Source organism: Equus asinus, chromosome 20 (assembly GCF_041296235.1).
Source record: "Equus asinus isolate D_3611 breed Donkey chromosome 20, EquAss-T2T_v2, whole genome shotgun sequence".
Classification (NCBI taxonomy): domain Eukaryota; kingdom Metazoa; phylum Chordata; class Mammalia; order Perissodactyla; family Equidae; genus Equus; species Equus asinus.
In genome coordinates this window covers 29787060-29858760 of record NC_091809.1, presented here as the reverse complement: position 1 = coordinate 29858760, position 71701 = coordinate 29787060, and the positions used below count along the sequence as shown (strand labels likewise).

Genomic DNA, 71701 nt, shown 5'->3' with positions numbered 1-71701 from the left:
TTTGTGTGTATTGCAAAATGATAACAACAAGTCTAGTTAATATCCATCACCATACATAGTTAAAATTTTTTTCTTGTGATCGGAACTTTTAAGACATACTCTGTTAGCAACTTCCAAATATACAATACAGTGTTATTAACTATAGTCACCGTGCTGTACCTTATGTCCCATAATTAATTATTTTATAACTGGGAGTTTTTCCTCATAACCACCTTCATGCATTTCGCCAACCTCCTGAAACCTGCCTTTGGCAACCACCAAGCTGTTCTCTGTATCTGAACTTTTGTTGTTGTTTGTTTTGTTTTGCTTTAGATCATACAGTATTTGTCTTTCTCTCTCTGACTTATTTCACTTAGCATAATGCCCTCAATGTCCATCCCTATTGTTGCAAATGGCAAAATTTCTCTCTTTTTATGGCTGAATAATATTCCATTGTATATATATACCACATCTTCTTTACCATTCATCCATTGATGGACACTTAGGTTGCTTCTATGTCTTGGCTATTGTAAATAATACTGCAGTGAACATAAGGGTACATATATCTTTTTTTTTTTTGAGGAAGATTAGCCCTGAGCTAACTACTGCCAAGCCTCCTCTTTTTGCTGAGGAAGACTGGCCCTGAGCTAACATTCATGCCCATCTTCCTCTACTTTATACATGGGATGCCTGCCACAGCATGGCTCTTGCCGTGCAGTGCCATGTCCACACCCAGGATCCGAACCAGCGAACCCCGGGCCACTGAGAAGCAGAACATGTAAACTTAACCACTGCACCACTGGGCCAGCCCTACATATATCTTTTTGAGCTAGTGTTTTTGTTTCCTTTGGGTAAATACCCAGAAATGGTGTTGCTGGGTCATATGGTAGTTCTATTGTTACTTTTTTGAGGAACCTCCATGCTGTTTTCCATAGTGGCTGCACCAATTTACATTCCCACCAACAGTGCACAAGGGTTCCCTTTTCTTCACATCTTTGTCAACACTTATTATTTGTTTCTTTGATAATAGCCATTCTAACAGGTATGAGGTGATATGCCTTTTGTTCTTTCTCCTGTCTAATTGCTCTGGCTAGGACTTCTAATACTATTATGAATAAAAGTAGCAAGAGTGGACATCCTTGTCTGGTACCTAATCTTGGAGGAAAAGCTTTCAGCTTTTACCTGTTGGGTGTGATGTTAGCTGTGGGCTTATCGTATAATGGCCTCACTTTGTTGAGAGTTTTTATCATAAATGAATATTTTGTCAAATGCTTTTTCTGCATCTATTGAGATAATCATATGATTTTTATCCTTCATTTTTTTTAATGTGGTGTATCATGTTGATTGATTTGTGGATATTGAACCATCTTTGCATCCCTGGAGTAAATTCCACTTGATCATGGTATATGATCATTTTCATGCATTTTTTAGTGCACTTTGCCAATATTTTGTTTAGGATTTTTGCATCTACGTTCATCAGGGATATTGGCCTGTCCTTTTATTTTCCTGTGGCATCCTTTTCTGGTTTTGGTATCAGGGTAATACTGGCCTTGTAAAATGAATTTGAAGTGTTTCCTCATTGTCTATTTTTTGGAAGAGTTGGAGAAGGATTGGTATTAGTTCTTTAAGTGTTTTGTAGAATTCACCAGTGAAGCCATCTGCTCCTGGACTTTTGTTTGTTGGGAGGTTTTGATTACTGATTCAATCACCTTACTAGTAATTGATCTGTTTAGATTCTCTATTACTTCTTGATTCAGCCTTGATAGGTTATATGTTTCTAGGAATTTGTCCATTTCTTCTAGGTTGCCTAGTTTGTTGATGTATAATTGTTCATAGTAGTCTCTTATGATCCTTTATATTTCTGTGGTATCAGTTGTAACGTTTTCTCTGTTGAGAAAGTGGGAGAAATCCCTCCCCTCAACTTCCCTTAAGGTTCTTATGGCTGGTCAAATAAAAAGGCAGGTTAGCAGGAGAAAATCAAACAAAGTTTAATAGCACATATACATGGCAGAAACTCAGGAGAAACTCAGTAACTCAGCCAAGTGGCAAAGGCTGCCTGTTTAAGTATCTTTAGCTACAGACAAGGAGGACATTGGGGTAATGATTTGGGGCTTCAAAGGGAGGAAAGGCAACCCACATGGAAATGGAAAAGCAAATGTTTGGTAAATAGAACTTGACAAGAGTGGGCTTAGCAAGGATCCTCCCAGTCTACTGGAACCCAAAGTTATCTATGGTGATGACCTGTCCTGGGGACAGGCCTTTATTTTAAATTTCTTTAGGCTGTTGTGTGTGGGGGGTAAGCTTGAATGTTCTTGCTGAGTCTGAGCCTTTATTGTCTTCAGCTTGAAATAATCCACATACCAGAGGGGCGCATCTTGGGGCAGCCAGCCCTGAACCCCATCATCTCTTTCCCTTCTGATTTTATTTATTTGAGTCCTCTCTCTTTTTTTCTTGGTGAGTCTAGCTAAATGCTTGTCAATTTTATCTTTTCAAAAACAACCTCATAATTTAGTTGATCCTTTCTAAGATTTATTTAGTCTTTTGTAGTCTCTATTTTATTGATTTCTTCTCTGATCTTTGTTATTTCCTTCCTCATACTTACTTTGGACTGTTTGTTCTTCTTTTTATAGTTCCTTGAGGTGTAAAGTTAGGTTTTTTATTAGAGATTGTCCTTGTTCTTGTTTCTTGATGTAGGCATTTAGTGCTATGAAGTTCCCTCTTAGAACTGCTTTTGCTGCATCCCATAAGTTTTGGTATGTTGTATTTCCATTTTCATCTGTCTCAAGGTATTTAAAAAATTTTTTTGACGTCTTTTTTGACCTATTGGTTGTTCAGTAGTGCATTGTTTAATCTCCACATTTTTGTGATTTTTCCAGTTTTCTCCTTATAACTGATTTCTATCTAGTTTCATACCATTATGGTCATAAAATATGCTTAATATGATTTCAATCTTCCTAAATTTATTAAGACTTGTTTTATGGCCTAACATGTCATCTACCCTGGAGAACGTTCCATGTGCACTTGAGAAGAATGTGTATTATGTTGCTTTTGGATGGAGTGTTCTGTATATGTCTCTGTTAAGTCCATCACGTCTAATGTGTCACTTAAAGCTAATGTTTCTTTATTGATTTTCTGTCTGGACGATTCATGTGATGATGAAAATGGCACATTAAAATTCCTAAGTATTATTGTATTCCTGTCTATTTCTCCCTTTAGGTCTGTTTATATTTGCTTATATATTTAGGTGCTCCTATGTTGAGTATATTAATATTTACAAATGTTATATCTTCTTGTTGGATTGACCCTTTATCATTGTAATGACCTTTTTTGTCTCTTATTACAGTCTTTGTCTTAAAGTGTATTTTATATGATGTAAGTATAGCTAACCGAGCTTTCTTTTAGTTTTCATTTACATGGAATATCTTATTTTTAAAATTTTGTTTGAGGAAGATTAGCCCTGACCTAAAATCTGCTGCCAATCCTTCTCTTTTTGCTGAGGAAGACTGGTCTTGAGCTAACGTCCATGCCCATCTTCCACTATTTTATATGTGGGACATCTGACACAGCATGGCTTGCCAAACGGTGGGTAAATCCACACCTGGGATCCAAATCAGTGAACCCCGGGCCACTGAAGCAGAATGTGCAAACTTAAGCGCTGCACCACTGGGCCAGCTCCACATGGAATATCTTTTTCCATTCCTTCATTTTTAGTCTGTGTGTGTCCTTATATCCAAAGTGACTCTCGTGTAGGCAGCACAGAGATGGATCTTGTTTTTGGTTTTTTCCCCCCATTCAGCCACTCTGTGTCTTTTGTTTGGAGAATTTAGTCCATTTACAATTAAGATAATTATTTATTGGTATGGGCTTATTGCCATTTTTTAAATTGTTTTCTGGCTGTTTTGTGATTTCTTTGTTCCTTTCTTGTTCTCTTGCTCTCTTCCTTTGTGATTTAATGATTTTCTGTAGTGGTATGCTTAGATTCCTTTATCTTTATTATTTGTGTATCTACTATAGGATTTTGCTTTGTGGCTACCATAAGGCTTACATAAAACAATTTATGTTTATAATAGTTTATTTTAAGTTGATAGCTTAAATCCGAACATGTTCTAAAGCTTTACATTTTTACCCCTCCACATTTTATGTCTTCGATGTCACAATTTACATCTTTTTATCTCATGTATCCCTTAACAAATTATTGTAGTTATACTTATTTTTACTATTTTTTTCTTTTAACCTTCATACTAACTTTATAAGTCATTAACCCATCACTTTTACAATATTAGGTTATTCGGAATTTTACTATATATTTGCCTTTACCAGTGTGATATATACTTTCATGTTTTTCCTTTACTAATTAGTGCCCTTTTGTTTCTGCTTAAAGAACTGCCTTAACATATCTTGTAAGGCCAGCCTAGTTGTGATGAGCTTCTTTAGCTTTTGCTTGCCTGGAAAACTCTTTATCTGTCCTTCAATTCTGAAGAAGAACTTTGCTGAGTAGGGTATTCTTGGTTGGCAGTCGTTTTCTTTGAGTATTTTTTTTTTAAAGGTTGGCACCTGGGCTAACAACTGTTGCCAATCTTCCTTTTTTTTTTTTAAAGGTTGGCACCTGGGCTAACAACTGTTGCCAATCTTCCTTTTTTTTTTTAAAGGTTGGCACCTGGGCTAACAACTGTTGCCAATCTTCCTTTTTTTTTTTAAAGGTTGGCACCTGGGCTAACAACTGTTGTCAATCTTCCTTTTTCTTTTTGTAAAGATTGGCACCTGGGCTAACAACTGTTGCCAATCTTCCTTTTTTTTTTTTCTGCTTTATCTCCCCAAACCCCCCTGTACATAGTTGTATATCCCAGTTGCAGGACCTTCTAGTTGTGGGATGTGGGATGCTGCCTCAACGTGGCCTGACGAGTGGTGACATGTCCGCGCCTGGGATCCGAACCCTGGGCTGCCGTAGCAGAGCGTGTGAACTTAACCACTCCGCCACGGAGCCATCTCCTCTTTGAGTATTTTGAATATGTCATGCCACTCTGTTATGGCCTGCAAAGTTTCTGCTGAAAAATCTGCTCATAGTCTTATGTGGGGGGGGGTCTCCTTTGTATGTAACAAGTTGTTTTTCTCTTGCTGCTTTTAAGATTCCCTCCTTGCCTTTACTTTTGATACTTTAATTATGTATCTTTGTGGAAGTCTGTTTAGGTTCTTCTTATTTGGAGCTCTTTGGGCTTCCTGGATTTGGATGTCTGTTTTATTCCTCAGGTTTGGAAAGCATTCAGCCATTATTTCTTCAAGTAAGCTTCTGCCCTTTTCTCAATAAACATTCATTAGCTTAATTAATGAATAAAAATTCAAGCATGGTATTGTCCAGAGAGGAAAACTCTCTAATTTTTTTCAGGTCCCAGAAGAGGGATATAGAACAACATTTAAACACCTTGTGCTTAAGTGGGATGATCTAATTATAACTTGATGAATTAAGTGAAATTATTCTAAAACTCATCTGGAATAATAAATGAATAATCAGGGGAACTCTTTTTTTTTTTTTTTAAAGATTTTATTATTTTCCTTTTTCTCCCAAAGCCCCCAGGTACATAGCTGTGTATTCTTAGTTGTGGGTCCTTCTAGTTGTGGCATGTGGGATGCCACCTCAGCATGGCTCGATGACCGACGAAACCCTGGGCCGTCTGCAGTGGAGCGCGTGAACTTAACCACTCAGCCATGGGGCCAGCCCCACAAGGAAACTCTTTAAATAGAAGAACAAAGACACAGACTTGAGCTATGTAATGTGCATTTGCTAAATTGTTTAAGGATATTTGGATCCACTATAGAAAATAAAACAAACAGAAAGGACAAAACTCGTAAGATGTGTTAAGCACAGATATATTAGTCAACTGTGAGACTTGTTAGACTTGGATGAAGAGAGTAAATCATATGTGTGTGAACATAGAAAGGGATAGAAGGACTAAGCATAAACTAAGTATTTATGACACTCTGAGAGTGAGTGCCTCCTTAAATTTCGTACCTTATAAGCCCCCTATAGTCCCAACCCTGTTCCCTAAGCCTGAATTTTCATGATATATTAAATGTATATGAGGTATGTGATATTTATGAGGTCCTAATTCCCTCAGTGACTGGTAACAGTCATTCATTCTGGCCCTATGGGTCCTCTACTCCAGAAACATAGATAAAACCCATGGCCGTTCAGCAGGGTAAATGGAGAACTACAGCTATTGGCCAGGCATATTCACCACTTCACCTCTCTTATGGGGAAAGTGAATGACATTGGCCCAGGCACCTTCCTTCTGATGGGGCCTCTTTGATTCCTCAGAACCACACCATTAGCAGGACTTAGGCAGTGTGGTCTTTTTGTCCACTGGCACTCTACCCTAAGTGTGTTAACCTACTTCATCTCTTGCTTTTGCTTCACATCATGTGCTTTAAATTTATTTAATAAACCATGTAATTTGAGTATCTTAAACTGGTCTGTGAGCTTTTCTGTTCTAAGACCTTGGGGATAACTTGCTGGTAGTGTAATTAGAGGCCAACATTGCATCAAAGTAATCTCCCATATAAGATACCACAATATATTACAATATATAGCACAGAGGTTAATAGTACAGGCTTTGGAGCTCTGTCACCAGGGATTAAATCCTGGATCTTCCACTTACTGCTGTGTCACCTAAACTCATTCTGCCTCAGTTCCTAAATTTGTAAAATAGGGATAAGAGCACTAGCTCATAATGTTGTGAGGATGATATGTGAGTTCACATGTAATGGGTATAGAACTGTATCTGGCATAGTGTAAACTCTTATTGTAAATTGGATCTGGTTAGACAGAGTAATGGAGTAAAATACAGAATCTAAAAACAGACACAAGTATATATGGTAATTTAATATATGATAAGATCTTTTCAAATTAATGAGGAAAGAATTACATTTGGGAGTAATCTGCTAATCATTTGGAAAAATGAAAGATCCATCCATATGGCAAACATATTAAAATAAATTCTTGATGAACCAAAGATTTCAATGAAAAAACAAACTACAGGAACACTAGAAGAAAACATAGGCACCATGGAATAATCTACAGAATTATGACGAAAAAATATGTTTAGATCTTAAACAGCAAGACTGTAATAAGATCTACAATCAAGACCAAGCGTGTAAATAATTAACATGCCCATACAAGCAGCAATACATGTTTTGCAGGAACACATACAAATCAAAGTGTGTACAAAAAACACTTCAGAATGATTGACCATGGGAAGTGGAGGAAAATTAACGGGGAATGGGGATGCTAAAAAATATCTATTAAAACTAAAAGGAAAATACAAATTACATATAATAAGTATAAAAATTATTTAAATACAGTTGATAGTTTAATTTCTTGAGTTTTTTAAACTTTCAGTAAAGATCTTTTAAATAAAATTATTTGTAATTGTGGTGTTCAGAGTTTGTTTGCCAATGTAAACAATTAATATTACCCTTCATATATTTTATGTGTAGATCCAGAAATATACAAATATACAAGTACTGTGAATTGTTTAATATCATAAAATGCTCCTCAGCTGCCACGTGCAACAGTTGTAAATATCATACAAACCATGAATGGAACGTGAAGAAAAGCAAATAAATGGATGTTCAGCACCACTGGAAATGATAACTTCACTATGCAAGCATCTTTTGCAATTATTATCCTTGGGTGGAAGGACTGAACAGGTTACCTTGTCTTTTTTCACCTAAGCACTTCCACCATTCATATTCTCCCACACAGTGAAGCATTACCTGCCTCCAATCTTGGCAAGAGCCCGCTCATAACTCTTCAGGACATTCAGATACAGTCATCTTTTGTTTTTAAGACAAACAGCAAAAGATATGGAGAAGTATTCTATGGAGCTTGAAAGGCATTAGCCAAGAGAGTGTACGGTTAGGGTTCAGAGTTTACGGGTTATGTTTACCAGTAGTCGACACTGGACCTTGAGTGACAACGCATCCAGACACTTGTTAATATGTATAAAATATAAGGCCATTTAAGGCGTTTCCCAGGACAGGAAATCCTATTGCCTGAGGCTGAGTAAGTCTCATTTTATGGCCTTACCCATTTCCACTCATCAGCTCAGGGCAGAAGAAAAAGAAAGCAGATAGGTTTGTTACCAAAGTCTGAGGCTTATCAAAGTAGGAATGCATGAGGTTAAGGAAATAACACTTTCTGACAAGGAATGAGGTGTATTTTTGAAATAGCAGAACACAATGTGAAGCCAGAATGAGTCTAATAAACTGAGGAAATTGAGAGATTAAAAGACAGGAAATTCAAAGACTGATGAAGAGCAGATTTGGGAGACATGGTGAAAAAAGTGACTGTGGCCAAAAAGTAGAATTTTAGAATCTTATATCTTAGAGAGGAAATATTTTCAATTGCGAGTGAGGTTATATAACCTGGTAGATGAAGCAGTGTGAGAAACATGCCGGGTACTTAAAAGGGTCATTGTCCTGGAGGTAGATGTCATGGAGGATGATGTGGAATAAGGCTGCCCCAGCTAGAGAAGCCCAAGGTGACCTGGCCTACATGCCAAACTATACGACCCAGTGGACTTTTTTTTTATGGTATGAATTAGGACCGCCCCAGGGAGAGAAGCCCGGGGCATCCTCACCTGCATGCCGATCTATATGGCCAGATTCGTATCTAAAGTTATATGACCGCACAATAACCAGACCCCATCTGCACTGAAATCATTTAATGACTTTTTACATCATCTTTTTCTTTTCTCCAGTAAAAATAAGTCACGTACCCATGCCTTATAAAATTAGCCCTAACCCTCAACTCAGGGCAGCAGCAGGAGCTCTGACTGCCCGTGGGTCCTGTCCCCACGCACCAGCTCTGACTGCCCATGGGTCCTGTCCCCATGCGGCAGCAGCAGGAGGTCTGACTGCCCGTGGGTCCTGTCCCCACGCACCAGCTCTGACTGCCCGTGGGTCCTGTCCCTATGCGGCAGCAGCAGGAGCTCTGACTGCCCGTGGGTCTTGTCCCCACGCACCAGCTCTGCCTGCCCATGGGTCCTGTCCCCATGCCAGCGGGGGCAGCAGCAGGAGCTCTGACTGCCCGTGGGTCCTGTCCCCACGCCCACGCACCAGCTCTGACTGCCCATGGGTCCTGTCCCCATGCCAGCGGGGGCAGCAGCAGAAGCTCTGCCTGCCCATGGGTCCTGTCCCCATGCTATTCCACACTATTCTCTAAATAAAAGGGCACTACTGCCAGATCTTGAGAGTCTAAGAAGTCTTTCTTTCGACTCCTTGGCTCACCGACCCCGCATCATTTCTGGTGGCCCGTACGGGGACCTTGCTTCAGGGGATCTTCCGTACGGGGAATTGCTTCATCGGCTTGTGAGCTCGAGTTCTGGTAAGTGCCCTTTTCTTCCTTGTGCCTTTCTCTTTTTCAAGGATGGATCTAGATTCACTGCTCCATCGGGAACTTTCTCGGACAGCTGTATGAATCCACGTTTGCTGCCCATGGCTACTCTATGGGGCAAATTGTGGCATTCAGCTAGAAGAGATTCAGTACCTTAAGCCTCAGGGTGATGGAGAATGAATTAATCCATTCCTTCCTGCTCTTTTTCAAGGATGGATCTAGATTCACTGCTCCATCGGGAACTTTCTTGGATGGCTGTATGAATCCACGTTTGCTGCCCATGGCTACTCTATGGGGCAAATTGTGGCATTCAGCTTGAAGAGAATCAGTACCTTAAGCCTCAGGGTGATGGAGAATGAATTAATCCATTCCTTCCTGAGTCTGTCTCTAATAGACAAATTTTACGTGGGCGCGGGTCGGCCACTTAAGTCATTAAGACGGCCGCCAATCTCCAAGACTCCCGTGGAAGGTTTCTTTTCCTAAGGCTGGATTGGGATCCCTCCCTCTGGCACCTGACCACGCTCTGAACTGCGAGGAAAGTCCCACTCGGGACTCCAGTTCAAGGGAAGTACCAAACTCTAACATTTGGTGGAGTATGGGAACCCCTTCTTGGGAGAATGGCTCCAGGATGCAATTGGGTAGAATGTCCCCCAGACTGGCGGAAAATTCCTCACTGTCTTTCTCTTTCTCACTGTCTTTGTCCTTTTCTCTCCTGGGGACCATACGCCAGGCACCTATTCCTGTCAGGCAGAATAGGGAAGATGTTCAAGGGATGCCCCCATCATCCCTTGCTACAGGAACTCCATTGGGGGGATTTTCAAGGTAATGGCTCCCTTTCTCTGGGACCATTCACCAGGCACCTATTCCTGCCAGGCAGAATAGGGAAGATGTTCAAGGGATGCCCCCATCATCCCTTGCTACAGGAACCCCAATGGGGGGATTTTCAAGGTAATGGCCCCTTTTCTTTCTCCTTTTCTCTCGGGAACCATTCACCAGGCCTATGCTGTCAGGTAGAATAGGCACCAGGCACCTGTTACTGCCAGGCATAACAGGGAAGGTATACAAGGGATGCAATGCCGGGGGACGCCCCCATCACCCCTTGCTATAGGAACCCCACAGTAGGAAAAACGGGTAGGACGCTGCCCTAGGTTCAGGGGGGATTTTTCATGGTAATGGACCCGTTTCTTTTGTCTCTCTTGGAGTTACAATGGCCATTTTCATCTCCTTTTGAGCTTTGTGACTGGGAAACAAAGAAATCTTTAAAGAGTAAAAGGCTCCACCCCTGGGAGCCCCAACTTTGGGTTTCTGGGCCTGATCACCCCAGCAACACTAAGTGGGGGTGCCCTCTCTTGACAGTTGACTCATTGAGTATTTTAGTCACCTACTGAGTCGGTTATGAGGGTAGGAGACCTGTGATTCATTCTGTGAACTGTCATGCTAGCGTAGTGTGCCCCAGCACGGGAACTGTTGTGTGACTCTTATCTTGATAACCCTCTGGAAGAGGCCATGAGGGTGAGGTCTGATCTCTTCTTTTCCTTTCTTTGTCTGTTTTGCTCATCATCTCTTCTGTTGTCACCAAGTCGAGGTTAAGTTCAGGCTAGACCTGAGCAGAACCTTGACCTTCTGTAAAATTGGAAAAATAAGCCTTTTGCCAGGGATTTAACTCTCAAACCTGTCTCTGGGAGCCCCAGCCTCCAGCCAGTTCCAGGCCTTTGCCTCCTGCTTCCCTACCTCAACTTTGCTGGCTCAGAGACAAAGTGCCCAGGCTGAGTGGGACTTGAATAAATCTTATAACTATGTCAACACCCGCAATCGGCCTCTGCACACCCGCAATCAGCCTCTGCACGCTTTCTCCAGCTGCTGTCAGTCAGACACTGGCTTTACCGCCACGGGGAAGGCTCCTAAGCATCCCCAGAGACCCACCCTGTAGATGCGTTCTAACTCCATCTGGGAGAAAATCTGAGGGGTTTCTCTGTGCCTTTGTGATACAGTTGGGCAGGTAGATTAACCTGGAATGTAATTTGAGTTACAATCCAGTTTCTGGGAAATCAAGAGCAACTGTCCTTAGAAAATCCTTGCAAGACTGGAAATACAGCTCTAGAGGCAGTTCAGATTCCACCTAGTTCCTTTATCACGAAAAGGATTATCATCTCCCCTCTCCAGGAACTACTATCTAGCCCATCACTAATTCCTAAGACTGAAGGAAAAAAAAAGAGGAGGGGAGAGGCAAAACAGCCATAAGCGTGCCCTTGCAAAAAATCTAGCATCTTGAGTATCTTCTCCACAAATATTGGTAAAAAACAATAGCTGTAACAATAGCTGTGCAGTCTCTGCGTACGTGTGTCTATGTGTACGTTATATGTGTGATATTTTACCTCCGGATGGTGTTACCAAAATTAAGAGCTCTGTTTAATTGGCTTCAAGTAAGCGCTTACATAAATTCTAAATGTAGTAGAAATTAATCCAATGTCTTTCAAGTTAACTTGATGTGAATTAACTTTTGATAAATGAAAGCTTGTTTAAGTTTGTTGGTTTGATTGAAAATAGTCTTCTTGTCAGAGCTGTCAGTATTTGCATATGATGCAGGCATGCAGCCTGGGTTTACTAGTCAAATAAGTTCACATTGTCTGTTAAATTCGTCAGCAAAATAATAGCTTTAAATGATGACCAGTTTTGTCTAATGTCTCATGAAGTTTTTGTGGGTACAATAACTGTTTTATGGTCTGTATACTTGAAAAAAAAAAAAACAGCTTCCAAATTGTTTTGATAACAATCTTGAGTTTTGCCAAGTTAAGTTAAATGATAAAAATCTGAGCATCTGGGTCATTTTTGGATTGGATAGCACACAAGCATTACAGCTAAACTTATCTAAGTTATCTACTTTTGGCTTCTTATTGCAGAGAGGCTAAAAGTCTTTGGGTCTGTTATTGTAAAGCAGCGTGTTTCTAGAAATTATGAAGTGTTTAGAGTGCTGGTATAAAAAACAATTCATAATTGCTTACCTTTTTAGTGTTTACTATGGTCTGTTAAGGGTTAAAAGTTCTTATTAACCTATATAATTAAAGCTACTGGAAATTAATAAGGAAAACAGCTCTGTATCTAAGGAAAGTTAAAATGTATGTTTTCAGTAAAGAGGGTATAAAGAATGGAAGTATTTTTGTTTGATGGGTTAAGAAAGATAAGTTTGTCCTAAAGTACTAGAAAGGAAAAAAGACATACTTTGGGACAAATTCTGAAGGCAAAAAGAAAGTTGTAGAAGGTTTGTGAAGGAGAAATTCTGAAAGGAGTTTTATGCCTGGTCAAGTAGACTAAGATTAGAGTAAATCCAAGTAAGTGAATGAGTTTTAATGTTAAAAATAAGCTGGTACAGAAATTAAAATTTGGTTTTCTCTCAAAGCATAATTTTCTTGAACTTTTGGCCAGCTCGAACTCTACCTAAAAGACAGAAAATCTATGTTTTGTTAAAATAATTTCCTATATTCAGAAAGAAAGAGGTCTCTTCTAAAATTTTTTGACGATGTTGTTTGCTCTTGACTGTCTCTGTTGTCACTTTGAATGGATGCCTGAGCATTGTTTAACAGTGATCGTTGTTTCCTATTTGAACAAGTATTTTAAAAACTTTTGATATTTTTGACAAGCTTCTCCCTCAAAAAAATATTCAAATCTTGAATGAAGGCTTTCTTTTGACCTGGTAGATGGAAGAAGAATTTCTCTGAGGATTTTCAGAGGGCCCCTGAGACTTCTCAAAGAAATTTGCTCTCTTCCTATAAGGAGGAAAATACTAAATTAATTAGATTTATTTGGTTTATTACATTACATGGGAAGCATTGTCAAATAAGCGATGATAAACTTTCTTATGTGGTATTACATGGGTGAATGTTATTAATATACATGTCTTAACATTATATAGCATTCCTAAAATTCTAATCTGTTCTGGTTATCAGTCATAATGCCAGTTATTATCTTAAAGTGTTATATGTCACAGAAATAGCCAAGTTTCTTTGTCAATTGCCCTTTTGAGTCTTTTGTCCATTTGCAGATAGTTGCTGTTTTACTCTGATGCTTTTTGCTTTTGCAAATATGTTTCATCTCCAGAGAAATTCCTGGAAAGGATTCTGACACAAGGGTTCTAAACTACAGGTTTCTGATAAACTTTCAGATTGTAAAACTGAATTGGGTAAGAAATTACAGAATTCTAACAGAAACTAAGCTCATAGATCTGCTAACAGAAGATTAAGCTCAAGAACTGATTATACAGGACTGTGTGAACTGGTGAGGATGATTATAATTTTTTTATGACTTCTGTTTGAAATATTGCTGATGTTTTGTTTTGTTTTCTCATGTTTAAGGAAATCTTTCTTTCTTTTCTCTTATGCTAACTATGACTTACAGCAATTTAGTGAAATACATCTTTATGAGCAAAACTGAAACATTTGTCTTTTTCTCCCAACCTGATCCCTCCAGAATTTGGAAACTCTTTGTGAGTACGGTTATTTCATGGCAATAAAGTTATTTGCATAAGTTCAATAAGAATTTGGTCTCCTTATAACAGGACACATTGGTTATCTTACCAAGGCTTTGACTGGAATGTCCTATTTGAGAGAAATATACAGGCTCAGATATGACAACACAGCTTTTCAAGAACAAAGATTGGACTTTCTGGAACTGAAGCCACTTGGAAATATGGGCCTGGTACCTTGTTTACAGAGATTCTGGCAATCTTACCCGGTAAGTAAGGAAGCTTGCTTATCTGGCGGGTGCAAGGAACCTCAGAATATTTTGGGGGACCTCGAGAAGAGAGGAGTCCACCCAAACCTGTAGGTACTGCAGGCAAAATCTGATGGCAAGTCCTTGGCTTGGCTTTTCTGGCCTCGAGAGGCCTTTACAGTTCAATCTGAGATTCCTCATAAAAATTCCAGCAAAGCAGATTTAAAAATCCTGTATAATCAATTGGTATTCTTGCTGCACTTATGTAAATAATTGGCAGACCAGTTAATCTTAATTTGGTTATCTTTTATAAAAATGAGGGTGATTTTAGAGAAAAAAATTATGTTTCAGTAGAAGGTATAGTACACATTCATGGATATTAGATTCTAGCTCTTCTCTTCTGCAAGATTCATCTGTTACGAATCATAATGTTTCCTTGTGGCCATCCGTCTCTGACACCTGGGAGCTCCCTGGCCACAAGCAAACCTTTTCCTTCAACACTACTGCCCAAATACTAACTAGATTTGCCTTGTCACAGGTGGATCATAAAGGACAAGTTCCAAAGGTAAAGTCCCCAACTTATTGATACACACAGGATGGACTATATCAAATTTGGGACGAATATATTTGGCTCACTCCTGCTAGTGATCAACTCAGTAAAAGTCCACTCTATGTTGGGAACAAACCAATCACACCTGTGATACATGGCCTAATAGCACCCGACCTATGGGAAAATTCCCTGTCATATGTGTTCTCATATCATAACCTTAAAAAATACTGAATGGTTTGAGACTGACTGGGATAGACGACCCAGCACGCGTTGGTTAGCCCCTAATGGCACTCAGTGGCTATGTGGCTCCAACTTATGGCCTTGGCTGCCACCTGGATGGATTGGACGATGCACTCTAGGCTTTGTCTGGATGCAAGGTAGAACTACATTTACTATATCTCCTCCTGCTAACCTACCCAACCTGCAACAGCGCTGGACCTGCTCTGTCTTCCACTGGTATGACCATCTTTCCTCAATTTTCCTTCCCCAATTAGGAATTGAAAGTGTCATCTTGCACATGGAAGTCCTAAACAAATTTACTATGAAGGCATTAAATGATACACAACATAGCCTTTCGCTGCTCGATTTAGAAGTATCCCAAATGCGTAAGGCAGTCCTCCAAAACCGAATGGCACTGGATGTCTTGACAGCAGCACAGGGGGGCACCTGTGCCATTATAAAAACTGAATGTTGTGTCTATATTCCTGACTTCCAGCAAAATATCTCCGGCTTCCTATCTGATATGAGCCACCAAATTAAGTCCATGTCTGACCCTCCCCTATCTCTAAACGATTGGTTTAACTCCTGGTCAGGACCAGGTTTCTAGACTACTATCAAAACCTTATTCATTAGGTTAATCATATTGCTAGTATTTCCTATTATGATTTGTTTGTTTCATTGTTTGTCTTCCGCATGTCAACAAAGTTTCACCTCCTGGACCACCTCTCGTCAAATGATTCTCTCGTCTCCAGAGGATCTGTACACCTTGTCAGGCTTGGACTCCACGGGTGCAGCCTTCCGGTCCACTGAACTTCCTACCTATACCTATGGCCCCATTTAGGGACAGCTCTACGACCTTGTACAGCCGGAAGTAGTTACAGAAGACTGACCGTCGTCCATATCCCCAAAAGATTTCGGGGCCAAATGGGTTCAGGGGGGGGTTTATGATGTGGAATAAGGCTGCCCCAGCTAGAGAAGCCCAAGGTGACCTGGCCTACATGCCAAACTATACGACCCAGTGGACTTTTTTTTATGGTATGAATTAGGACCGCCCCAGGGAGAGAAGCCCGGGGCATCCTCACCCGCATGCCGATCTATATGGCCAGATTCGTATCTAAAGTTATATGACCGCACAATAACCAGACCCCATCTGCACTGAAATCATTTAATGACTTTTTACATCATCTTTTTCTTTTCTCCAGTAAAAATAAGTCACGTACCCATGCCTTATAAAATTAGCCCTAACCCTCAACTCAGGGCAGCAGCAGGAGCTCTGACTGCCCGTGGGTCCTGTCCCCACGCACCAGCTCTGACTGCCCGTGGGTCCTGTCCCCATGCGGCAGCAGCAGGAGCTCTGACTGCCCGTGGGTCTTGTCCCCACGCACCAGCTCTGCCTGCCCATGGGTCCTGTCCCCATGCCAGCGGGGGCAGCAGCAGGAGCTCTGACTGCCCGTGGGTCCTGTCCCCACGCACCAGCTCTGACTGCCCATGGGTCCTGTCCCCATGCCAGCGGGGGCAGCAGCAGAAGCTCTGCCTGCCCATGGGTCCTGTCCCCATGCTATTCCACACTATTCTCTAAATAAAAGAGCACTACTGCCAGATCTTGAGAGTCTAAGAAATCTTTCTTTAGACTCCTTGGCTCACCGACCCCGCATCAGAGGATAATGTCTGGGAATGGAAAGAGAAGACTGAATCTCCTGCTAAAATAAACAAATGAACTTCAATTAAGTAGGCAAAAAGGAGAGATCACCAGCGCAAGTGCAAGTACAGCCCTGCCAATTACGGATAAGGAGCAAAAGAAATTGTTGGGAAAGAGCCCAAAGCAACATGACAGGTTTGAGTTGACAAATAAAAATGGCAAGTAATAGGATATATTGGAATATATGAGGAAGCCATTTGGTGTAAACCTAATTCGGCCTGACCTTGTCTTTCCAAAAGGGCCTGACCGAGGCCGTTGAGCATGCACTGTATATCTGCTTTAGATATTCCCTATGGCAAGAGCAAAAGGCCCTTGAGATAAAGGCGCAACTTCCCTCCCCCTCCCAACGTTGATGTCTCTTTAAGGATTAAGTATCTTTCCTTAGGCTAGAAAATGATTGCTGTGCTCACCTGTGATGCCCAGCTTGAGACAATAGACTTGCCTCCTGCTAAGCCCACCAAGATAGCAGACCCACTACCTGCTGTGTCCATGAAGTGCTGTGCCAACAGGGCAATCTTGTGACTATTGTGGGAGGGACATTTCAATCATATGTGAAACACCCTCTTTGAGGGTATATAACCACCCTGTTTACCCTCACTTCTTTGGAGTGCTCTGTTCCTTTGTGGAAAGACTCTCCCGGGTTATAATCCTAAAATTTAAGCTCAGAATAAACTCACCCAAATTTTCATTTATAGATTAGTTATGGATTATTTTCGTCGACAGAGTTGAGGGAACTACCGAAAAGGTCAGATTCCATTAGTGGAGTGGATTTTAAAGAAGTTTTCTCTCTGATGTATTTGAGTAGCAGTCTCGAGACTAGAAAGAAAGGAGGGCTAAGAAGCAAGGAGAAAAGAGGGAGATGTAAGACAAATGCAATTCTGCAAGTAGCAATATGAGAGAGAATTAACTCCAAAGCTGTCTGGACGTCAATCAACTTTTCAACTGTCTAGAGGTAGAGGCAGAGGAAAGGAAGATCCACAAAGATCCAGTCCAGGTTGACTGTTGGAAAATACAGCCCTATCCAAAACGCAGCTTCCTCCGGCACTACCGCCTCTGGAGGAAGGCTACCTACTGGGAATGGAACTAGTAGGCCATTTGTGGTTTTCTCTTTTCAGTTCCAGACAAATTCGCTATGAAGAGTTTAACTGCTTTCGGAGCCTGGATCTGGACTACATACAGACCCAGCTGGGAGAATTTTAAAGGGAGCTCGGTCGCTCACCCTGCAACCTGAAAGAAGGGCCATCATAACCACACAGGTGAGGTGCGCTGCTGAAGGAAATCCAGACGCTCCTCCGCCCCCGGTATCCTCTCTGCTCTTCTGCTGAGAAAGGGGCGGCGGCGGTGCCTTAGCCCTGTACTTCCCGTCCTTAGCACGCATTAGAATTGCCTGCTCGACCCCGGAATGCCGTCCCCACTCGCAGAGTTTCAAATTCTGTAGGTCTGGAACGGGGCAGTATCTGCATTTTGACCAGGTTCACCTGTGCCGGTCGGGACCAGCTTTGTGAGCACTAGTTTTAGGGTAGGTCCGGTCAAAGAACCCGGCCCCCTCCCCAAGGTGTAGGCTGGGCTTGCTAGGTGTTCCCAACTAGTCTGGAGGGAAGGGGACACTCCTCGCGCGTCCTCAGCACCCGGCGCGCTGCAGCTGCGGTGGCGGGCCGCGCGGGCTGGGCCGTGGTGGGCGCGGAGAGGGAAGGACCCGCCCTCGCCTGGACCCTCTGGAGGGGGAGTCCGCGGCGGCGGCGCGGAGCAAGCGCGCCAGCCTCACTGTCGCGCCAGCTTCCTGGCCGCGAGGTGGCCCTGCGCCGCGTGGGCCGGGAAGGGCGTCCCTGTGGGGTCCAGCCTCCACATTAGCTGCGCGGGCAGGCGGGCCACGAGGGAAAGCTCTCCGCACTCCAGGCGGCGCCCCAAACCGCGAGCTGGCACGACTCCGGGGCCCCGGGCTCGCTGCCCGTTCCGTGCTCCGCGCGCTGGTCCCACGCTGCAGACCCGAGGGAGAGCGCGTCTGCCCCAGGCTCAGGCTCGGCTGCCCCGGGCGGCGGCGGGGGGCGGGGATGGGGAGGGTCTCCCAGGGAGGGGGCGGGTCCGTGGGGGCAGGACGGGTGCCCGGGCGGTGGCCGGGGCGGTCTTCTTCTAAGCCTGCAAGGCCGCCGCGGGAGCCGCCCGATCGTGGTGCGGAGCTGCCTGGCGCAGGGTAGGTGGGCGCCGGCCTGGGCGCCCCATGGAGCCCGGACACCCAGACGACTACCCCGGGACCCGCTCAGCACCTCCCGCGCTGGGGGGTTCCCTCCCAGTCCTGGGCCCACTCCACAGCCAAGTGCACCGTCGGTGTAGACGGCCTCCTGGGGTTTTCAGCGAAGTCGCCTCAAGTTCTGGATTTTTTTCCTCTGGGCCCTTCATTTAGGTTCCCTTGAGGTTCTGCCTTGTCCCTTCGGTCATCTCCCCGGAAAGCTCTGAGCGTCCTCTGAGCTCACCCGTCTCCCCGGACTCTTCCAGCCCACAGTGAGGAGCTCCCTGTCCCTCGAATCAACCCAAGAGGGTTGTGCGCGCACTTCTTCCCGGTCTTTGTCCGGTTTAATCTCCAGACCCCCGTCTGTTTCTCCTCTGACCTCCCTGCTTTCTACTCATCCTAGCTCTGCCTAAGGTAATGCTCATTAGGCCCATGGTAAAGCTGAAGCGTATGGAGGCGACATAGATTTTTGAGTGATTCTGGCAACTCATAGAGTTGTTCAAAAGACGTTTGTCGAGCACCTGCTGTGATTCAGGCACTGCTCTGGGTGGTGGGGACACAGCCCTGCGCCGGGCATCGTACTTCCCCCACCCTAGATGTTTGCAGCCCGCCCAACTTTGCAAGGTTGCACTGGGTCAGCCTACCTTAGACTCATAGAATTTTTGGTACGTGAAGGAAAGGGTATTTGCCCCAGGGCGAGCAGCGTAAAGAAAATAATGGACCACCCATTGAGAAGTGTTCTGGGAACTGATGAGATGGCTCCTACAGTAGCACAGAATTGGAAAATTGAGTTGGAGATAAAAATTGGGACCTACCCTACACAGGCGATCCTTCTACATTCCAGCCAGTGTGCTCTACTAAGCAGCAAATTATTCGGTCTGTTCCTTAGCAGTTGAATGATTCTGGCAAATTTCCCAGAGATTCTTCTCTCTTGACAAGCTTCTTTGACTGAGGCTTGATCTTCTCTAAAATGTAACTTGTGTCTGAAAACCCAGTTATTTAGCAGGAGGCCCTTCCACGCAGCTGTTCTCCTTCCGGTTACTGGACACGGCCTTGAGGTACTGTCTGCAACGCGTGCAGGTGGTGCAGAAGTCCAGGGACAGCTATGCAGAATTCTGCCTTCCAGTGGGGCCACCTCCATCTCCCTCACCATCCTCCATGGCCAAGGCCTCTCCCACCTCCCGCCTCCATCGCTGCCTAGGGGCTGTCTGACCTCTATTCCTTGTGTCTGCTTAGTATGCAGGCCTTCCTGGTGAGACTTGTGGGCCTCCTGGGCCTGTCTTCAGGGTTACTGGTAACCGCTCAACTGGGAAGAGACCTCTCAGCCAGGTATGTTTGAGAAAGAAGGGTTGGGAAGTTTCTCTTTACAGTGGAGCTGTGCCCAGGGCCCCTGGGTGTCTCAGGGGTAACACACGTCCTTTGTCCTTGCAGGGTGAATCAGACTTTCCTGACTCCCTACCACATGAGGAACCGCCATGTGGGTCTGAAAGTTGAGGGCTCAAACTTCACACTAGATGGCTTTCCTTTCCTGATCATCTCGGGTACCATCCACTATTTCCGAGTGCCCAGGGACTACTGGAGGGACCGCCTCTTGAAGCTGAAGGCATGTGGCTTCAACACTGTCACCACGTGAGTGCCCCTAGTAATTATTTCAACAATTTATAGGCTAAATTTCTAGTCCTGAGACTTTATTAGGCCAGTCTGAGAGTTCACCGTTTTAGTACTTTCCTCAGTGTTCTAGGATGGCTCGGTTTCCACTTGGTTCCTGAGAATCTCCTGTAACTAGAGCCTGCCCCAATTGCTCCGACAGGCTCTGTCTCAACAGGGTCTCTACAGACTGCACATAAGGGTCTAACTTCCAGAGGCAGTGGCAAGTACAGATGGCTGCAGCCCCAGTGGTCCCTGACTCCTGCAGCCGTCTGGGCACAGCGGGCCTCAGCCCTCCCTGGATATCCTCACTTGCCATGGAAGTCATGGCCCCGGTGATGAGTCCCAGAATAGGACACTGTTGCAGAAAATCTGTCTTTGAAGATGGGTTTCATTGAGAACCAGGCGTGGCAAATAATATCATCATCCTCATTCCGGAAGCTGAAATTGACAAAAATAAGTAATTTCTTTCTTGCCTTCTTACGCTTAGAAAGTGCTTATCCATTACTGTGTTGATAGTCAGTTTTAGTTATGTCCTCTTTTTCAATGTTTTCCATTTTAAAATACAGGTTTAGAAGAAAAATATCTGGAATTTCATTTGGTGAACGATGGGGAATGATGGTTAAAGCATTTCCCCCCTAAACTGTCATAATACCTTTTACACATCACATCATTTTTCCTCATTATTTTGTTGCTTTTTTGTAGCAGTGATTCAGGCATTGATGTTTCATGAACTATTAAAATCTTAAAAACATTTGTGGACCTAGTAGGACTGCCAAGTTTGTTTGTTTGTTTTTAGTATCCTTGCTTAGAAAAATAAAAAGCATCACCATTATTTCATAAACTGTAAGACATTCTAGGTCATTCAAAGAGGAAGAAGAGCATTATCTCAGAATAAAGGCAGCCTTATGCGTTGAATACATTTAGCATTATAAAAAGACTGCATTGTCTTTTTTTTTTAATTAGTAGCTAGTCAGCCGAAGTCTTGTAGAGACAGACCTAGAGTGGGACAGAATGAGATTTACTGACTTTCAGGATGGGTGCATTCCAGAGGAATTGTGGAGTGCCAGTCTCAACAAAGGGAAGGGGAGAAGGGACTTCTGTGAGATCAGATTCCTGCCGGGAACTCCACAGGGAGTCTAGGAGCAGCAGGGATAAATCCTGGACTAGTTGTTTCTGATGTAGGATTAGAAGCAGCGGGAATTAACTAGGGACTGGGTGCTGGCATGAGGTGAGGGCAGTTTAGCAATTGGGTCTCCCTAGAAATAGATGGGTATAGCAAAGGGGGTCTGGGGTGCCATTGGTGAGAAAGCAGTATTCACTCAAAGAGGTGACATGTTACAACTGCTAAACTACGTTGGGGGAAACAGTGTTTCCTATTAACTTTTCGTGTGGCTTTGTCTGAGTTTACTTCCCAGTGTGAAAACAACAGAGCTGGTTTTTCTTTTTTAGCCAAGGTAATTTTCATTCTTTAATCTTGAACAGGTTTTCAATCATTAAAGACTTATGGATTCACAAAAACTTTGCCTCCGAGTCGATAGATGTTGACCAGTGTTTGAGAACACTCTGCCGGGTTTTGTCTCCAGGCTGTTGTTGGTTGCATTGCATGATCTATTTGTTCTTGTACCATCACAGCACTTTTAGTTTATGATATGGTTAGGTATAGATTTTTTTATATTTATCCTGCTTTGTGTTCTCTGAGCTTCCTGGATCTGTGCTTTGCTATCTGTCATTAATTTGGGGAAATGTCAGCCATTATTTCTTCAAATATTCCTTCCTTCCTTTCTCTTCCTAGTCTCCTTCTGGTATTCCTATTCCATCTGTGTTATAACATTTAATAATTGTCCCAGAGTGCTTGGATATTATTTTCCTTTTTTCCATTCTTTTTCTCTTTGCAATTCGGTTTAAGAAGCGTTTATTGTCATGTCTTCAAGCTCGCTGATTCTTTCCTTGGCTGTGTTCAGTTTCCCAATGAGCCCATCGATGGTGTTCTTCATTTCTCTTTCGGTGTCTTTGATCTCTAGTATTTCCTTTTTGTTCTTTCTTAGAGTTTCCGTCTCTCTGCTTGTATTACCCATCTGTTCTTGTTTGTTGCCACTTTTTCCTTTAGCATAGTAACCACAGTTGTTTTAATTCCCAGTCTAATAATTCCAAAATATCTGCCATATCTGAGTCTGGTTCTCATTCTTGCATCCAATTGTCCCTTTAGACTGTTTTTTCTGTTTTGTGCATGCCTTATAATTTTTGTTGAAGGCTTGACATGATGTCTTGGATAGAAGGAACTGAGGTACATAGGCCTATGGTGTGAGGTTTTACGTTTATCTGGCTGGCATTTACACCATGTTTCCTGTTGGCTGTAACTGGTCTCAGAGGTTAAAGTTTCCTCCTGTGTCCTTGTTTTTGTCTCCCCTGTTGTCTTTGTTTTTTCCTGGTGATTCCTTCTTCAGTAGGGTCTGAATCTTATAGTTCCTTTAGCTATAATCCGCTTTTATTATGCAGGAGGCTTATTGATGTGGCGGCAAGGTATGGGGTGAGGGTGAGACTGTGCTTTAGTCCTATGATTAGTTCTCAGCCTTTCTGTGAATCTGGGGTGGGTGTTTCCCATCTGCCTGAAGGCTGTTGTTCCATCATGTGGAAGGCTGGAATGTGCTAGATTTGGATATTTCCCTTTCTCCATATGGATGTCTAGAGAGGTATTTCCCTTCCCCAGGCTGGTTAGGCTCTAGCAAAATGGTTTCCTTTGAAGGCAGAGGTTTTTTGAGGAGAACAGAATGCTCTGGACTTATTTTTAAATGACTGCTTTTCCCCTCCACTGCAGGACACAGGAGGGGATTTCTCTTAGATCTTCGTGGTGAGAATCTGCTAGGGCTTCTGGTGGTAAACTGCATGAAAGTGTGGGGGCTCCCTGCAAGACTGCCCCATCCTTCAGAGTTTGTAACTCTCCAGCCGGTCTATACTGAGCCTCCAGTAATTCATCAGTTGCAGTTTAAGTGTTCCTACCAAGGGTGTAAATTCCAGGCCAAGAGCTGGCAGGATGGAGACCCCAGAAGAGCCAAAGTTTCAGTCTGAGTCTGAAGCAGGAACAGGCCAATGTCCCAGCTCACAGTCAGGCGGGAGGAGTTCCCTCTTACTCAGCCTTTTTGTTCTATTCAACTCTTCAGTTGACTGAATAAGGCCACTCACATCAGGGAGAACAACCTGCTTTACTCAGTCTACAGGTTCAGACGTTGCTGTCATCCATAAACACCCTCACACACACACCCAGAATAATGTTTGACCAATGTCTGGGCACCCTGTGTCCAGTCAAGCTGACACAGTTATACTGGCTGTCTCTCTGTCTCTCTCCAGTTTTCAGGGGAATGGTTTCCCCTGTGACCTCAGTTCTCTGATGGATAAAGAAACATTTCAACAGCCTTCAGCTTTTTCCCTGTTGTGAGGATGGGAGTGACAACTTCCAAGCTCTTTACTTGTTGGACCGGAAACTGGAAGTCTTTATGATGCTTTCTCACAGTTAAAGAAAAACTTGCTCATTTTTTTTTTTTCCTCATTGGGGGGTTTGGACCTACCAAGGATTTGGACCTTACTGTAGTGGATGTCGTTAATTCCTTTTTTCCCCATTCTTCTTTATTTTTAAAGTAATATTTTATTGAAATTTAACGTGTATACAATGTATAAGCAGGTAGCCCAGTAAATTTTAGTAAAGTGAACATACTTCTGTAACCAGCCCCAAACCTTGTAATATGCCAACATCTCTGAAGCTCTCTTATCCCGCTACACTCATGACCTCCCTCTAAAAGGTAACTACTATTCATTCTTCTAATGCAGATATTAATTTGGCCTGTGTTTGAACTTTATGTAAATAGAATCATACAATATGTACTCTTTTGTGTCTGATATCTTTTTCTCAAGATTGTGAGATTCATCCATAATTCCATATATTTTAGCTTCTTTATTCTCATAACTGTATAGAATGTATAGAATTCCATTGATAATCATACCAAAATGTATTCTTCTTGTGGGTAGACATTTGGGTTATTTTTGGGTGTTAGCTATTATAAATAGTGGAGCCATGAATAATTTTGTACTTCTCTCTTGGTGACACTGTGTAAACATTTCTGTTGGATATATATCTAGGAATGGATGTGATGGACAATGGGGTGGGTATATGTTCAGCTTTAGTAAAAATGTCAACTAGTTTTCCAAAGATTCTAAAGACTGTACAAAATTAGTGGCCTTATGTGTGTTCATGCTGTGTTGCAACCATCTCCACTATCAATATCCAGAACTTTTTCGTCATCCCATACTGAACCTCTGGAGCCCCTGAATAATAACTCCCCCTTCTTTCCTCTCTCCAGTCCTTGTAACCACTGTCCTACCATCTGTCTCGCTGAGATGGACTACCCTAGGCACCTCGTGCACCTGGAATCATGCAATATTTGTCCTTTTGTGTCTCACTTATTTCACTTAGCATAATATGGAAGCTTCATTTATGTTGAGGCGTGTGTTGGACTTCACTCCTTTTTAAGACTGAATAATATTCCATTGTATGTCTATACTATATTTTGTTTATCCATTCATCCGTGGATAGGTACTTGGGTTGTTTCTGCCTTTTGGCTGTTGTGAATAATGCTGCTGTGAACATTGTTGTGTAAATATCTATTTGAGTCCTGCTTTCAGTTCTTTTGCGTATATGCCAAGAGGTGGGATTACTGGATCAAATTGCGATTCTGTATTTAATTTCTGAGGAACCTCCTGTTTTCCACAGGAGCCACACTGTTTTACGTTCCTGCCAGCATTGGAGGAGCATTCCAATTTCTCTACATTCATGCCAACACTTGTTTTCTGTTTTTGTTTGTTTTTTAAATAATAGCCATCCTAATGATTGTGGATCATTAGGCCTCACTGTGGTTTGGATTTGCATTTCCCTAATGGTTAGTGATGCTGAGAATCTTTTCGTGTGTTTATTGGCCATTTGCATACACTTTTTTGAGGATATACCTATTCAAGTCCTTTGCCCATTTTTGAATTGGGTTGTTTGTTTTTCTACTGTTGAGTTGTAGGAATTCTTTATATATTCTGGATATTAATCCCCTATCAGATATGTAATTGCAAATATTTTCTCCTATTCCATGATAGTGTCCTTTGATGCACAAACATTTTAAATTTTCATGAAGTCCAATTTGTCTGTTTTTCCTTTTGTTGCTTGTGCCTTTGTTGTCATGTCCAAGAAATCATTGCCAAATCCAATGTCATGACTCTTTTCCCGAGTGTTTTCTTCTAAGAGTTTATTTATTTAAATTGAGATTCATAATAGTTTACGTCATTGTGAAATTTCAGTTGTACGTTATTTCTTGTCTGTCACCGCACAAGTGCTCCCCTTCACCCCTGTGCCCACACCCCACCCCCCTTCCCCTGATAAACACTGAACTGTCTTCTTTGTCCGTGTATTTGTTTATATTCCGCATATGAGCAAAATCATATGGTGTTTGTCTTTCTCAGTCTCGCTTATTTCACTTAGCATAATACCCTCCATGCCCATCCATGTTGTTGCAAATGGGATGATTTTGTCTTTTTTAATGGCTGACTAGTAGTCCATTGTATATATATGCCACATCTTCTTTATCCAGTCATGGGCACTTGGATTGTTTCCTTGTCTTGGCTATTGTGAATAGTGCTGCAATGAACATAGGGGTGCATATGTTACTTGGATGGTTGATTTCAAGTTGTTTGAGTAGATACCCAGTAGTGGGATAGTTGGATCATATGGTATTTCTATTTTTAGTTTTTGAGGACTCTCCCTACTATTTTCCACAGTGGCTGCACCAATTTGCATTCCCACCAGCAGTGTGTGAGCATTCTCTTTTCTCATCCTCTCCAACATTTGTGGTTTTGTGTCTTGGTAATTATAGCCATTCTGACTGGTGTTTGGTGATATCTCATTGTAGTTTTGATTTGCATTTCCCTAGTGATTAGTGATGTTGAGCATCTTTTCATGTGTCTGTTGGCCATATGTATATCTTCCTTTGAAAAATGTCTGTTCATATCCTCTGCCCATTTTTTGATTGGGTTGTTTGTTTTTTTTTGTTGTTGTTGAGTTGTGCAAGCTCTTTATATATGTTGGATATCAACCCCTTGTCTGATAAATGGTTTGCAAATATTTTCTCCCAGTTGGTGGGTTGTCTTTCCATTTTGTTGATGGTTTCCTTTGCTTTGAAGAAGATTTTTAATCTGATGTAGTCCCATTTGTTAACTTTTTCTTTTGTTTCCTTTATCTGAGTAGACATGGTATTTGAAAAGATGTGGCTAAGACCAATATGAAAGAGTGTACTGCCTATATTTTCTTCTAGGGTTTTTATGGTTTCAGTTCTTACATTCAAATCTTTAATCCATTTGGAATTAATTTTTGTGTATGGTGCAAGATAGTGGGCTACTTTCATTCTTTTGCATGTAGCTGTCCAGTTTTCCTAACACCATTTATTGAAGAGATTTTCCTTTCTCCATTGTGTATTCTTGGCTTCTTTGTCAAAGACTAACTGTCCATTGACGTGTGGTTTTACTTCTGGGCTTTCAATTCTGATCCATTGATCTGTTTGTCTGTTTTTGTGCCAGTACCATGCTGATTTGATTACTAAAGCTTTGTAGTATGTTTTGAAGTCAGGGATTGTGATGCTTCCAGCTTTGTTCTTGTTTCTCAGGACTGCTTTGGCTATTCGGGGTCTTTTGTTGCCCCATATACATTTTAGGATTCTTTGTTCTATTTCTGTGAAGAATGTCATTGGGATTCTGATTGGGATTACATTGAATCTGTAGATTGCTTTAGGTAGTATGGACATTTTGACTATGTTTGACTGTGAACATGGAATATCTTTCCATTTCTTTATGTTTTCTTCAATTTCTCTTGATAATGTCTTGTAGTTTTCAGTGTAAAGGTCTTTCACCTCTTTGGTTAAGTTTATTCCTAGGTATTCTTTTCTTTTTGTTGTGATTGTAAATGGGATTGTATTCTTGATTTCTTTTTCTACTAGATGGTTGTTAGTGTATAGGAATGCAACTGATTTTTAAAATTGATTTTGTGCTCTGAAACTTTGCTATAGTTCTTGATTATTTCTAATAGTTTTCTGGTGGATTCCCTAGGGTTTTCTATATACAGAGTCATATCATCTGCAAATAGTGAAGTTTCACCTCTTTCTTTCCAATTCGTATTCCTGTTATTTCTTTCTCTTGCCTAATTTCTCTGGCCAATACCTCCAGTACTATGTTGAATAGGAGTGGTGAAAGTGGGCACCCTTGTCGTCTTCCTGTTCTCAAAGGGATGGCTTTCAGTTTTGCGCCATTAAGTATGATGTTGGCTGTGGGTTTGTTGTATATGGATTTTATTATGTTGAGATACTTTCCTTCAATACTCATTTTGTTGAGAGTTTTTGTCATAAATGGATGTTGGCTCTTGTCAAATGCTTTCTCTGCATCTATTGAGATGATCATGTGATTTTTATTCCTCATTTTGTTAATGTGGTGTATCACATTGATTGATTTGCACATGTTGGACCATCCCTGAATCCCTGGAATGATTCCCACTTGATCATGATATACGATTCTTTTAATGTAGTGTGTATTCTGTTTGCCAATATTTTGTTGAGGATTTTTGCATCTAAGTTCATCAGTGATATTGGCCTGTAGTTTACCTTCTTCATCTTGTCCTTGTCTGGTTTTGGTATCAGGGTAATTTTGGCTTCATAGAATGTGTTAGGAAGCATTCCATCCTCTTCAATTTTTCAGAATAGTTTGAGAAGGATAGGTAATAAATCTTCTTTGAATGTTTGGTAGAATTCTCCAGAGAAGCCATCTGGTCCTGGACTTTTGTCTTTTGAGAGGTTTTTGATTACTGTTTCAATCTTTGTACTTGTGATAGGTCTATTCAGATTCTCTGTTTCTTCTTGATTCAGTTTTGAGAAGTATCAGTCTAGGAATTCATCCATTTCTTCTAGATTATCGAATTTGTGAGCATGTAATTTTTCATAGTATTCTCTTATAATCCTTTGTATTTCTGCAGTATCTGTTGTAATTTCTCCTCTTTAATTTCTAATTTTATTTATTTGAGGCTTCTCTCTTTTTTTCTTGGTGACTCTGGCTAAGGGTTTGTCAATTTTGTTTATCTTCTCAAAGACCCAGCTCTTAGGTTTATTAATTCTTTCTACTGTTTTTTAAGTCTCTATTTCATTGATTTCTGCTCTGATTTTTATTATTTCCCTCTTTCTGCTGACTTTGGGCTTTGTCTGTTCTCTTTCTAGCTCTGTTAGGTGCATTTCAATATTTCTTACTTGAGATTTTTCTTGCTTGTTGAGGGGGACCTGTATTGCTATGAATTTCCCTCTTATGACCGCTTTTGCTGCATCCCATAAGAGTTGGTATGTTGTATTTTCATTTTTGTTTGTCTCCATGTATTTTTTAATTTCCCCTTTGATTTCTTCAATGATCCAATCGTTGTTCAATCAATAGCATGTTGTTTAGTCTTCACATATTTCTGAGTTTCCCAGTTTTGTTCTTGTGGTTGATTTCTAGCTTCATAGCATTGTGGTCAGAAAAGATGGTTGGGATGATTTTAATCTTCTTGAATTTATTGAGGCTTGCCTTGTTACCCAACATATGGTCTATCTTTGAGAATGTTCCATCGGCACTTGAAAAGGATGTATACTCTGCTGTTTGTGGATGGAATGCTCTATATATGTCTATTAAGCCCATCAGGTCAAGTGTTTCCTGTAAATCTACTATTTCCTTGTTGACTGTTTGTCTGGATGATCTGTCCATTGATGTAAGTGGGGTGTTGAGGTCCCCTACTATTATTGTGTTGCTGTTAATTTCTCCCTTTAGGTCTGTTAGTAATTGCTTTATGTACTTTGGTGCCCCTTGTGTTAGGTGCATATATATTAAAATAAGTGTTATGTCCTCTTGGTGGAATGTCCCTTTTATCATTACATACTGCCCCTCTTTGTATCTCATTGTCTTTTTTAACTTCAAGTCTACTTTCTCTGATAAAAGTATGGCAACACTTTCTTTCTTTTGTTTGCCATTAGCTTGGAGTATTGTCTTCCATCGCTTCACTCTGAGCCTATATTTGTCTTTGTAGCTGAGGTGCGTTTCCTGGAGGCAGTATATTTTTGGATCTTGTTTCGTAATCCGTCCACCTACTCTGTGTCTTTTGACTGGAGATTCAATCCATTTACATTTATATGTTAGATGAGGGCTTAATGCTGCCATTTTATCTCTTATTTTCTGGTTGTTCTATGTTTTCACTGTTTCTCTTTATATTCCTGATGGCTGTTTCATTTTGTTGGTTTTCTGAGGGGGATTTCTCAGTTTTCTCTCTTTTGTGAATTGTGGCTCTGTTCTGATTCTTTGTTTAGTGGTTACCGTGAAGATTGTATGAAAGATATTGGAGATGAGATAGTCCATTTTCTTAAGGCCTCTTATCTCTATTAACCTAAGCAGGTTCCTTCCCTTTCTTCTCCCTTTCTGAGTAATTGCTGTTACAGATTGTTCTGTGTTTAATTTTGTGAGTTTGTAGCTAAGTTGAAGTGTTTGTCATAACTTTTAATGCTTTCTTTCCCTTTTTCTTTTAAGTTGTAATTGAGTCTTTGCCTCCCTGTTCTGGTAGAGAAGTGCGGGTTTTTGATCATGTCTGTCTATTCATTTCCTTGCTCAGAGCTTTGTAGACCTTTGCCTTTTTGTTGCTGGTGTGAGGGCATCTTTAATTATTTCTTGTAGGGGAGGTCTAGTGGTGATGAACTCCCCCAGCTTTTGTTTATCTTGGAAAGCTTTTATTTCTGCATTTATCTGAAGGAAAGTTTCACTGGATAGAGTATTCTCAGCTGAAAGTTTTTGTCTTTCAGTATTTTGAATATATCATTCTACTCTCTCCTAGCCTGTAGAGTTTCTACTGAGAAATCTGCTGAAAGCCTGATAGGGGTTCCTTTGTAGGTTATTTTCTTCTACCTCACTGCTGCTAATATTTTTTCTTTATCACAAACGTTTGCCATTTTTACTGTTATATGCCTTGGGGAAGGTCTTTTAGGCATTGATGAAGTTGGGCATTCGATTAGCTTCATTTATCTGTAAATCTGAAACTATTCCCATGTTTGGGAAGTTCTCAGCAATTATTTCTTTGAACAAGCTCTCTGCTGCTTTCTCCCTCACTTCTCCCTCTGGAATACCTATAATCCTTGTGTTGCTTTTTCTAATTGAGTCAGATGTTTTGTGAAGAATTCCTTCATTCTTTTAAAGTCTTAGTTCTGTCTCTTCCTCTACCTGTAGAATTTCTACATTTTTATCCTCAAGAAGACTGATTCTTTCCTCCATAAGATCAGTTCTGTTTCTTAATGATTCTAGGTTATTTTTTATTTCATTAATTGTGTTTTTCGTATCAAGAATTTCTGTTTGTTTTTTTTTTGTAGTTTCAATCTCTTTGGTGAAGAGATTCATTTTATTGTTGACCTCCTTGAATTGTCATTCTGTGTTTTCTTGTAAGTCATTGAGTTTCCTTATGACTGCTATTTGAATTCTCTGTCATTTAGGTTGTATACTTCTGTGTCTTCAGTGTTCGTTTCTGGAGAATTGTGATTTTACTTCTGGTCTGAATTGTTGCTGCAGTTTCTCATGGTGGTTGATGAACTAATCTTTTGTTGGGGCATTTGTGGTATTCTTAGGACGCAGAGTCCCCCTGTTACTCCTAGGGGGAAGCAGGAGCAGCGTTTCTGGCCCCAGCCAGTCTGCTGGAAGCTGTGGGGGTATTATGGGTGCTTGTCCCACCCTGGGGTGCATTCAGGCACTTGTGTGGACTCTCCTTGTCAGGCAGGGCTTCCTCGCTGGGCTAGGGCCACTCTGTGGCGCTTCAGGGGCACTCTGAGCTCCCCCCCTCCACCAGAAAGTGAACACGATTGGGCTCAGAGCTACCATGCCTATTCCTGCAGCTGCCCAGGACACATTCCCTCTCTGGGGGATCAACTGCACTGTGAGTGCTCTGCACGCCTGGGAAGCATTTGCCCCAGCACGGAGATCCACTGAAGTCTCTGTTTACAGTCTGCGTTGTTTCTGTGGTGCCACTGTGCTTGGCGGGTGGGGCTTCCTCGCTGGGATCCAAGCTAAGGCTGCTCCTTTGTGGCATAGGGATGCAGTGGGCTCCTTCTCTTCTAAGAGTTTTATAGTATTAGTTCCTAGAATGTGAGCTTCATGAGGGCAGGAAGTTTTTTGCCTATGTTGTTGAAGTTAATATGCTTGGTGCTTATAACAGTACCTGACATGTAGTAAGTGCCCCAAAATTAGATCTGAATGACTTCTGTATATTTCTTTATTTTTTTCAGTTTTTATATTAACTTTATAAAATGAGTTTACTTTGATTTGACATGGGTTATACAGCATGGGGTCTTGAAATTTGATTCTTATAATTAGGAAAATAATTTACTAAAAACATTTGATGATGGTGTTGGTATAGGAGTTTGTGTGTGGAGGGCTATTGCAGTTTTCACCAACATTTTCTAATTAGGTCTTCTACTTCTATTCAAATAGATAATTTCTGTTTTTTTAAAAAACATTTACACTTGCTAGAGATTTCCAAATTTCTTTGTACACAATTTTGACATAATATTTGATGAACTGTTTTCATATTGTTTACCATATTAGGCCTATTCCTTTTTTTTTTTTTTTGAGGAAGATTAGCCCTGAGCTAACATCTGCCAATCCTCCTCTTTTTGCTGAGGAAGACTGGCCCTGAGTTAACATCCATGCCCAACTTCCTCTACTTTACATGTGGGATGCCTGCCCCAGCTTCACGGGCCAAGCGGTGCCATGTCCGCACCCGGGATCTGAACTGGTGAACCTTGGTTCGCCAAAGTGGAACACATACGCTTAACTGCTACGCCACCAGGCTGGCCCCAGTCTAGTCCTTTTTAATTTCCAATTCCCCAAGATTTCCTAACTTTATTTTTAAAATTATTTTTCAGCTTTATTGAGGTATAATGGACAAATAAAATTGTAACATTTATTTAATTGAAATTTTTTTGTGTACAGCACAATGAACTTTAATGTCCCCTTTGGGGGAGGGGAGCACACTTGCCTTTTTGGAGACACCCAAAGGTTGTCTGGCACTTTGGTGCAGGAAGGATTTGATCCAATCCTTTGCTGGCTTAGGGAGCTGAAAGGCACATAAAGTTGGTGGCTCAAACTGCTCTGGGCTGGGTTTGAGCAGAAGGTGGACAAGAAGGTGGTTTGTGCAGATGGGCAGAGCATGAGTATGGGCTCAAGTTCTTGTTGGCAGAGGTCCTGGGTGGATGCTGGGGCAGCTAAGGGCAGCTTGAGCACTGAGGCTGGGTAGATGCTGTGGTGGTCCTCATCTGCACAGTCCACCAGTTTCAATGCTCTGGAACCACAGCTGCATCTCTCTCTGGGCCTCCTCCGTAGAGTTGCTGGTGTGGGTGACATGCTGGTGTGGGTGGTGCTGATGTGGATGCTGAAGTCTCCCTGATGGTGCCCAGGGCAGCCTCAGCTGAGTCAGTGTGGACCACAATGGGGCCGTCCCAGACCATGGCCCAGCAGACCACGACCACTGTAGGGCCAGAGCTCCTATAGCTGGTGAGGGATAGGTAGAAGGGCTTCCTCAGGAGTTCACAGGTCATGCTAGTGCTCAGCAAGTGTGCGTCCCTGGCGCCAATGGCATCTTCAGCCCCACCTGCTTGAATCCCCGCCTTTCAAAGCACTGAATCTCATTCCTGATGACTTGCCTCTGCACCCCACCTGGCCTCACTGTGACCAGAGTCCACTCTTGGGTCCAGGAGGGCCCCCCTGAGCTGGGGTGTATGAGCAGTCTCAGGCTGGGCAGGTGGGCCACACAGCTACCTGACAGCAAGATGCACCTGAAGAGGCTGCCCAGGCTGCCTGGCCACTGGTTGAGCACTGTGAGGAGCACTGCCCCGATACCTCAGCTCCCACAAAGGAGCAACTGTAATGTATTTAAAGTGTGTAAAGTGATGATCTGATATATGTATATGCTGTGGAAGGATTCCCACCCACAATCCAGTCAGTTAACACATCCATCACCTCACTTATTTACCTTTTTTTGTCTGTTTTGGTAATAATACTTAAGTTCTGCTTCCTTAGAATATTTCAATTATACAATACAGTACTATCAACTGTAGTCAACATGTTAAACATTAGATCCTTATACCTTATTCATCATGTAGCTGAAAGTGTGTACGCTTTTGCCAACCTTTCCCATTTCCCCCACTCCTCAGGCCCTGGCAACCACCATTGTACTCTGTTTCCATGAGTTCTATTTTTTTCCTTCTTTTTTTTTAGATTCTGCATATAAATGATACCATATGGTATTTGTCTTTCACTGTCTAGTTTGTTTCACTTAGCGTGATGCCCTCTGTGTTCATCTATGTTGTTTTGAGTGACAGGATTTCCTTCTTTTTAAAGGTTGAATGATATTCCATTGTATATATGTATACCACATTTTCTTGATCCATTTATCTGACGTTGGACTCTTAGGTTGTTTCTCTACCTTAGCTGTTGTGAATAATGCTGCTATGAACATGGGAGTACAGATATCTCTTTGATATAATGATTTGTTTCCTTTGGATGTATACCCAGAAATAGGATTGCTGGATCATGTGGTAGTTTTATTTTCAGTTTTTTGAGGAACCTCCATACTGCTTTCCATAGTGGCTGTACCAATTTAATTTCCCACCAGCAGTGCGCAAGGGTTCCCTTTTCTCCACATCCTCACCAACTGTTGTTATCTCTTGTCTTTTTGATAATAGAAATCTTAACAGCTGTGAGGTGATATCTCATTGTGGCTTTGATTTGCATTTCCCCGATGATGAGGGATGTTGAGAACCTTTTCATGTACCTGTTGGATATTTGTATATCTTCTTTGGAAAAATATTTATTCAGGTCCTTTGCCTATTTTTTAGTTGAGTTATTTGGTTTTTTGCTGTTGGGTTGTATGAGTTCCTTGTATGTTGTATATTAAGCCCTTATCAGATTTCCAAATTTTATCATATTTGCAGGTTTGAAAATATTTTCTCCCATTCAGTAGGTTGCCTTTTCATTTTGTTGATGATTTTCTTTACTATACAGATGCTTTTTAGTTTGATGTAGTCCTACTTACTTATTTTTGCTTTTGTTGTCAAATCCGAAAAATCATTGCCAAGGCTGATGTCAAGGAACTGTTTTTTCCAAGGAGTTTTATGATTTCACATTTTATGTTTAAGTCTTTAATCCATTTGAGTTGATTTTTGTATGTGGTGTAAGATAGTGGTCTAGTTTCATTCTTTTGCCTGTGGCTGTCCAGTTTTGCCAACACCATTTATTGAAGAGACTGTTCCTCCCCCACATATATTCTTGGATCTTTTGTCATAAATTAATTGACCATATGTGCATGGGTTTATTTCTGGGCTCTCTATACTGTTCCATTGATCTATGTGTCTGTTTCTCTGCTAATACTATACTGTTTTGATTACTATAGCTTTGTAATATAGTTTGAAATCAGGAAGTGTGATGCCTCCAGCTTTGTTCTTCTTTCTCAAGATTGCTTTGATTATTCAGGGTCTTTTGCAGTTTCATACAAATTTTAGGATTTTTTTTATTTCTATGAAAAATTTCATTGGAATTTTGATAGAGATTTCTTTGAATCTGTAGATTGATTTGGGTAGTATAGACGTTGTAACAATATTAATTCTTCTAATCCTAGAGCATGGAATATATTTCCATTTATTTGTGTTGTTTAATATCCACATATTTGTGAATTTTACAGTTTTCTTCTTGCAATTGATTCCTAGTCTTATACCATTTTGGTTGGAAAAGATGCTTGATATTATTTGAATCTTCTTAAATTTATTAAGGCTTGTTTTGTGTCCTAATGTATGATCTATGCTGTAGAATGTTCCGTGTGTGCTTGAGAAGATTGTGTATTTTGCTGCTGTTGGATGAAATGTTCTGTATGTGTCTAATAGGCTCATCTGGTTTAATGTGTCATTCAAGTCCAATGTTTCCTTATTGATTTTCTGTCTGGATGATCATTGTTGAAAGTGGGACATGAATTAAATTATTTTTCACGGATCCTAGGTTTGTTGCCAAAGTTCTTATGGAAAGTTCTATGTCTATGTTTTAAAATTAAATTCCTAATTTGTTCTCTCTTTTCTAAAAATATACAGTTATTACTACAGAATCTTGCAATGGTATACTTGCTTTTTACCCTTCCCATCCTTTGTGCTCTGTTGTGTCATGTGTTTTGTTTTTTATAAACTACAAAATTCATAATATGTTATTATTTTATTTTGCTTTGAACATCTAATTATATTTGAAAGAAATTTAAACTGATAAAAATATCTTATTTACCCACATGTTTACCATTTTTGGTGCTCTTCATTCCTTTGTGTAGACTGCAATTTCCACCTACTATTATTTTCTTCTGCTGAAGAACTTCAACATTTCTTATATTGGAAGTCTGTTGGTCATGAATTCTCTGACCTTTTGTTTTTTGAAAACTTTATTTCATCTTCAATTTTTAGAGATAATTTCACTGGGTATAGAATTCTAGGTTGACAGGTTATTTTTTTTTTTTAAATTTCAGTACCTTAAAAATGTCTCTTTGTCTTCTGACTTGCTCATTATCTGATGACAAATCTGCTATACTTCTTATGTTTATATATTCTGTGTATAATTTGTTGTTTTTCCCCCTCTGGTTGCTTTAAAGATTTTCCCTTTTTCATTGGTTTTCAGCAATTTGATTCTGATGTGCTATGGTGTAGATCTTTTTTGTTTTTTTTAAAAAAATTCTGCTTGTGTTTCATTGAGATTCTTGGATCTGTATGTAGATAGTTTTCATCAAACTTGGTAAAATTTTGGCTCTTTTTCTTCTAATATTTTTGCCTCCTTCCTTTTTTCCAGGATGCCAATTACACGTATGGTAGACTTCTCGATAAGATCCCACATATCATTGATGCTTTGTTCATTTTTATTTTCAGTCTTATTTTTTTCTGTTTTCTGTTTTGGATAGTTTCTATGTTCTATCTTAAAGTTCACTGATCTTTTATTCTGCTATATCTACTCTGCTGTTATTCTCACCTGGCATATTTTTCATTTCCTGCTGTTGATAGTATTCAGATATTTTTAATTTCAGATCTTATATTTTTAAAATTTAGAAGTTTCATTTGGGTTTTTTTTTTATACCTTACGTTTTTCTCTTCATTATGGTTATGCTTTCCTTTACTTATTAAAGATATAGTATATATTTGTTATAGTGTTTAATATTCTTTTCTACTGGTTTCATCCTGTATGTCATTTCTGGGTTTGTTTCTGTTGCTTGATTTTTTTTTTCTGGTTATGCATCATATTTTACTGTTTCTTTGCATGCCTAGGAATTTTTAAATGGATGCTGTGTATCATGAATCATGTATTGTTGGTTGCTGTATTTCATTTTATTCATTTAAATAATGTTTATAATCCAGTCCTATAAACTTTTCAGCTCTCTCTTTTTTGTCTAGTGATTGTTTTCCTTTTTAGCTGTTTCAGATGCGGATTTAAATTTTTTATGTGTTGTCATGAGCATTTTCAAAAAGAAATTTGTGGTTGTATCCCACATTACATACACATCTATCTCACCTGAAGTCCAGAATCATGGAAAAATATTGGCTGCTTGGATCTTTGCTGGGAAAGTGAGGGAGTAAATTTTGAAGCTAATTCATGGTGCACACACATAGAGGTTGGGCTGTGGATATATTCAGTCTCCTTCACACTAGATGTTGCCCAGGTGCCAGAGGAAAACTGAGGAGTCAGTATGGGATCACAGTGGGTAAGGTGAAAGGTATTTATATTTTTCTTTTTTCCATTGCAGACATGTTCCCTGGAACCTTCATGAGCCAAAAAGAAGCCAATTTTATTTTATTGGAAACCTGGATTTGAAGTACGTCTTAATGCTCAAGTTGTCTGTTTCTCAGGCTCAGAGAGAGTGTTTGACTCTGTGGGGTCAGCTGAAGCAATAGGGGCACCTTACTTTCTGCTTTAGAACCCTCAGGAAGCTCTGATGATTTTGTTCCCTGGATTGAAGCCCTCTTGAGCAGCGATTCTGTCATTTGCAGTGGAACCCAGACCTTAGTGTCTATGGTGTATTTTACTCACAGTGTGGTTTAGAAAGTGCCCATCCAGGGGCCAGCCCTGTGGTGTAGTGGTTAAGTTTGGCGTGCTCTGCTTCAGCGGCCCAGGATTTGGGGGTTCGGGTTCCAGGCATGGACCTACACCACTCCTTAGCCATGCTGTGGTGGCATCCCACATACAAAACAGAGGAAGATGGGCACAGGTGTTAGCTCAGGGACAATCTTCCTCAAGCAAAAAAAAAGGAAGATTGGCAACAGATGTTAGCTCAGGCAAATCTTCCTCACCAAAGAAGAAGAAGAAGAAGAAAGTGTCCATCCAGAATCTGCAGTTTTAATCTATCCTAAGGAACCTTCTGTCTCAGTTATAAGAGGAGATTTCCGGGCAATAGTTTACAGGGTTTCTAAGACATGACACAGTAGATTGATTATTTATTCAAAAATATGTATTAGACGTCTGCTATACTTCTGATATTGTCTTTGGTGCTGGAGATGGACCAGATGATACACTGTGTGCTGTCAAGAGTAAGGATTCTCTGTAGAGAGGAAGCAAATAACAACATACTAATGACACACAACCCAAGCTAGGGGAATGGACCAGGGAAGACAACAGTGAAGTTACAGCTGAAGGAAATTAGAATGTTGAGCAGGGGTTAACTAGAAGGGGCTGCATGGTATTTCAGGGAGAGGGTCCAGCAAGGGCAGAGTCAGAGATGTGAGAGAACAATTTAAATTAATTAAGGAGATATTAGCTGCTATAACAGGTAAGTCTTAACATCTTGTAATGATAAAGGTTTATTTTCATTTAAGTAAAATCTAAAGTAGGTATTCCTGGTGAGCATATGTCTCCTTCCAAGGAATAATTGAGGGATATATGGTCTTTCTATTCTTTCTATCTTATGGCTTTGCCATCTTCATCACATACTTCCAAATTTGCCACTACGCTTGTCTGCATCGTCGAAGTCAGTAATTGGAAGAAAGAGCATGGAGAATTTTTGGGGGGAATTTGAACACATTGCTTCTGTTCATATTCTGTTGGCTCGAAGTCAGTCATATAGCCACATCTAAATGCATGGGAAACTGGGAAATGCAGTTGAGTGGTGTGGTCAGGAAGAAAAGGGAATGGGTTTGGTGATTAACTTTCTACCACACGTTACATTTTCTGGGAACTGCGAGTAATGTGATCTGGCTCTCCTAATAGTTTTAAGTGGAGGAACTGTCAAAAAATAAAGCTGGAGAGATAGTGGACTACATCTTGGCTTTCTATATCATGCTGCAGAATTTGGAATCTATTCTAAAGGCACTGGGATTCATTTGAAGAATTTTAATTTGGGAAGTTCATATTTGCATTTAGGAAGATCATGCCAACAGTATTTTTAAGAGGCAGAATAACATGGGAGTTAAGGTCTCGTTTCTGGAGGCGCTCTGCCTGAGTGTGCTTCTGGTTGCTTCATTTACAATCAATGGGCCCTTGAGGAAGCCCTCACTCCTTTAATCTTTTATTTTCTAATCTGTAAAATGCAGACGATATTGGTACCTACCTCATAGAATTGTCAAACAAAATAGTAAAGAATTGAGTTTTGAGCCTGATGCTGATACAAGGTAATAATAAGCCCCTGTCTTTGCTGTTGATGGTGATAGTATCATTGACAGTGACTGGAGATACATTGGAAGAAGGTGAGAATGAAGCGGGGAAAGAGTCAGAAAACCATCGTGATAACTCAGGGGTGAAATGATGGGTTCTTTCACCAACGTGGTAGCCATAGGACTTAAGGGGAGTTTCATGTTTGAAAATGTTAAGTAGGAGGAATCAACATGTTGTGGTGATCACTTGAAGTGAGAGATGGAGAAAGAGGAACAGGGGGTCTGTGAGTGTGTCTTGGGCGCACTCTTGCATGGTGGCGCCACTGGCCAAGGCAGGCGATGCAGGGGGGAGCTTCGGAGGGAAGGTTGGTGTGTGGTTTAGGATTTCTGCACTTTCACTTCAACGTCCTGCCATCTAGCACCTTGACTGAGTCCCTTCTTCTCGAGTATAGGGCTCCCTATCCCTCTGGGCCATGTCTCCTGTGAGGACCTTGGTAGACCAGGCTCCTCAGAAGAAGAGGCCTGGAGGAGAAACAGCAGTGGTTTCAGGCCTCAGCTTTTGATGTGAAATTGTCTTTATTGCTTCACTTCCCAGGGCTTTTCTATTTGTGGCTTCGGAGGTGGGGCTGTGGGTCATTCTGTGTCCAGGCCCCTACATCGGTAGTGACCTAGACCTTGGAGGCTTGCCCAGGTAAGTTGTGCTCTAAGGCCCCCGGCTGTGAGTCCATGTGGGCCCCAAGCACATTCAAATGTGAGTTAGAGCAAAGTGTTTGTCTTGGTTTCTATGTACATTGTCTGTTGGCACTATTTTTTCCATTGAATGACATAGAAAATGAATTTTAAAATATTGGGAATTACATAGTATTTGTTTTTTATAAACCTCCACCTTATGGCACCATCATCTCTGTAGTGCCAATGAGGTAAAGTACTTTTTTAAAAAAAATAAAAACTAATGGCTACCACCTTAGCAATATCTTTGTAGGTTCTAGTTTTTTGTGGTGAAAGTCCCAATAGCAAGAAATTGGGTTATCTCTTTCTTTCTTTTTTTTTTTAAGATTGGCACCTGAGCTAACAACTGTTGCCAATCCTTTCTTTTTTTTTCCTGCTTTGTATCCCCCCAAATCCCCCCAGTGCATAGTTGTATATCTTAGTTGCAGGTCCTTCTAGTTGTGGCATGTGGGATGCCACCTCAACGTGGCCTGACGAGCGGTGCCATGTCTGCACCTGGGATCCAAACCACTGAAACCCTGGGCCACTGAAGCGGAGTGCGCAAACTTAACCACTCGTCCATGGGGCCGGCCCCTCTTTCCTTTTTTTTTAAGATTTTATTTTTTTCCTTTTTCTCCCCAAAGTCCCCCAGTACATAGTTGTATATTCTTCATTGTGGGTCCTTCTAGTTGTGGAATGTGGGATGCTGCCTCAGCGTGGTTTGATGAGCAGTGCCATGTCTGTGCCCAGGATTCGAACCAACAAAACACTGGGCCGCCTGCAGTGGAGCGCACAAACTTAAGCACTCGGCCAGGGGGCCAGCCCCCCTCTTTCCTTTTTTTTAAGTATGCTTTTTGGTAAGGAAGATTGGCCCTGAGCTAACATCTGTTGCCAATCTTCCTCTTTTTTCTCTCTCCCCAAAGCCCCAGGACAGACTTATATATCCTAGTTGTAGGTCATTCTAGTTCTTCTCTGGGGGATGCCACCACAGCATGGCTTGATGAGGAGTGCGTAGGTCCATGCCCAGGATCTGAACTGACAAACCCAGGCCGTGGAAGCAGAGTGTGCAAACTTAACCACTTGGCCATGAGGCCAGCCCCAGATTCTCTCTCTATTTGTTTTTCTTTTTGAGGAAGATTAACCCTGAGCTAACATCTGCTGCCAATCCTCTTTTTGCTGAGGAAGACTGGCTCTGAGCTAACATCCTTGCCCATCTTCCTCTACTTGATATATGGGATGCCTACCACAGCATGGCTTAATGAGTGGTGCATAGGTCCACACCCGGCATCCGAACCAGTGAACCCCGGGCCCCTGAAGTGGATCATGTGAACTTAACCGCTATGCCACCAGGCCAGCCCAGGTTATCTCTTTTTAAAGAGGGTTTTTTTTCTGTTTTTCTTTTTGCTTTCAATCTTTTTTTTTTTTTACTGTGGTGAAATACATGTAACATAGAATTTGCCATTTAAAGTGTGCAATTTTGTGGCAATTAGGTACATCAAAAATGTTGAACAACCATCACCACTATCTAGTTCCCGAACTTTTTCATCACCCAAAAAGGAAACCCTATGTCCAGCCACTCGTCCTCACTCCTTCCTCCCAGCCCCTGGCAACCGCAGATTTGCTTTCTGTCTCTATGTATTTGCCTATTCTGTGTATTTCATATAAATGGAATTGTGCAATACGTAACCTTTTGTATCTTTCATCTTTCCCTTAGCATAAGGTTTTCAGGGTTCATCCATGTTGTAGCATGTACCCGTTCTTCATTCCTTTCTTATGGCCAAAGATTATTCCATTAAAGAGCATTTTTTAAAAGCTTTGGAACAGCTTTATAAAAATCTCACTCCAGACTAGGGGTTGGCAGACTTTCTGTAAAAGGCCAGACAGTAAACATTTTCAGCTTTGAGGGCCACGTGTGGTCTCTGCTGTGACTGCTGATGCTGCTGTTGTGGCAGAACACGGGGAGACAGCCGAGAACGCATGGGCGTGGCCGGGTCCCGATAAGACTGTGTTTACAGAAACAGACAGTGGCTCTGATTGGCCTGTGGGCTGCAGTTTGGTGACCCTGCTCTAGACCGTGTCATTGTTATACAACCCTCATTTGTATTTTGAGGAAAGAGGTGGTGGCTAAGGTGCTGAGCAATTTGTAAGTGGAACACAGACTGCTTTTTCTTAAAGATGGGTTAAAATCTCACAATATACTGTTCCAGGGTGGCTGTGCAAATTTGGGCTGTCCATGTTTTCCAGCCTCATATGCTTGAACATTTCTTATTGCTACCTCCCACCCCGAGTCTGAGTCTTGCCTTTTTAATCCTAGCTGGTTACTCCAGGATCCAAAAATGAAGCTGAGAACAACTTACAAGGGCTTCACTAAAGCCGTGAATCGCTATTTTGACATGCTGGTTCCCAGGATAGCACCACTCCAGGTAAAACCCAGTTCCCTATCTCTACGACCCAGGAGGTTTTTAGTATACGTCCCCTGAAATAAAACCATGGTGTCATGCCTACTCATTGTTTAAGAACAAATAGTGTGCCACTCTATTTCTAAAATGGCTGGAAAATGTAAAAAGGACTATATACTAGGTAGACAATGAGCAGAGGAAAAGGACAAATGTATAGTATCTGCTAGGTGTCAAGCTTTGCACTAGGCAGTTAATTATCTAGCATATTTCATCCTCACAGTAATCATTTGAAGGAGATTGAATGGAGGCAATGAACAGGCTTGTACATGGCCACGAGATAGCTTCACATAATGTGAATTTACTAGGGACGGAGTTGGTTCCTAATGTTGTGAGTATACAAGAGTTAATCAGGCTCAGGGAAGACATTAGAACAATTCAGTGACTGAAGAGCAGGAGTCAGTGTGCTATGTGGAGGACTGTAGGGATAGTCCTTTACAGAAATTAGAGCTGTGCTCTCCATTATGGTCACCATAGCCACCCGCAGCTATTCAAACTTAAATTAATTAAAATTAAATAAAATAAAAAATTCAGCTCCTCATTCACACCAGACACATTTAAGTGCTCAGTAGCCACACGTGGATGTATGGCTGCAATCACGGGACATTTTCATCACTGCGGAGAGTTCTCCCGGGCAGGGTTGAACCAGACTGCTCACCCCAAATCAGCACTGCTCAGCCTTGAACCTGCTGGAAAACCAAATAGTCTTCAGAAATTTGCTTGTTGAGCATGAAATCAGGGCCTAAGGAGGTTGGGAGGTCTCAAAAGCATTTTATTGTGTCCTGATGAATCAGCACTTGCAACTGAGTTTCCTTCTTTTAGAACTTTCCATTCTATTTATCATAGGCAGGGTCTCTTGCTTCAGGTAATCCCAGGTACTGTCAACTTCTGACTCTTTCCTCTTTCCTTTTCTGTTCTCTAATCTGCTAGATTCCTCCTTGGATGAATGAGAAGGAGGAAAAGAGAAGCAGGTTTTTTTTTTTATTTTTTTTATTAATGTTATGATAGATTACAACCTTGTGAGATTTCAGTTGTACATTTTTGTTAGTCATGTTGTGGGTACACCACTTCCCCCTTTGTGCCCTCCCCCCACCACCCCTTTTCCCTGGTAACCACCGATCTGATCTCCTTATCAATATACTAACTTCCACCTATGAGTGGAGTCATATAGAGTTCGTCTTTCTCTGACTGGCTTATTTCACTTAACATAATACCCTCGAGGTTCATCCACGTTGTTGTGAATGGGCCAATTTTGTCTTTTTTTATGGCTGAGTAGTATTCCATTGTGTATATATACCACATCTTCTTTATCCAATCATCAGTTTCTGGGCATGTAGGCTGGTTCCACGTCTTGGCTATTGTAAATAATGCTGCGATGAACATAGGGGTGCAACGGACTCTTGAGATTTCTGATATCAGGTTCTTAGGATAGATACCCAGTAATGGGATGGCTGGGTCATAGGGTATTTCTATTTTTAACTTTTTGAGAAATCTCCATACTGTTTTCCATAGTGGCTGTACCAATTTGCATTCCCACCAACAGTGTATGAGGGTTCCTTTTTCTCCACAACTTCTCCAACATTTGTCACTCTTGGTTTTGGATGTTTTTGCCAATCTAACGGGTGTAAGGTGATATCTTAGTGTAGTTTTGATTTGCATTTCCCTGATGATTAGTGATGATGAACATCTTTTCATGTGTCTATTGGCCATATTCATATCTTCTTTTGAGAAATGTCTGTTCATGTCCTCAGCCCATTTTTTGATCGGGTTATTTGTTTTTTTGTTGTTAAGCAGTGTGAGTTCTTTGTATATTATGGAGATTAGCCCTTTGTCGGATAAGTGGCTTGTAAATATTTTTTCCCAATTAGTGAGCTGTTTTTTTGTTTCAATCCTGTTTTCCCTTGCCTTGAAGAAGCTCTTTAGTCTGATGAAGTCCCATTTGTTTATTCTTTCTATTGTTTCCCTCAACTGAGGAGTTACAGTGTCCGAAAAGATTCTTTTGAAACTGATGTCAAAGAGTGTACTGCCTATATTCTCTTCCAAAAGACTTATTGTCTCAGGCCTAATCTTTAGGTCTTTGATCCATTTTGAGTTTATTTTGGTGTGTGGTGAAAAAGAATGGTCAATTTTCAATCTTTTGCATGTGGCTGTCCAGTTTTCCCAGCACCATTTGTTGAAGAGACTTTCTTTTCTCCATTGTAGGCCCTCTGCTCCTTTGTCGAAGATTAGCTGTCCATAGATGTGTGGTTTTATCTCTGGGCTTTCAATTCTGTTCCATTGATCTGTGGACCTGTTTTTGTACCAGTACCATGCTGTTTTGATCACTGTAGCTTTGTAGTATGTTTTGAAATCGGGGATTGTGATTCCGCCGGCTTTGTTTTTCTTGCTCAGGATTGCTTTAGCAATTCGCGGTCTTTTGTTGCCCCATATGAATTTTAGGATTGTTTGTTCAATTTCTGTGAAGAATGTTCTTGGGATTCTGATTGGGATAGCATTGAATCTGTAGATTGCTTTAGGTAGTATGGACATTTTAACTATGTTTATTCTTCCAATCCACGTGCAAGGAATGTCTTTCCATCTCTTTGTGTCATCGTCAATTTCTTTCAAGAAAGTCTTGTAGTTTTCATTGTATAGATCCTTCACTTCCTTGGTTAAGTTTATCCCAAGGTATTTTATTCTTTTCGTTGCGATTGTGAATGGGATTGAGTTCTTGAGTTCTTTTTCTGTTAGTTCATTGTTAGTGTATAGAAATGCTACTGATTTAAGCACGTTAATTTTATACCCTGCTACTTTGCTGTAGTTGTTGATTATTTCTAATAGTTTTTCTATGGATTCTTTGGGGTTTTCTATATATAAGATCATGTCGTCTGCAAACAGCGAGAGTTTTACTTCTTCGTTACCTATTTGGATTCCTTTTATTTCTTTTTCCTGCCGAATTGCTCTGGCCAGCACCTCCAGTACTATGTTGAATAGGAGTGGTGAAAGTGGGCACCCTTGTCTTGTTCCTGTTCTCAGAGGGACGGCTTTCAGTTTTTGTCTATTGAGTATGATGTTGGCTGTGGGTCTGTCATATATGGCCTTTATTATGTTGAGGTACTTTCCTTCTATGCCCATTTTATTGAGGGTTTTTATCATAAATGGGTGTTGGATCTTGTCGAATGCTTTCTGTGCATCTATTGAGATGATCATGTGGTTTTTGGTTTTCATTTTGTTGATGTAGTGTATCACGTTGATTGACTTGCGGATGTTGAACCATCCCTGTGTCCCTGGTATAAATCCCACTTGATCATGGTGTATAATCTTGTTGATGTATTGCTGTATTCGGTTTGCCAAAATTTTGTTGAGGTTTTTTGCATCTATGTTCATCAGTGATATCGGCCTGTAATTCTCCTTCTTTGTGTTGTCCTTGTCAGGTTTGGGGATCAGGGTGATGTTGGCTTCATAGAATGTGTTAGGGAGTACTCCATCTTTCTCAATTTTCTGGAACAGTTTGAGGAGAATAGGTATCTAGTCTTCTTTGAATGTTTGGTAGAATTCTCCAGAGAAGCCGTCTGGTCCTGGACTCTTATTTTTGGGGAGGTTTTTGATTACCGTTTCTATTTCCTTACTTGTGATTGGCCTATTCAGATTCTCCATTTCTTCCTGATTCAGTTTGAGGAGATTGTAGGAGTCTAGGAATTTGTCCATTTCTTCCAGGTTGTTCAATTTGTTGGCATATAGTTTTTCATAAGTATTCTCTTATGATCTCTTGTATTTCATTGGTATCTATTGTGATTTCTCCTCTGTCATTCCTAATTTTATTAATTTGCGATTTCTCTCTTCTTTTCTTGGTGAGTCTGGCTAGGGGTTTGTCAATTTTGTTAATTCTTTTGAAGAACCAACTCTTTGTTTCATTGATCCTTTCTATTGTCTTTTTTGTTTCAATATCATTTATTTCTGCTCTTATTTTTATTATTTCCCTCCTTCTACTGACTCTGGGCTTTGTTTGTTCTTCTTTTTCTAGTTCTGTTAGGTGTCGTTTGAGGTTGCTTATGTGAGCTTTTTCTTGTTTAGTGAGGTGAGCCTGTATTGTGATGAATTTCCCTCTTAGGACTGGTTTTGCTGCATCCCAAATGATTTGGTATGTCGTGTTCTCATTTTCATTTGTCTCCAGATAAAATTTGATTTCTTCTTTAATTTCTTCAATGATCCATTGTTTGTTCAGAAGCGTGTTGTTTAGTCTCCACATTTTTGCACCTTTCTCTGCTTTTTTCTTGTAGTTGATTTCTAGTTTCATAGCATTATGATCAGAAAAGATGCTTGATATTATTTCAACTCTCTTGTATTTATTGATGTTTGCTTTGGTTCCCAAAATATGGTCAATCCTTGAGAATGTTCCATGTGCACTTGAGAAGAATGTGTAACCTCCTGTTTTTGGATGAAGTGTTCTATATATATCTATTAAGTCCATCTGGTCTAATTTTTCATTTAATTCTATTATTTCCTTGTTGATTTTCTGTCTGGATGTTCTGTCCATTGGTGTTAATGGTGTGTTGAGGTCCCCTACTATTATTGTATTGTTGTTGATGTCTTCTTTTAGTTCTATTAAGAGTTGCTTTACAAATTTTGGTGCTCCTGTGTTGGGTGCGTATATATTTATAAGTGTTATGTCTTCTTGGTGGAGAGTCCCTTTTATCATTATATACTGTCCCTCTTTGTCTTTCTTTATCTGTTTTGCTTTGAAATCTACCTTGTCTGATATTAGTATAGCGACACCTGCTTTCTTTTGTTCATTATTAGCTTGGAGTATTGTTCTCCATCCCTTCACTCTGAGTCTGTGTTTGTCTTTGGGGCTGAGGTGTGTTTCCTGGAGGCAGCATATTGTTGGGTCTTGTTCTTTGATCCATCCTGCCACTCTGTGTCTTTTGATTGGGGAGTTCAATCCATTTACATTTAGAGTGTTTATTGAGATGTGGGGGCCTACCACTACCATTTTGTGTCTTGTTTTCCGGTTTTCTTCAATTTCCTTTGTTTCTCGTCCCATGGTTTAATCTGTTCTGATGTAGAGCTGCTACTCTCTGTTGTAGTTCTTCTACTTATCTCCTCTGCTCTTGGTTCTGTAGCCCCTTTCCTTTTTTGGATTTTTCAGGAATGAGGGTTTTCCTGAGGATTTCCTGAAGAGGAGGTTTTGTGGCAATGAACTCCCTTAATTTTTGTTTATCTGGGAAAGTTTTTATTTCTCCATCGTATTTGAAGGATATTTTCGCTGCGTAGAGAATTCTCGGCTGTAGATTTTTGTCCTTCAGATTTTTGAATATATCATTCCACTCTCTTCTAGCCTGTAAAGTTTCTGCTGAGAAATCTGCTGATAGCCTGATGGGGGTTCCTTTGTAGGTTAGTTTCTTTTGCCTGGCTGTCCTTAGTATTTTCTCCTTGTCGTTGACTTTGCTAGCTTCACTACTATATGCCGTGGAGTTGGTCTTCTTGCATTGATAAAGTTTGGAGATCTATTGGCTTCTGTCACCTGAAGATCTATCTCTCTCACCAGATTTGGGAAGTTCTCAGCCATTATTTCTTTGAATAGGCTTTCTGCCCCTTTCTCCTTCTCTTCTCCCTCTGGTATACCTATAATCCTTACGTTGCATCTCCTAATTGTGTCTGATAATTCTCGGAGAGTTTCTTCATTTCTTTTTAGTCTTGCTTCTCTCTCCTCCTCTGCCTGCAGCAATTCTATATTGCCGTCTTCCAAATTGCTAATTCTTTCCTCCATATTATCGGCCCTACTGTTCAGAGCATCTAGATTTTTCTTAATCTCCTCTATTGTGTTCTTCATTTCCAATATTTCTGTTTGGTTCTTCTTTATTGTATCAAACTCTTTTGTGACATAGCTCCTGAACTCGTTGAGTTGTCGGTCCGAATTCTCTCTTAACTCATTGAGTATTTTAATGATGGCTGTTTTGAAGTCATCATCATTTAGGTTATATATCTCATTTTCTTTGGGATTGTTTTCTGTGTATTTGTTATTTTCTTTGTGTTCTGGAGATTTAATGTATTTTTTCATATTGCTTGATGTTGTTGATTTGTGCCTCCGCATGGAGATAGAGTTTAGTTGCTCCTTTCACTTGTTTCAGCTGCTGCGGTGGGGGAGCAGCTGTTTATACTGCACCAACCAGGAACCCTATCTGCAGTTGCTAACTGGGCCTGGGCCCCTCCTCGTAGTCACAGTGGTCCTTTGGATTCCCTCCTCTGCCGTGGGGGCCGTCACAGGGGGGCTTCAGGCTGCTGGTGCCTACTGTTGCAGCCCACCTAGACAAGCTCCCTCCTTGGGGTCTGCAACAGTGTTATGGGCTTTTCCAGTGGCCAGGGGTGGGATCACTTATATTTGTCGCTCCGTTGCTGTCGGCACCCACAAAATCTCACTTGTCCACTATGGGTCGCAGGAGAGCTATTGGCATCTTCTACAGTCTGTGGTTAGTTCACCTAGCTATGCTGCTTTTGTCCTGGGGTCTTCCAGTCTTGTGTCTGCCGGCTGGGTGCTTTCTACTTGTGCTGTGCAGAGGCTTTCCCTAAGGCTGCTTTGAGCCTGTAGGGTTTCCCCCTAGGCTACGGAGCTGGGTCGCTGGAACTCCCCCCAGCCCCAGTCCTGTTCCCCAGGAACTCGGGGAGCCCTTTGCCCTGTCTTGGGGGGATAGCCGGAGATCCAGATTTCAGTGGTAGCTGGTCAGCTGCTACCCTGCCTAATATTCTCCTCTTCGGGACCCTCCCGGTATTGTGGATGCTGGGCGCGGCCCCTCCGCTAATAGCAGACAGAGAGTTTTGTCTGCTGCCTGGGCAGAACTCTGGATCTTCCCCTCTGGGGCATGGAGCAGGCCTCTGGAGCTTCACCCAGCCCCAGTCCTCTCCAAGATCTCCGGCAATCCCTAGCCCCACGGGGCGGGCGACAGCAGCTGGAGGTCACTTCGCTCTCTGGGATTCTCTCCAGGACTTTCCCGGAGTTGAATGCTGGGCATGGCCCCTCCGCTAATTGCAGACAGAGAGTTTTGTCTGCTGCCCGGTCAGAACTCTGGAGCTTCCCCCAGCCCCAGTCCTCTCCGAGATCTCCGGCAATCCCTAGCCCCACGGGGTGGGCAATGGCAGCTGGAGGTTGCCCCTCCCTCTGGGATTCTCTCCGGGACTTTCCCGGAGTTGAATGCTGGGCGTGGCCCCTCCGCTAATGGCAGACAGAGAGTTCTGTCTGCTGCCTGGGCAGAACTCTGGAGCTTCCCCTCCGGGGCGCAGAGCCGGCCTCTGGAACTTCCCCCAGCCCCAGTCCTCTCCGAGATCTCTGGCAATCCCTAGTCCCACGGGGCGGGCAACGGCAGCTGGGGGTCGCCCCGCCCTCTGGGATTCTCTCTGGGACTCTCCCAGAGCCGTGAATGCTGGGTGTGGCCCCTCTGCTAATGGCAGACAGAGAGTTTTGTCTGCTGCCCGGGCGGAACTCCAGAGCTTCCCCTCCGGGGCGTGGAGTCGGCCTTTGGAGCTTCACCCAGTCCCGGTCCGCTCGGAGATCTCCGGCAATCCCTAGCCCCACTGTGCCGGCAGTGGCAGCCAGGAGACCTCCGTACCCTCAGCGACTCTCTCTGGGACCCCCAGGGTGCCGCAAACACCAGGCGGGATCTCCCCGCCAATGGGACGGAGAGTCTCTCCCCGCAGGCCCAGGTGTGCAACTCCAAAGTTTCCCTCTGCGTTTAGGAGTAATTGCGGGGGGTTTAGGTAGGGTTCTGGTCACCTGTTTCCACCGTCGCTCCTCTGTTGTGTGCTCGCTCCTGCCCTAGATGTGTGTTGATCTTCTGGGGGCATCCGTTGGAAGAAAGCCGCTTGTGGGTACTAGGCTGTTCAGTCGGGGTTGGAGAGTTTTCACCTATTTCCACATCCTCCCGGAGGAAAGTCCGTCCGCCTTCCGATGTATAGTCGCGTGGGTATCTCAGACGTCCTGAGATGCTGTCTGGATATCCTTTGTTAAGCGATAAGTGTCCAAATAATTGTAGACTCGAAGGGGGAGAGACAAAGAGGACTACTCATGGCGCCATCTTGGATCCCCTCAAGAGAAGCAGGTTTTGATAAAATTTTTCAGTGTTTGTCAGCAGAGGATGAGATTTAAAGGTTTGAGAAACACTCTTTTAGGCTTTGTGTCCTCTTTTCTCCCCTATCATAGTACGATACAGCCAGTTATTCCTTGCTTGCTAAGTATTCTCCCATTTCAAATCTCCACCCAGAGTTTCTCCTACATCTTTTTGATCACAGTTTTTGGTGTGCAAACACTTCAGTCACACTTATGCATAGCCCTAGCTGTTGCCCAGATTCTTACTTGCATTGTTGGCATAGAGTTTAATTTTTAGAGGTCAACACTATTTGTTATTTCTACATGCTGGGAGGGGTACCTTGTGGTATGTGTGTGTCTCCAAGAGTAGGTTGAAGAGGTGCAGAAGTGGGCACAACGAAACTTGCCTAGGATGTGGTAGGTGCACAATATGAGGAGAAAACATGACAGCTGCACTGGAGAGAGCTATTAAGATAGGAATAATTGAGCTTGTTAACATAGACAGAAAGGAACCAAGAGGGAGGGAAAATGAGAAGATGTTTGCAAGAGGGCATAATTAAGAGAGCATAAGGCGGTGTGACCCAGCACAAAGTTAGGATTAATAGAGAACCATGAGAGGGGCTGGCCCCGTGGCCGAGTGGTTAAGTTTGTGCGCTCCGCTGCAGGTGGCCCAGTGTTTCGTTGGTTTGAATCCTGGGCGCGGACATGGCACTGCTCATCAGACCACGCTGAGGCAGCATTCCACATGTCACAACTAGAAGGACCCACAATGAAGAATATAGAGCTATGTACCGGGAGGCTTTGGGGAGAAAAAGGAAAAAAATAAAATCTTAAAAAAAAAAAATAGAGAACCATGAGAAACATCAACTTTTAAGAGGTGGGTAGAGCAAGAGGCACTCACAAAGGAGTCTGAGGAGGAGTGACCAGAGAGGCAGGCCAGAAACTAGGAGAGGACATGTTACAGAAGACAGCAGAAGAGAGGGTCTCAAAAAGGAGAAGATAGCCAAGAGTGTCAAATGTTGCTGAGGGATAGATTAAATTAGGATTAAAATTTACTGTTTGAATTTGGCAAGGAGAAGGTCAATGTTAACAATGAAGGTGGAATGGAAAGAGTAGAAGTGAGATGACAGTGAGTAAAGGAGTAGATGAGAAGATAAGTCAAGAATGAGTGAAGAAATTTTTCACAGTTTGTCTATGAAGGTGAAGAGGGCAAGAGGGTGGTAACTGGAGGTGGAAGTGGTCCAGGCAAGTCATTTTTAACATAGGACTTTGAGTCAATTTAAATGATGGTTGGAAGGGTTTAGTAAAGAAGGAGAAGATACAGAAGACAGAGGAATACTCCAAAGAGCAAAGTTCCTGAGAAGTGGGAAGGAGATGAGATCTAGCACACATGAGGTAAGACAATGCTTAGATAGGATGGGGGCCATTTTACTAATTTAAGTAGTACTAAGGCAGAAAGGGTGGAAGTGGAGACTTGAAACCTCATGCTTAACCCATTGAACTAGGGGGAAAATGATGGACGTTAATTAATTAGGGAGTACTAGGAAAGGTAGGATTCTAAGAGCAGTTGACCTTTGGTGACTGCTGACTGTAGAGTGAGAGAAATTGCCTGAACTATAGTTAAGTTGGTGTTGAGTTTAATAATATTATTTTTATGGCACTCTAAAAATGTGTGTGCAACAGCAAATTGAGAACATCCAGCCTTTCCCCACTAGTAGCCTCACTGTTAAACTCTCCTCTCCTTGACCCTCAGTACAAAAACGGAGGCCCCATCATTGCTGTGCAGGTCGAGAATGAATATGGTTCATATCATCTGGATAAAAGATACATGTTGTATATTAAAAAGGTTAGTACTCCTTTAATTTTTCTCCATATTTACATTCTTCTTTTTTCACTTTGTTAGTTTGCAGAGCAAACATATCCTGAGTAGCTATAGCTTGCATGGTACCATGGGATATGAGGATGAATAAGACCCAGTGTAATTTTCCCCATGCTTTTACCTCCTAGAGAGGGGACTGGGAACTACCTACACAACTCCAATGTGAGGCAAAAGTGATGTCAAAATATTTTTTCTTTCTGTAGATGTCACAGCTCTCTTTTGGTTAGTGTTTGTGTAATACATGCTTTTCTGTCCTTTTACTTTTAATTTTTCCATATCCATATATTTAAGGTACATACCTTGTAAGCAGTCTATAATTAGAATCTGTTTTTGTTAATCCATTATGAAAATTCTTGTTGTTTAAATGAGGAATTTGGTTTGTTTACATTTAATAAAATTACTGACATTTGCATTTAAATACCATCTTGTTATTTTCTTTCTATTTTTCTTGTTCTATGGTCCTTTTTCTCTTCTTTCTTCTTTTGGATTGAGTATTTTTTATTATTCCATCTTCTCCTCTATTAGCTTGTTAATCAGTTTTCACTTTTCTTTTAGAATTGGCCATAGAGACTAAACTATTCATCCTTGAATTATTAATGTCTAATATAAGTTAATATATTTGCCAGTTCCAGGGCAAAGAAAGCACCTGAAAACAGTTTAATTGCATTTTCCTCCCTTCTATCTTAGATACTGTTTTGTTGTCATTTCTTTTAATGCTATATACATTTTAGACCCACAAGACATTATTATTATCATTATTATACAGAGTCATTTAGATTTACCCACATAATTTACTTTTTGTTGCTTTTTCCCCCTCTGCATCTCTGACTTGATCTCTCTTATCATTTTCTTCTGCCTGAAGAGCATCTTTTTGTAGTTTCTTTGTCACAGATATGCTGTTAAGTTCTTTCACTTTTTGTTTCTCTGAAAATGTGTCTAGTCCACCATGCTTTTGAAATTTTGCTGTATGTAGAATTCTAGATTGGCAATTATTTTCTTTGAGGATTCTCTGGTATACATTGTTTCTATTAAGAAGTCAAGTATAGATGAGATTATTGTTAAAATGTCACTTTTCTTCTGGATTCTTTTAAGATATTTTTCTTTTATTTTTAGCAATTTTACTAAGATTTGGCTAGGTGTGGGGTTTTTTGACTTATCCTGCTTACACTTTTTGCCCTCATCAATTTGTGGCTTGAAGTCTTTAATCAGTTTTAGAAAATCCTCAGCAATTATCTGCTCCATTTTCTCTCTCCTCTCCTCTGGGACTTCAGTTACAGAAATGTTAGATATTTTCATCATATCCCACATGTCTACCATGCTCTTTTCTGGATAATTTCTTCTGTACTATCTTCTAATTTACTAATTTTCTCTTCAGCTTTGTCTAATTTGATGTTAAACCTACCCCATTAAGTTCTTAACTTCAGATATTGTAATTTTTAGTTCTTGAATTCTCATTTGATTATTTTCTATAGTTTCCATTTCTTTGCCAAAATTTTCCATTTTTCTTTAATTCCTTGAGCATATTATAGTTATTTCAAAATGTATGTCTAATAGACCTAATATCTGATCTCATATGTCTGTTTCTGTTGTTTTTTTCTCCTGGTTTCAGTAAAGTATTCTAATGATTTTTCAATCTAACGTCAGACATTTATTTATGAAAACACTATTGAAATCATTTGAAGCTCTTGATAATCTTTCAGATGGCTTTATTTTTGCTTCTGGAAGGTAATTGCAATAATTTGGAGCTGAGCTTCAGTCCTTATGAGAGCAAGTCTAATTCTTGTTCACTCTTACTCCTGCAGGGCAGCCCTTTGGGTCCCAGCTGAAAGCCTAGGGTTTGTCGTGGCCCCTCCACCTTGGCAGTCCCTGAACTGCAGTTTCTTTCCCCCAGTATCATAAAGTTCAGTTCTGGGAAATCTGTTCAGCTTCTCAGTCTCAGCTGATGCTTCAGGAGTCAGCCAACAGCTCAAGGGAAAAGCAGTGAGCAATGCTAGGCTCACCTCTCTAACTCCTGGGGAACTCGGCTCCTCAAGTCCTGCCTTCATATATGTCTAGTATCTTCAAATACATTTTTTAAAAATATTTTTGTCCAGCTTGTCTAGTTGTTATTAGAAAGAAGGTTAGTCTGAAACAAAACCACTAACCCTAGAAGTGGAAGCTGTGCTGCGATCCCTGTGAGTAGGATCTGTGAACCGCTCTTTCAATCTCAAGTGTTCTAGTTTAGATGAAAGCTGCGTGGCCACCTACCAGTTGGCCACATTGCTCACTGGGGCCAGAGGCTTGAAACGCTGCTCCTGACAGGACTTGTGGTGGCAGAGGGTGGCCTGGGATTAATGTATGACGTGCTGGCTCCTTTCACTTATTCAATTCATCTCGCAGTCTTCCCTGTTTTTCAAAGAGTGCAATAGAAGCAGACGACCTCCTACACCTAACAAGCATGGGGTTAGCGTGGGGGTTATTGCAGGGGCAACTTCACTGTCGGGATGTTCTGATCAAAGGCCCAGGAAGCATACCTTCGGCTTTTCTCAGTACCCATGGCCATTGTCTCAAGGTTTTACTCCTCAAGTAGATAAGTTCCTTAGCCTCTTCTCTCTGTCTTTGATTTAGAATCTCCCTAGAGTGACTTTTAAAGTACGGACATTAAAGGCTCTTGTAGCAGTAAGAGTGACCATGGATTGACTAAGCCAAAACTTACCAGAGTTGCCATTGACCAAAGGAAAATCAGCAGTTGTATGTGTGTTCCCAAATCTGTCCTATAATTGGGCGCATGGGGTGTAGTTAATTTGAGTGAAAGTGTGGAGGAGGAGGTTTATCTGAAGCAGTCTGGTATACTGGAGAAAATCCAGGATTTGGGTCCTTAGGGGAAGGCACTGTATTAAGCTGAATGCAAACAGTCCCACTGCCTCTTCCTTTAGGCTTCACGTTGTCATTGTTACTTTGGCCTTGCTAAGTGTGGCTGAGGCAGGAATGATGTTTTTGTTCTAATTTACTAACTTACAGGTAATCAGATGGGATAATTAGACCTTCTTTTCCATTCCTCAGCTTTATTCCAGTATTTTTATTGCCATTGCTTTTTCTAGAGAGAAGCAATCCCATGGCATCAGGGGCAGTCACTTACCTTGCTGAATTTCCCCACAGGCCCTGGTGAAAAGGGGAGTGGATGTGCTGCTCATGACTGCTGATGATGGACAAGGACTGATAAGAGGCCACTTGGAAAAGGGTACAATTTTGTTTTTGCCCTATTTCCTCTACTACTTGAGTCTGAAACAGACAGGGGTCCTTCTGATGCTTCATCTTTCCCATTTCCCAGGGATGGGGCCCCATGGCCTTTAGGTAAAAGTGGCAGGGCTGAATTAAGGAGCCAGTCCCCACCTTGCTGCTCCACTAGCTTTTACCCTCAGAGCCCCAACAATTCAGAACACTTACTCTATCCTCTTCAATCTTTGATGGCTAAAGTGGGGCCTGGCTGGAACAGAGTGAAGGCCATCTCTGTCATTGCCAAATGGCCATGACTGGGTAATGGAAAGTGGATACAGTGTCAGAGAAACAGTACTGCCTCGGACCCACCCCAAGAGCTTAGGGGCAAATAATCTAGGAAACAAAGCAGTAGAGAAACATGGGATAGAATTATAGGGAGGAAATGTGGGTCGGTACACAGCAATATGGAGAAAGGAAATGTGCTGACAACTAGTGCCAGAGAACAACACTTTTGGAATTCTTTACCCCAGTCTGCCAGGTGCTTTCTCCTCTGCTGGCCTCCCCCCAGGTCATTTGGTGGCCCCCTTCCTCTTGTGGTGGAAGAGGCAGAACAATATTGAGGGTTAGAAGTCAGGAGACCTATAGTCGAATTTTAGCTCTTGGGCTCTACACCTCTCTGGGCTCAACTTCTTGATTTGGCCTTCATTTATTTGGTAACTAATTAATTAATTAATTATGGTAAATATACCATAATGTGGTATATTTAACTGCCCCGATTCTCTGGGTCATTCATTGCAGATGATAAATGAAGAGATATATTTGGAAGCACTTTGTGAGTGCCTGTGTGCATACAGTTGTAGGATCCTATCTTTATTATTGACCGTAAACCATGAAGTGGAACGCGAAATATCTGTGAGGGGTATGTGCAGGATATGTCGAGGCCCAGCTCTCCATCCTGGGTCTAGGAGTAAATTTTCTCCCTTGCCTCACAGTGCTTGGAGCTGGACCTTATGCAGAGTTTCTCCTTTTCCTCCACAGTGATTGCCACTGTCCACATGAAGAATATAAAGAAAGAAACTTATGAAAAGCTCTCTTCAATTCAAGTAAGGACATTTCAGGGATGGGAGACATTTTGATTCTTGCTCATGCCTAGGACCACTTAGCTCATTTGTTGCGGAAATTCTCAGCAGTGATTAGTTCAGTTAAACCTTGCATTTATTATGCCCTTGAAATGCCTGCTCTGGGTGGTTTCAGGTGCAACTAAATCAAATTCACATGCCCACAGTGCTCGGCCCGTGGCCCCTTCAAAGGACACAGGATGAGAAACATAGCCTACTAGGGCAGCATCAGTGGGAGTCCTCACAGTAGGCCAGGGACCGTGCTCCCAGGTGACACCTCAGGTTTCAGGGAATGGGAGCACACACATGAGTGGGAGCCAATCCTGGCAGAGGAGCCTCAAGCTCAGTATAGGAACCAACCAGTATCCTTTATCATAGCTCCATAGGCATAGCTTCCAGGTCTGCTAAGGGGAACTCTTGGTTTCAAGATAGACAGTACTCGGGAAGCTATGGCTCCCATCAGGAATTTTTACATCATTCATAGTCCTCCAGTCCAAAGGCAGTTTCCTAATCAGAGGTCATTTTTACCATAGCAATCTGCCTGATAACATGGGTAATATTCTACCTTTATCAGGTTTTCAGTGGACCTAAAGTCAATTTGCATGAGCAAAGAGAAAGAATTTTGTTAACCCTTTACTCATAGCCCCATTCACCTTTAACTACTTATGGTCCAATGAGAAACACAAGAAATACAAGTAAACAACACAAGATAGGAACTTCTAATTGCAGTAAAAGTATTAAGGGGTAACTGGAGGTCAGCGGGTGGCATAGATTTCTATCTCAGAGGAGATCAGTGGTTACATGTTTCATTTTGCACAGAACTGAGCTATATGGTATTAGGAGTAAAAGAAGTATCTGTTAATTACTATCAACATAAAGCAGTGTCTGGAATTCTGAGTTAAATCCCTAATCCTGTCCTCCCACAGTCTGGGACAGCACTAAGATTTAGAGAAGAGTACAAAGGGCTGAGAATCCAGCCGTGTACTGACAGGGCCAACATCAGGAAATGGTGCAAGTAGTACAGAGATGTGCAGGGGTTAGGCTGCGTGCATTCCAAGAGAAGATGAAGAGGGAATATAATTCTTGGGCAAAGTAAACACTCAAATGGATGCTAACATCGTGATCATAGTGATGATGTTGGTGATGATGATGATGATCATGATCATGATGAAGGACGAGAAGGAAGAATTGGGGGGCAATAAAACCAGTGGAAAAGGCAACCTATGGAATGGGAGAAAATATTTGCAAGCCATGTCTGATAAGGGGTTAATATCGAAAATATACAAGGAACTCATATAACTCTATAGCAAAAAACCAAATAACCCAATTAAAAAATGAGCAAAGGACCTGAATAGACAATTTGCCAAAGAAGACATACAAATGTCCAACAGGTACATGAAAAGGCACTCAACATCCCTAATTTTGGGGGAAATGCAAATCAAAATCACAGTGAGATACCACCTCACACTTGTTAGGAAAGCTATTTTCAAAAATAAAAGAGAAAACAAATGCTGGTGAGGGTTAGAGAAAAGGGACCCCCTGTGCACTGTTTGTGGGAATGTAAACTGGTACAGCCACTATGGAAAACAGCATAGAGGTTCATCAAGGAATTAAAAATAGAGCTACCATCTGATCCAGCAATCCCACTTCTGGGTGTATGTGCCAAGGAAATGAAATCAGTATCCTGAAGAGATAGCTGTAATCCCATGTTCATAGCAGCATAACAATCACGAGTGTATGGAAACAACCTAAGTGTGTGGTGACAGGTGAATGGATAAAGAAAATGTGATGTATATGTGTGTATAAAATGGAGTGTACTCAGCCTTGAAAGAGAAGGAAATCTGTCACTTGTGACAACATGGATGAACCTGGAGAGCATTATGCTAAGTGAAATAAACCAGACAGCAAAAGACAGATAACAAATACCATATGGTATTGCTTCTATGTGGAAGGTGAAAAAGGAAAAGGAAACTCATAAAACCGAGAGTAGAAAAGTGGCTGCCAGAGCCTGGGGGGGGGTGTGTAGGGGAAACTGGGAGAGGTTGGTAAAAGGGTACAAAGTTTCACTTATGAGATAAATAAAGTCTGAGGATCTAATGTATAGTATAGTGACTATAGTTGATGATACTGTATGGTATAATTGAGAAATGTTAAGAGAGTAAAATGTAAATGTTCTTACCAAAAGAAAAAAAAAGAACTTGAGAATGAGTCTCACATTAAAGGTAAGATTCATTTGATGGCATCTTTAAAATTTAGGAGTATTTTCATGTGAAAGGGAAATTCTTTGTAGTCCTGGAGAACAGAATTAGTTTCTGTGGGTAAAATGAATAGCAAAACATACATTGCCCAATATAAGGATTGTAATTTCTAGCAATTTGAATTTTTCAAAAATGGAATGGACTGCCTTGTGTAGCGATGAATCACATGAAAATACAGTGGCCACAGAATGACTGTGTTGAGCTGGCAGTGCCTATCGAGGGGAGAAGTGATGTTCTAGACAACCTCAAAGAAAAAATCTTTTCTAATGTAAGAATCTATGATTTGGGGATTCAATGAAGTTGAGAGGAAGGAAGCTGAAGGGGCTTGAACCACATGGCTTCAGTTTCATAAGCCTTAAAGGAATGAGAACATTATTTTTGGAATTCAATAGAATTTTTAAAAGATGTTAAATATGCCAGGCCTGAATGTAAAGAATGCCAGGCAGAAATAAGTGTAAAGATAAGTCAAATCACATGATTTTGTGGTGGATCAAGTTGGCAGTGTTCTTTTTGGCTTTCTTGGAATCATTTGGCAGCTTAGTCCTGAACATGGATGCTACAGGGGGCTAGATGTAAGGGCTCCAGAGGGAGATTGTGGCGGCAATGAGAGCAGAAATTCAAAGGATGAGTTGACTTTGCAGTGAGAGAAGGAGCCTGATTGAAAAGGCTCACTCCGAGTCCAAGCCTGAGTGGAGAGGCTTATTTATCCCAATGGCTTGGGAAGGTGAAGGAACTAGACATGACACGAGGATGGCAAAAGGGAAGAGTGGGAGCTGAGAGATGTGGGGGAATTCTGCGATTTGGGCATTCTCGTTTATGAGATTCAACATTTTTGGCAGTCATTTGTTGAACATTTTTAGTGCTTCCTCTGGGTCAGCCACTTTCTTAATAGACTTCTACTCCGGTCACTCAAGGGAAGGAAGAGAGTCTGTTGTTCTAGAAAGGGAAATGTGGCCATGGCAGTTGATTTTACCAAAGCCTGAGTGAGACGGCCAGTGAAACCACATAAGGAATAATGAGACCAGGAAATGATGTGAGAATGGGAGGGTAGAACTCAGAGAGTTTGTGAGCAGTCAGGGGCTTCTTAGAGTTGTAAAGGGGGTTTGTGAGAACTGGGCCTTACAATTCCCTCCGAAGCAATTCAGGGCTTATAAGTTGCACCAAACTTTATGAAATTGGCCCTTCATTTTCTTCAGGGTCGTAGCCCCATATTGATGATGGTATATACAGCAAACTCTTTGGATGGATGGGGCACTCTCCGCCATACTCTGGATGCAAATGGTGAGTACTCCTCAGTCCCTTTCTTGGGAGAATAGATGATACAGATGGCACTGGCCTGTTTTTTTCTGCTCAGTAGAGTACTTGAGATTTAGGGGACAAGGCCACAGATCTTATAGCTTCGTAGGTATCAATGTGATGAAGTAGACACCTTACGTCTACATCTGTGCAGGTAAAATGACAGCATAGAATGGGTCCCCCAGAGGTCATTGTAACTGAAGTTGAAATTTTAGCAGGGTTTCCATTCTTATTACATGTTATTGAGGCTGTTAAAGTAATTAGAGTGAGTTGTTCTGACAGATGGCGCAATTCAATGGAAGTATGTTGGGTGGAAGTATAATATTGTCTGGTCCCAGATTGTCTGCCATGTTCTTCCTGGAGAATTGATGAAGATCATTCAAATGTGGTTTGAAGGTTAACGCTCCTGGTGCCGTGCTTTCAGATCAGTCACTGTGAGAAGTTACTAAGTGCTTCAGAAAGACAAAGATGCACAAACAGATGTTGAATATACAGTTTGAAAATCCCCCAAGGGGCTATTAATTCTCTCAAATTTTAGTTCTCTTCCCCATTTCTCCTTTACTTTCTCCCTATATGCAGTGTTAATGAAAGACGTGCGTGAAATGTTCAACTTGAGGTTCTCCCTCAACTTCTATATGTTCCATGGTGGCACCAACTTTGGCTTCATGGGTGGAGCTGCATCTTTACAGAATTATCTCCCTATGGTCACCAGCTATGGCAAGTACTTCTCCCCAAAGTTGCCTCCAACCTAGGCCACCCACCGTTTGAGACTGGATCTTCCCAGGGTGGGCCTCTGAGAACGGTCTCTGGAACTGTTCCTCTGTTTTGCCTTTAACGGATGCTGGGAATTGAGGGTTTGATATTTGTTCTTTTGACAGTACTAGAATTTATCCACCACTAGAATCTAGGCTGTGTGAGACTTTACAAGTAGAGAAATCAGTAGCTTAATCTTGTCTATCCACTGTGCAGGCCCTTGCTCTTAGAGATTCACTGCAAAACCCATTACTTTGGATCTCTTACTAGCATCAGGGTATTCGTTAACAGGTTTTCCCCAGTCTCCAACTCTACTAAGAAACCAAGTGAAAAGTCAATGATGAAAGAAAGAGAGGAGTTCATTTAGAAGTTGAATAGGAAGGAGAAGCCTCTGGAGTAAACAGCTTTGGGCTCTCACCCAGGGCTTCTTAGATATCCAGGGATTGGTTCTATTTGCCTCCAATAGAAAACATGGAGAGCATGGCAGATGTCTCTTGATTTGGACTAACTGGGACTTGGCATTTTCTTGTCTAATGCCAAAAGTTTTTCCTCCCAAAGCTGCTGTATTAAGGATCCTTTTGCTCAGTACTAAGCTCTCATCCCTTCCCTTGCTGAAGCTGGGGCTTTCTTGGGGAAAGTGACAAATTTCTTTATATTTTTCAGATTATGGGGCACTGCTGACAGAGGACGGAGACTATACACCTGAGTATATTTCATTTCAAGAGTTGTTTAGCTCTGTTATAGGTACCCAGCAACAACCTCAAACTGCATGATAACTCAGCCCCTCAAGTGGTCTCTGTCCTGTGAAGAGGGGGGTGAGGGAATGGATAGAGATGTTCTTTTGGGGAGATGTCCAGCTTGCTTAGTTTATTTGATCATAAGGCACTGGGGATTCAAATACACTCAAGATTCAGGGCCCACCCTCTAGGTGCCCAACATCTAGGGCCATGTAGCTTAGTCTTGGCTGTGCATCAGAATCCTCTGGGGAACTTCTAAAAACCAGAGGTGCCAGGCCCTTCCCGGAGCTGTTAGATAATTATGTCTTTGTGAAATGGGAGAAGGGGGCAGAATCTGAGCATGTGTATTTTCCCGTTAGATGTTAGGAGATTCTGATGAGCAGCCAGAGTTGAGAACTACTGGTCCAGAAGGATTGATGTGCCACTTCCTTTTCCAGGACAGCAGGGCAGCTTGCCTGGGAGCCTATAGATATGAGAGGAATCCCACGCAATTATTGCCTGCCTTATGACTTCCTGGAATTAGGAAGCCATGCTCTGTGGCTGGGCCCTTCATTCTTTGTGGCTTTGGGATAGCAGAGTACATTGTGTCCTTGAATGGGGATGGGAGAGGACCTTGGAATGGCCCAACCTCCTGTTTTTCATTGCAGAGATTCCCAAGCTCTCCAGAGAAGATGCTAGACCTAAGGCTGTATATAAGTCAGTGATAACAGCATACTACATGTCACTGTGGGACATCCTGACCTACCTGGACGAGGTAAGCATTTCCTGGGCATAGAAGCATGGGATAGTTTCTGGACAGAAGAGAGAGGAGGGAAAGAACAGGGAGTAAATTATTGAGGCACAGAAAGCAATCCTTAGCAGTTTTAGTTCCTTCTCCTACTTTGACAATTCAGAATAAGAAACCTAGAATAAGACAATTTGAATTTGAAGAAACAGTGTAAACATTGCAGGATCCTGGGAACATTTCATTTCACAGCCTAGCTGAGAAGAGATCCCTGTCTTCTGAAGATGGTTAGGATGACGGTACACTGGCTGGATCTAGGGCAATCATTTTTAAACTTCTATTTTAGTAGAGGGACTCTTTCTTCAAACTCACTGCAGAGTTCAATACATAAAGCGTGTGCTAGTGAAATCAGGGGTGGTAGTTCTGAGGCTCTGTCCTTTCATCCTCCCTAAGGGTCAGCCATCCCTTCTCTGGGATGATCCATGTGCCACTTCTGACTTACTCCTAGGATTTGAAGGAGCACAGTTTGAAAACCACTGGTCTAGAGGAAAACCTGCGTAGTTATTCATACAACACTTACTAAACATTAATGTTTGAGGAATTGCGTTATCAAGATGTTGTTTCAGGGAACTTTCAGTCATTGGGTAGGAAAGGGGAGTAGATCAGAGATTGGAAGGTTATAGGTTTTGTGGTAGAGGAGTGACAGCAGCACAGCATTGTCAAGGGGACCCAGTGCTGGTTAAAGAACACAAGTCTGAAGTCAGACTGGGTTTGAATCCTTGCTCCAATATTTCACTTAGGCAGGTCATTTAACCTCTTCTACCTAAGCTTCCTCATCTGTATAATGAAGCTAATAATTTCACTTACCTCATAGGATTGTGTGGATTGAACAGTTAATATCTGTATCTGGCACTTAGGAAGCGCTACATGTGTGCCAGCTGCTGTTGTTATTGTAGACGTGTTCAGAATGCTGGGCAATCACAGGATCCAAGATTATATCCCAGTCGAGGTGATTTTGAGATCCAAAGGATGAATGGGAGCTAACACGATGACAGCAGGGCAGAGTGGGAGACGGAAAGCAGTTTGAGGTACAGTGGACACCATGTGTAAAGTCTTGGAAGAAACTGCATGTTTGGGGAACTGCAAATAGGACTGGAGTGAAAAGTCTATGTAGGAGAGTGGCGCATAGGGATCCAGGTACCATATATTGGAGGGCCTTTTTGGTTTTGTTTCTAACTTTTCCTCGTGGAATTTTGAAAACATAAACAAAAGCAGAGAGAATAGTGGTGAACTCCCATGTGCTCATCACCCTGGCTCAGCTTGATCAATATGTGGCTAATCTTGTTTCGTTTATACACTTATTCTCCCTCCCCTGACTCATTACAAGATTATTTTAAAGCAGATCCTAAACATCATGTATTTCAGCTGTAAATAGTTCAATATGTATCTCAAAACATAAAGATCCTTTTTTAAAAACGCAACTACAAAATCATTATCACCCTTAATAGTAGTAATGATGATGGTCATGCTAGTAATAATAATAATCCCTTAAAGTCAGTGATTTCCTGAGAAATATTTAGCAACTGGCTCTCTGGAAGAAAAAACTTTGATTAGTAGGGTTCGCCAGTTCCTGTGGTGTACATACTCCTGTTGTGGCTAATTTCAAGCTACTAACATGAGGACACTGAATACAGACTTGGGGAAAGATGTGCACGGTTGGCTCTCTTAATCTAGTACAAACCAGCTATAGCACACCACCACATAAAATCATAAAATATCCAGTGTTCAAATTTTCTCAATCATGTCATAATTTTTTTTTTTTTAGCATTGGTTTGTTAATAACAGGATCCAACTTAGGTCAATCACACATTGCATTTAGTCGATATGTCTCTTTTAATCTAAAGACTTTTTCACCTTTTAATTACACTTATTTGTTGAAGAAGCTGGATTATTTGATCTATAGAATTCCCTAAATTCTGAGCTTTGCTGTTTAGATCCTCATGTGTCTGGTAACATGTCTTGATAGTGCCTGCATTTTCTGTAAACTGATGGTTAGATCTAGATGCTTGATGAGAGTTAAATTCAGTGTTTTTTTTTTTTTAATTGTTTGCAAGTGGAGCTTATTGTTTGCATAGGTGGAGCTATTACACTTCTTATGCATTATATCTTAGGCACATAATGGCTGGTTGTTTCTGTTTTCATAATTGATCAGTGGGTTCAGGTATTGTTAGTCCAATCTGTTCATTATTAATTTTCCCATCAGCCTTTTACCTAATGATTTCTGCAGCCATCAATGATTATTACCTATATCCAATACTTCTTTAAGGCTTTTAAAATGGTATCATTCTAATTCTATCATTCCTTCTGCATTTATTCATTTGAATTCTTCTACATAGAGGAACTGTTCTTCGCCAGTAGATTTGGTACCTTGATGTGTAGTTTGTACAGAAAAGTCAGGGTAAAAGTTCAAGTATTTTGTCAGGATAGTGAATTTATTCCTGGATATCCTCCAAAGATGGCCAATGAGTTGTTTTGTTGTTGTTGCTCTTTGATTATAAACTCACAGACTTTCAACATGTCTAATATGTTTCTACCCCACTATTGTCATTCTTTTTGGTGTTCAAATTGTCCCATCTTATACCAGCAGCAGGAGATCCTTTCAGTCAGCTCCTGTGTCCTTTTGACATGGCTCCATTAGCTTTTGATGTCTTCTTTGCTTTTTCGTTCCCAGGGTGTTTCAGGCTATTTGGCTCCACAGATTTGGAATCATCCATTTCTCCAAGGAGTTCTGAAGGGCCATGTTTTTACACTAAGAAATTTGAACATTTCTCTGAAAGTTATGGGTGGCCATTTTATAGCAGGGCTGGGAATCAGATGACCAGCTTTGCATTCAGAAGGATTTCTTTGGTAGCTCTGTGGGGAATGGATTATCTTGGGACCATGCTAGAGCACTGGAACCAAATAGAAGTGTACTGAAGTTGAGCTTAGATAGTGGGAAGGAAGGAGAAGGATTAGTGAAACAGATATTTAGAGTCAGGCTCTAATGGAGGTGGTGACTGGTTGATGGGGGATGTTCAGGAAGAGGAAGAGAGAGAAGACATTATCCATGCTTTTTACCTTTTTGACTGGATGGTTGGTATTGCTGTTTTGAAAAGAAAAAGAGTAGGATGGGCAAGTTGTGGTAAATACCATTTGGGAGATATGGCATTGGAAATGTCTATGAACCTTCAGATGGAGAAGTCCAGCGGACTTGAGGGTAGACAGACATGGAGTGCTAGATCAGCAGATTCACGAATAATCATGGTCAGTTATATCATGGGTTAGGATGGGTTCTCTTAGGTAGTGTATAAAGGGAAAAGAAGAGAAGGCCAATGATAGACAGAATCTGGCACACTTGGGTTGGGATTCCTAAAATCAGGAGTCTAGTCCAGGCTTCATTGTGAATTGATGAGCAAGTTCAACAAATGATTCCCCTTTTTTGAGTTCAGCTTTTCCAGCTAAAAAATAAGAATACATCACTAGTTAGCACACACAGAGAAATATGAGGCTGGTTTGGAAAACAAAAAGGGCAATTTATATGTGACACTTAAGCATGTTTGTCATTACTTATTCCTTTTTTGTACTTCTGTCCCCAAGACTCTTGGGGCCATTTATTTGGAGAAGTGGGCCTTCAGTGGGGGTTTCTAAAGTTTTTTTCTCCAGTCTGAACCTTCGGCCTGGTTTTTGCTCATGTTTCTTCCACAGCCCGTCAGGTCTGCCAAGCCGATCTGCATGGAGAAGCTGTCTGTGAACCAAGGGAGTGGTCAGTCCTATGGGTACATACTTTATGAGACTGTCATCACCACTGGAGGCCTCCTCGCCTCAAGGGGTCATGTTCAAGATCGGGGTCAGGTATGGGACAATGGATGGGTCTCAGTGGCACTTCTCTGCTGGTAAGACCCAGTGGTGTTGCTGAGGTGAATGTCTAACTGATAGTCAAATCCCTTTTTGAGCTTCAAAAACTCATCACGGTTTCTTCACCTCCGTCCCTTCAGTGATGCGTTTTCTATGTGAGCTACTGCTCTCATCGGTATAAGGTGTGTAACCATCCTTGGGGAGGGCACTCCCTGAACCCTTGTGGGAGTTGATAGTGTTTTTTAAGGAGACTTGGGAAGAGCTTCAGAAGTCCCTGTACTTATTGTATAGCCATCCCTAACACTTACGTAGCACATTACAGTTGGCTCTTCTCATTTAATTCTCAAAACACCCATCTAAGACATTTATTACAAATGAGGAAACCTCAGAGATGTTAAATGACTTTCAAAGGATCTTTGACTAGAAAGTACCAGAGCAGGGGTTAAAGACTTGATCATCTCACTCCACATTAAAAAGCTGTTTTCTCCAGGTCTTGATGAAATTTCCTTGCTCTTTCTACTCTCTTTGCTGTCTGTATCACTATCTAAGGCTTCAAATACTCCTTTGTGACTCCAACACTCCCCTACGCCTCGTTAGCTGCAGACACCTATTACTTGCTGCACACTGAATTTTTCTTTTCACTAAGATGTATGTTCCATTGGCTTCTCAAACTCATTATGTCGAAAGCAAATTCATTAGCTTCCTAAATAAACTTCACCCTATATTCCTCCCATCAGTTCACGGACCATAGCCTCCCACCTGAAAATGCTGCTGCCATCCCTCCCCTCCCCCTCTCTTCACACCTTACTTTCACCAGGTCCCTGTGTGGCACAACATTACTCAACTGATCTTTGAAAATCAGTGCTGTTGTTGCCTTGTAATTGTCTCTGTTTCTTGCTTCTGCTGTTGTTAGAACCTCATAACTGATCGTCCTGTTTCAGAGAGCTCATCTCTGTCCTCTTCCTCGCTGAAGCCCTCCCTCATAGTGCCACCAGAGTTTTCTTTCCAACATAGAGATCGCAACATTGCTACTTCTGCACTGAAAATCTCCCATTGATTTCCCTAGTCACTAGCATCGTGTCTGTGAAATAGCCTGGATTCTGCTGTTGGTTAGGACTTGTTATTGCCTTCTCTGCTTCCACAGCAGTCTGTCTGCAGTTCCACATTAGCTATTGTGGAGTGTCCTAATAATTTCTTGGTGTAACTCTGAGTTCCTCAGTGGTGGGAGTTGTGTTTTAACCTTGGTGGCCCCTTCCCCGAGGAAATATTTAGTTATTCAGTAAGTGTTCAATAAATGATTGTAGAGTGTATAAAACTTGTAATTAGACTCTACTAAGCTTAAAATGTGAATTATGTGTGCTGTATAATATTAACATTTGTGTGTTTCTAATACTTGTGACTTTTAATTTTTATAGTTTCCTAGTCAAATTTTATTTGAAAAATTGTGCTCTAACTCAATCTAAGGGGCAAGTTATGTCTTATTCTCTGGTCCTGCATGGCTAGAGCAGAGTCTTCTGGGTGGCTTAATCTGGGGCTGAAGCAATATAGTAGGTAATAGAAAAGAAATGGATTTACTTTCAGGACATCCCTAAAATCAGATGTAGTGGTGGCAGCAGCCTTTCCGGGTAAGAGTCTGGGACACCCTGGCAGACTGGACTCACTAGGGAGATGAGCTCCCAGGGTGAGGTGCGCAGGTTCCTGCTGCGCCTAGAGCCCCCACCTCCCCTTTGGCCATCATTTCTTTCACAATATTTGTTCATTCTCTACCTTCTTTCCTCATTCCATGTAGGTCTTTTAAATTTCTTTCTTTCCTTTCTTGCCCTACAGTGGAGCCAGGGCCCAGATTTAGTATCAGGACACCATTCTCCTATGTGTCATGACTGTACTGCTGTAAACGTGCTCTGTTTTTGTGAACATGGCCACCTTGTTCTGGGAGACAGAGCTAGTCATTGCTTTAGAATTTGCTCTCCTTTGCTTTTCCAAGGCCCGTCTTCCTCCTTTCCTTATGAGGACCTAATAGTGCTTTTCTCTTTCTTTGGCAGGTGTTTTTGGAAGAGAAGTATATAGGAATCCTGGATCATTCCACTAATCAGCTGACTATTCCCAAGGAAAAAGTATATAATCCAGTGTTAATGGACTAATAGTTCTAGTGCCTACCTAGGCCCTAGGCTCAATTGTAAGCGTGGCCTGGCCCTGGGATGGCCTGTTTTCTCTTCCACTGTCCTTTGGATTGCTCCCCGTATAGGAGCCCAACAGGGATGAGGGAGAGCTGTGTTTCTTTGAGGTACAGGTATATATGCTTTGAGTGAGCAGAACTTTTCCGTGTTGGATATTTTCTGCTCAAAAAATTCTAGGTTGGTCACCACCCTCAATAGAGTCTCTGGTAAAACGTTCAAGTGACTATTTCCTGCAAAGGCTGGCACAGGAGGGTGGGGGCAGGGCTCAGTAGGAGGAACAGGAGCCCAAGGGTTGACTTGACCCAGAGCTGGCGGACTGCAGGGTTCGGAGGTTTGCTCTCTGTCATCACCCTGCTTATGGCCTCCTCTTAGTTTTATGGGAGGCCTAAGGGGTCTACAGAAGAGTGCCTGAGTAGTCCCCACTCTGGCTGGTCTGTCTTGGACAGGGCCAGAAGGATTACCTGACATTGAGGATCCTGGTGGAGAATCAAGGCCGACTCGCCTATGGGCAGGATATCAATAAGGAGAGAAAAGGTGGGCACCAGAATGGAGAAGCTTGAGACCTTGAGGCACCAAATTCCTATTGCTCTCAGCTATGGCCAGGCATACAGTGTGGAAGAAAGTGGGATCTCTCAGCCAGTGAGACATCCTTGTGTAGAAACTGTGGCAAGGTCTTGCTTCGATAGGAAAGGATGATGATGTCCTTTCTCCTAGGTTCCCCTGAATTGGTGTGTTTTCTACTTATCATGCCAGCACACCTTCTGCCCTCTTCTGGGTGGGTTTTGAAGAAACCTGTAGAAATGCCCTTGGAAAATAAAATGGTTCGAGTCTCTTCCTGGGAACGTTGGTTTTCCTTCTCTGGAGCCCCGTGCCTGCGTCCTGGCCTCACCCTGGGCTCCTAGGCACAGTCACATACCTTCCTTCTCCTACTCCAGGTGCTCCGTCCTACCTGAGAGTTACAGCTAGCCTGAGCTGCCATGCTGGCAAGACCTGGCAGGAGTTGCAGGGACTTCTGCACTGTTAATGTGCAAGCTGTAGGCACAACTCTAAGAGGTGTACATGGACACTCAGAAGGAAGAATCCATGTAGGATTTTGCAGAAACTTTCCATCCTATGAGTCCAGGAAAACATCCTTCTTCAGGGGGAGCCCTGGCCACAGCCTGTTCACATCTCTGCATTCTTCTCACCTTCTTCATGCTCCCTTTCTTCCCTCTTCTACAGGTTTAACTGGGGATATCTATCTGAACAATTCTCCATTAAGAAACTTTAAAATCTACAGCCTGGAGATGAACCCTAAATTCCTAAAAAGGTGGGTGCCACACCATTGATTCAAGGTGATTTATCAAAGATGGTAAGCATTTAGAGATGGAAAGCAGCTCAGAGACCATCCAGACTAACCCCCTTGGTTTTCAAATAAGAGAGATCGTGATCCAGAATGTTGAAGGAAATAATCCCAAGTTTCCTGGTTGTTTGGGGCAGAGCAGTGACCTTCCCTTCGTTCTCCCAGCTCCTGGTCTGCTGTTTCATTTCCTGTATCATTGCATCCTGAAAGGCATATGTCTGTGCTACAGAAAGGATACTGGCCTTGGGCAGAGAAGAGACGTACCTCAGAAGTCACAACTGACACATTATAAAGAAGGGCATGACCTTCCCACTGGTGCTTGACTCTCTCTTAGGGGCCTTCCTAAAATCTGGAAACCAGTGATTCACAAACTTCAGGGCCCTGCCTTCTTCCTCGGCATCCTGAGAGTTGGTAATTACCCCAAAGACACCTTCATAAAACTTGAGGTTAGTGCTGTTTCTCCTCTGTCTGTGTCCCCCCACAACCTCTCATCCCATAGAAACTTTGTGAAAAAGCTCCCTGGTGCATGGGCCCTGCCCTGTGTAAGGAAATCTAAGCTCCTGGGGACCTCGACCACTCCACAGCTGTCTGGGAGGCGGCCCCTTCCCTTGTGTTGACTAGGGTCGGGGGGTGGAAGCTAAACAAGCGTGACATGGATGTGAGTGGTGTGTTCTGGTGGGGACAGCTGTAGAATCACTGCACAGGGAATTTAGTGAACATGGCCCACTAGTCTCCAGCCATAATCCAAGACGTTGAGACCCTCAATCCCCCAGGAACTCACCGTCTAGCCTGTGGTGGGGTGTTGTAGGTGAGATTCTGATTATTGCCACACCTGAAATTCTGTATGTTTTGGACCCAGCATGTTTTGGTGAATTCCTGATGGTATATGGAATGCCCTTCCCTGATTGGGGCAGATACGGGGAGATGAGTTTTGAATCAGCGCCTTCCTTCTTGGGGCTTGGATGTTGAGCCAACCCCAGGCCAGGGGCAGTAGCACAGAACTCTCCAGGTCATCTCCCATCTAGGGCTGCAGTTGGTAATCCATCCTGTCTGAGTGTGTCTATGACTATGATCTGGTGTGTTTATGGGGTGTGTGTTTATCTTAACCCCTTGCATCTGTGCATGTAGAACTCAAATCCTGAATCCACCATTCCAACCTTTTTCAGGACTGGACAAAAGGAGTAATATTCATCAATGGACAAAACCTGGGACGCTACTGGAATATAGGTCCCCAGGAGACCTTTTACCTTCCAGGACCCTGGCTTCAACCTGGGTCAAATGAGGTGAACTACCCCCACCTCACCTCCCACCTGCCAGCCCACTCTGCCTGGACTCTGCCTTGCCTCAGAGGCAGAACTTGAATCTCACATCCACCTCACCTTCTTCTTGGCAGATCATCGTGTTTGAGGAATTTAAATCTGGCACAAAGATCCAGTTCACAAACATGTCTCATCTAGGTACAGTATTCTGGAGGGTAATTTGCAGCATCTGGGACAATAGTGTGGTTCTTTCTAGTTGTGATAGAGAGAAAGAAGGCGGAACGTGCACCATCTCCCAGGAACCTGAACCCTTCCTCACTGCCCTTGCATGAGAGCCAGATTTCCTCTTCTACTTGTCACAGCTCCACTCATCCCCTCATCCCCTCCCATTTTACGATGACCTAAATAGTCCACTCCTGTAACAGCCCTAACCCAACTCCCTCAGCCTCCCTTCCTTCCATACATTCCACTGTGCCTCTGGATCCCTATCTCATTGCAAACCAAGGTCCTAACATCCTCCAATTCTTAGCTTTTCTGGAACTTATCATGTTTCCTAATGCTTTTTCTCGTGATGCCATGTTTGACAATTCCAAGGCACTTTTTGTAGCACCCTTTCTCAGGTTGCCATGGGCAGGGGATTCATGGCGCAGTCACAACAGGTGGAAGTGTTGCAGACTCTCTGTGCCTGCCCGTGGT

At 41.9% G+C, this 71701-nt stretch overlaps 1 protein-coding gene and 1 pseudogene across 1 annotated transcript; one reads left to right on the top strand and one right to left on the bottom strand.

The window, feature by feature from the left end:
- The first annotated feature begins 20229 nt into the window (after window positions 1–20229).
- On the top strand, window positions 20230–71478 carry LOC106846909 (beta-galactosidase-1-like protein 2). Its single transcript, XM_044752882.2, has 18 exons — window positions 20230–20401; window positions 37308–37376; window positions 39743–39838; window positions 42170–42278; window positions 52124–52216; window positions 55388–55469; window positions 56486–56550; window positions 60020–60104; window positions 60699–60836; window positions 61536–61616; window positions 62257–62363; window positions 66078–66224; window positions 68270–68341; window positions 68851–68938; window positions 69626–69713; window positions 70081–70192; window positions 70913–71029; window positions 71140–71478. Exons 1-18 carry the CDS (start codon window positions 20235–20237, stop codon window positions 71335–71337), a joined length of 1914 nt encoding a protein of 637 aa, XP_044608817.2. The 5' UTR covers window positions 20230–20234; the 3' UTR covers window positions 71338–71478.
- LOC139041168 (nucleoside diphosphate kinase, mitochondrial pseudogene) lies at window positions 20728–33732 on the bottom strand (annotated as a pseudogene).
- Window positions 71479–71701: the final 223 nt, after the last annotated feature.

What these genes read in the sequence shown, in the direction of transcription:
- LOC106846909 (XM_044752882.2), top strand. Translation starts at nt 20,235, where the DNA reads ATGAGGAACCGCCATGTGGGTCTGAAAGTTGAGGGCTCAAACTTCACA. An exon ending in GGCTTCAACACTGTCACCAC is followed by an intron (nt 20,402 to 37,307) that starts GTGAGTGCCCCT and finishes TTTCCATTGCAG; the next exon opens with ACATGTTCCCTGGAACCTTC. An exon ending in ACATGTTGTATATTAAAAAG is followed by an intron (nt 52,217 to 55,387) that starts GTTAGTACTCCT and finishes ATTTCCCCACAG; the next exon opens with GCCCTGGTGAAAAGGGGAGT.